This window comes from Polyodon spathula, chromosome 15 (assembly GCF_017654505.1).
Source record: "Polyodon spathula isolate WHYD16114869_AA chromosome 15, ASM1765450v1, whole genome shotgun sequence".
In the NCBI taxonomy this organism is placed as follows: Eukaryota; Metazoa; Chordata; class Actinopteri; order Acipenseriformes; family Polyodontidae; genus Polyodon; species Polyodon spathula.
This window is the reverse complement of record NC_054548.1, coordinates 24,510,249-24,582,337: the sequence shown is the minus strand read 5'-3', so window position 1 is coordinate 24,582,337 and position 72,089 is coordinate 24,510,249. Positions and strand designations below refer to the sequence as shown.

General features: G+C 39.1%; 3 protein-coding genes across 4 annotated transcripts in view; 1 reads left to right on the top strand and 2 right to left on the bottom strand.

Annotated features, from left to right (window-relative positions):
• LOC121327805 (NADP-dependent malic enzyme, mitochondrial-like) overlaps positions 1–23,771 on the top strand; it is a 65,069-nt gene extending 41,298 nt beyond the window's left edge. The window contains exons 8-15 of the mRNA XM_041272014.1: positions 3,590–3,699; positions 16,290–16,387; positions 16,904–17,017; positions 18,217–18,322; positions 18,903–19,045; positions 20,097–20,270; positions 22,607–22,705; positions 22,988–23,771. Of these exons, the coding sequence (XP_041127948.1) occupies positions 3,590–3,699; positions 16,290–16,387; positions 16,904–17,017; positions 18,217–18,322; positions 18,903–19,045; positions 20,097–20,270; positions 22,607–22,705; positions 22,988–23,149 (1,006 nt within the window). The 3' untranslated portion in view covers positions 23,150–23,771. The remainder of the gene's footprint in view (positions 1–3,589; positions 3,700–16,289; positions 16,388–16,903; positions 17,018–18,216; positions 18,323–18,902; positions 19,046–20,096; positions 20,271–22,606; positions 22,706–22,987) is intronic.
• Positions 23,772–34,502: 10,731 nt separating this feature from the next.
• LOC121328179 (protein Hikeshi) lies at positions 34,503–42,280 on the bottom strand. 2 transcript variants are annotated; one of them, XM_041272736.1, is made up of 5 exons: positions 42,242–42,280; positions 40,689–40,926; positions 37,740–37,891; positions 37,256–37,374; positions 34,503–34,784 (listed from the first exon to the last, which is right to left on the bottom strand). In XM_041272736.1, the coding sequence occupies exons 2-5, from the start codon at positions 40,837–40,839 to the stop codon at positions 34,730–34,732; spliced, it is 477 nt and encodes a 158-aa protein (XP_041128670.1). In that variant the 5' UTR covers positions 40,840–40,926; positions 42,242–42,280; the 3' UTR covers positions 34,503–34,729. The 2 variants fall into 2 exon arrangements, with proteins under 2 accessions (XP_041128670.1, XP_041128669.1); XM_041272735.1 differs by lacking the exon at positions 42,242–42,280 and adding an exon at positions 42,022–42,235.
• Positions 42,281–45,976: 3,696 nt separating this feature from the next.
• Positions 45,977–51,980, bottom strand: LOC121327566 (polycomb protein eed-like). Its single transcript, XM_041271657.1, has 12 exons — positions 51,845–51,980; positions 50,487–50,639; positions 50,138–50,230; positions 49,822–49,887; positions 49,459–49,584; positions 49,075–49,156; positions 48,825–48,916; positions 48,311–48,444; positions 47,774–47,879; positions 47,386–47,544; positions 46,902–46,975; positions 45,977–46,288 (listed from the first exon to the last, which is right to left on the bottom strand). The coding sequence occupies exons 1-12, from the start codon at positions 51,944–51,946 to the stop codon at positions 46,162–46,164; spliced, it is 1,314 nt and encodes a 437-aa protein (XP_041127591.1). The 5' UTR covers positions 51,947–51,980; the 3' UTR covers positions 45,977–46,161.
• Positions 51,981–72,089: the final 20,109 nt, after the last annotated feature.

Here is a 72,089-nt window from a genome sequence, read left to right as displayed (position 1 = left end):
GGTTATTCCACCAAATATTGATTTCTGAACTCTTCCTAAGTTAAAACATTAGTATTGTGTTGTTTAAAAATGAATCTGAACTTATTTTCTTTGCATTATTAAGCGCCTCATCGTGTGACAGAGTTCACAGCTTAGGTTTCGTTTTGAGTCAATTGCTCTTATCAGACATTGTTAATGGCAAATAAATAAAAAAAAAACGTTACATGCATAAAACAAACAAACCAAAAAAAAAATGCTTGACTTACTCGGGCGACCACGGCAGGTACTGCGGTTCGGACACTGAGCTGCGCACATGACGTTTGGCTCGGGTCTCACCTTGTCGTAAATGCCATATCGATGTCGTAAAGTCAGCGTTGTAAGTCGAGGATCGTCTGCGTGTGTGTGTGTGTGTGTGTGTGTATATATACACACACACACAGTGCCATGAAAAAGTATTTGCCCCTTCTCTGATTTTCTGCATTTTTGCAAATTTTTCACATTGAATTTGGTCAGATCTTTTTGTGGGTTTTAGTAGTATATAGAGGGAGTCTGACAGAAAAAATGACACCAAAGTTTGGTGCTTCTTTCATTTGTTTGGTGTGCAATCTTCAGGTGTGAAAAAGTTGTTGCCCCCCCTAGTTAACTTAACCCAATTAAAGGGATAATTAAGCTGTTTGAATACTTTGGTTAACAATCAGGCCTGATTTGGGCCAGCCTTCCCAATATAAATCTGATTAACTTTGACCCTTACCATCAGAGTGAAGCTGTCAGCACACAGGTTCTAGAAGCATATAATTCCACGATCAAAAGAAATTCCTGAAGACCACCAGTAAAACAGTTGTTGATGCCTATCAGTCTGGAAAGGGATAGAAAGCAATTTCTAAGGCTCTGGGGCTCCACCAAACCACTGTCAGAGCCATATTGTCCAAATGGAGAAAGTTTGGGACAGTAGTGAATCTTCCCAGGATTGGCCGTCCTGCCAAAGTCTCTCCAAGAGCAAGGCGTAAAGTTGTCACAAAGAACCCTAGAACAACATCCAGGGATCTGCAGGCCTCTCTCACCTCGGCTAAGGTCAGTGTTCATGACTCCACCATCAGAAAGACGCTGGACAAAAATGGGTTTCATGGCAGAGTAGCAAAGCAGAAACCACTGCTTGCTATGAAGAACATGAATGCTCGTCTCAAGTTTGCTAAAAGCACCTGGATGATCCTCAAGAGTTCTGGAACAATGTTCTATGGACAGATGGGCCTAGTTATGTCTGACGAAAACCAAACACTGCATTCCACAGTAAGAACCTCATACCAACGGTCAAGCATGGTGGTGGTAGTGTCATGATTTGAGGATGCTTTGCTGCATCAAGACCTGGACAACTTGCCGTGAATTCTGCTCTGTATCAGATAATTCTACAGGCGAATGTCAGCTCATCCGTCCGTGAGCTGAAGCTGAAGCGCATCTGGGTCATGCAGCAAGACAATGATCCAAAACGCACAAACAAGTCTACATCAGAATGGTTGAAGAACAAGAAATTTAAAGTTTTGGAATGGTGTAGTCAAAGTCCAGACCTAAACCCCATTGAGATGTTGTGGCAGGACCTGAAACGTCACATGCAACCCAAGACGGCGCATCACCCAAAGAACACAATCCCTACTGTGACGCATGGTGGTGGCAGCATCATGTTATGGGGATGTTTCTCATCGGCAGGGACTGGGAACTTGTCAGAATAGAAGGGAAAATGAATGGAGCAAAGTACAGAGAAGTCCTTGAGGAAAACCTGCTGCCCTCTGCAAGAAAGCAGTGGAATTTCATCTTTCAGCATGACAACAACCCAAAGCACACAGCCAAAGCTACACTGGAGTAGCTAAGGAACAAAAAGGTAAATGTCCATGAATGACCCATTTAGAGCCTGACCTAAAAATTTGTGGCATGACCTGAAGATTTCTGCCCATCAACGCTCCCCAAGGAACTTGACAGAGCTTGAACAGTTTTGTAAAGAAGAATGGTCAAATATTGCCAGATCTAGGTATGCAAAGTTGGTAGAGACCTATCCCAACAGACTCACGGCTGTAATTGCTGTCAAAGGTGCTTCCACCAAGTATTAACTCAGGGGGGGTGGAGACTTATCCAATTATGATCTTTCAGTTTTGTATTTTTAATATATAATTTTTTTCTCAATAAAAACTTTTTTCCCCTTAATAGTGTGGAGTATGGTGTGTAGATAAGTGGAAAAGAATCTTCATTTAAATGCATGAAACTGACACAACAAAATGTGAAAAAAGTGTCTGAGGCACACACACACACACATATATATATATATATATATATATATATATATATATATATATATATATATATATATATATATATATATATATAAGAGAGAGAGAGATGCTATAGGACAGTAGTGAACCGTATACAATGGTAACTGATTGCCGTTGGGGGTTCACGGAATCCTATGAATGTGAACATTCAGTTCTTTTCAGCACAAGCCCACAAAGAAGGGAATTCTTTCAAACAGCTGTGCATGAAATTCATCCAGATTAATATGTGGAAATGGATGTTGTTGTTATTTGCCCGTTTTATGCATATCGTAGCTAACGGACAGTAATTATTCCCGGCAACTGAAGTCTTAAACCGACATTCAGAGATAGTAGCACTGTCAAACTGAGATTTTGGAATTAAACAAACGGTAATAATAATAGCAGACTCCCAGAACTCTATTACTTGTTTCATCTGTCTGAAAGAGATTCCACTCATTTCTTAGGTCTCTTTGTTGCAAGCAACTGGTTTTGCCAGGGTGGGGCTTCTTTCTGTTGCAGCTGTTCTAAAAGATGATATACTTTGCTGCTTGGTTCAGTGGTTAAAGAAACAGGCTTGTAACCAGCATGTCCCCGGTTCAAATCCCAGCTCAGCCACTGACTCACTGTGTGACTCTGAGCAAGTCACTTAACCCCCTTGTGCTGCGTCTTTGGGGTGAGATGTTGTTGTTAGTGACTCTAGTGCATAGTTTACACACCCTAGTCTTGTATCTTGTAAAGCGCCTTGTGATGGTGGTCCACTGTGAAAGGCGCCATATAAAATAACATTTTTATTATTATTTATTATTAAGGATTGGGAGCATTTGCTATATTTGTGTCATCAAACTTTGCACTTCATCATAGAGAAATTAAATCTATATTCTCTTGATCTCGATTGCAGTTTCTTTTGAAATGTGGTAATGATATGTACCTCAGTAGATGTGACACTAAACAGAGCGAGCATTGGAAGCCAGTTTCCCTGATGAATTCATTACATTATAGTACAGAAGTAATTAACAACATGGACCAACTGTGCCTCCATCTTGCTCATGCAAAGAGTTTACTGTAAAATATTATCAGTAGAACAAAAACCCAGTTAGTGGGTTCAAGAGCACAGAAGGCTAAAATAAGAGATAATGAAATGCCTACATCAGTGTTATAATTTAACTTGTACTGTATGGCCTCCAAATGTATGATGGAGTGTTAACAGAAATGAACAAACATCAAATTTAATCAAATTGAGCAAATTTAAACAAATTGATTGAAATTTTCTTCTGAATGAACTAACGGTCTGTACTTTCTTGCCATCTCCACAGGTATGGAATGAACTGCCTCGTCCAGTTTGAGGATTTTGCCAACTCTAATGCCTTCCGCATACTCAGTAAATACCGTAACAAATACTGCACCTTCAACGATGATATTCAGGGTAAGTGTCTCCTCCACCCCTCGAACAGCAGGGATAAACCTAGATCTGATACAACTTCAAATACAGCTAAATCTTTTAGGACAGGCCTAGTGTGTCTTTTCTGTAACACACTGAACTTTATTTAGCTGCACTCTGTCCACTGTGAGGGATGATTATAAACCAACTGCGAGGGATGATTATAAACCAACCATACTTCATTCACTGTGCTGGAGAACAAAACAAATCCTGTTTAAATCAGGTGGTGTTGAATTTCACAGCAGTCAGTACACAGGAAAAGTGGGGGGATGAAAAATGGGAGTAAATTGATGAAAAAAAAAAATTAAAAAAGCTCCCCTATAAAAATAAAAAAAAAAACACTGGGAATTATTTGGTGGGAAAAGAACACTGCATACTGTAAGGAATGATAAAGTCCAAAAGTACTGTGCACTGTTACAGTGGCAAAGTTTATAAGGGTGGCACCTAGCATCTGCTTCAATCCTGGTTAGTGAAGATGGGAAATACTTTGTTTGTTCAAGGGACAATTTTGTTTTACAAGCAGCAATAACCAGAGTTGAGCCAGAGGAGGTCATTAAAGTGAGATATATTTATTGCCCATGCATTTTAGAGATTTTGCAAAATGGAACTTCACATATTTGTCTAAACAAACAGAGGATGGGTGGAACAGAGAATTTGTCTGTACGTTATTATTGGGGCACAAGCCTGGTGTTTTAACGATTTGCTTAGTAAAAGAGAACAGGGATACCCACAAGGTAATGTTCTTTTTCAGTGATGAATGGTGCTTGCTGCAGCAGCTGATGTAATGTATTCAGTTTCATTTTCTGTTGTGCAAGCCTGAGGTTTCTCTAGGAACTCCACTGAACTTGAGCCAGAAGGGTTCCAGATCTGATCGACGATTTGTGGTTTTGGCTACAGTAATGTATGTTAACATTACAGGGAAAGGTGCAACAAGACGCATGTTTTAAGAACGTAAATATAAGTTATCCATTTAGTTACTGTTTATCCAGTTAAATATGTGTTCGTATAGGGCAAGTAACTGTTTCTATGTGTGTTAAATATTCTTAACGTTTTGTCTTTTTTTTGTGGTAAAAGTGAAGGCTTTACTCCAGACTTCTCAGTCCCTTTAAAACCCACCCGCCAAATCCATAGCAAGGCTCCCCTGTTAAGGTGGATTCAGATGTATTCTATTTCTTGTGCAAGCTTTATGATTAAGACTGTGTGTCCTGTAAGTCAGTCCTCAGAGGACAGGCCCTTAGGATCACCCTGTCATTGATTAATATGTAAGGTTGTGAAATGTGGAGGGAATGTGGATTATATGTATTTATTACAAAAATAAAGGCTCCTATCCAAATACTTTTTTCCCTTTTTAAAATTTTGAATGTGCAGAAGAGTACACCACCCAGTACCTGTTCAGGCATTCAGTTCCTGCTTATCATTTTCAAACCGTACAAAAAAAAAAACAGCTGGTGTTTATGTGGGAAAATATGTGCTGCCTTCTCTGTGGCCACAGAATGAGTCAGAGAGGCTTGCTTCATTAATTGGGAGGATTTCATCTGGTGGTGTTTGTGTCTTTGATGAACGATGTAGGGCAGGGTTAGCCAAGAACAGATGTCTCTGTGTTTCTGCCTGCTATGAAACCTTCCAAATGATCTCCTGTGTGACCAGTATACAGGACCCAGGTCAGGCGCAGTTGATCAGTCCACCTCCAAATGTGCTGTTAGACAGATCTGCTGCAGTGTCGCTTAGAGACTCGTTGGAGTACAAAGCATGTAAAAATATTTTTTTACTTTTAATTTAGTAGTCGCCAATTATTATTATACATTTTTTTTTTGTTATTTTCTCCCAAATTTAGTAGTGTCTATTTTGTTTAGCTCAGCTCACCGCTACCACCCCTGCGCTGACTCAGGAGGGGCAAAGACGAACACACGTTGTCCCCCAAGCATGTGCCGTTAGCCACCCTTACAGGCAAGCCCACAGGCGTCTGGCCAGACCACAGTGCTGACATAATCCTCCCTCCCCCCAGATGGCACTCGGCCAATTGAGCGCCGCTCCCTGGGAGCTCTCGTCTTCAGTCAGCAAAGGAATAGCCTGGACTCAAACCAGCGACGTCCAGACTATAGGGCACATCCTGCACTCCTCGCAAATGTAAAAATAATTCCTAATGAGTTATACTGCCATGTTTGTCTTGACCACGAGCTGTAAAACTGAGTAGCTGCAGGAACACCTCTGAGACTGGCTTGCTGCCTCAGCTGGGCAATTCCTGGTGTCAAGAATGGTTAAGGATTGGAATTTATGGGAACCACAAGAGGATATGAATCACAGTCTTGTCACACTGAGAGACCCTGTGTGGTGGTATGAGAATCCACTTATTCCCACAGTAGTGACTCTCTAATGGCATTTGCTAGTGACTGCAGGGTTTTCCCTTCTAATCTGATGGAAGAATACCAGGTTTAATTGTATGACACTACACATTTATTTCTTCTGTTAAATGGACTATATTATTATTATTAATAACAATAATAATAATAATAATAATAATAATAATAATCTAGGTTTTATTAAATTACAAGTCATTGAGTTAGGTCATAAAGTCCTTTCACCTCTTACATATGGATGAGAATAACTGAATTAGAGATGGGAGAAAAGCCAAATTTATAATAAAAGATCTGTTCTTTCCAGCAATACATTACTCAATAATCTTACTGTGCTTTGTGTCTTTATATGCAGAATAAAAGCAGTTACGTTTAAAGTTAAAGGTGTGTTCAGTAAATACATTTATTAAGTATTTCATGTTGCAAATAAATTAATATGGAGTATGAATATGATAATTAGAACATTCCTTACTAAATAGGTGAACTTAGGTAGTAAATGTTTCACAAGGCTTGTATGAGAGTACTTTTACAGCAAAAGAGCACCTGACATCAAGGCTATAGTGATAGTCGGTACACAAAAGTTAGAACAGCTAGCAGGTCAGTGATAGAGATAGTAATAAATGCCTACAGTTTTCATTGATTTTAAAAGTATGTGTACATTTTTTTTTTAACCACAGCAAAGGAAAATATATTAGAAACATTGAAACGGAGTGATAGAATAGGGTTTATAACTTTGTGCCAAAGTTACTTTTATGTTTGTGACTTTGAATTTGCACTTTCTTGTTTTTAAATCTATATTGCTAAACCTCTCTCACTTTGATCACTTGTCACTTGTCCATATTTTATTATTACTATCATATTAAAAAGTACATTCTATTTAAACAGTACCTTGAAGTGAGGTCCAGCACAGATCATGACTCATAGGGCATGTTGTAAGTCAGTGTATGTTAGCTCAAATGTTGCTCTTACATGGTCTCCCTATTAAACTCCTGCTAAGAAGATTCAAAACAACCAGTTACAAAAGGGTTCATTTACTTGTGTATGTAAACATAGTGATTGATAACACCGTGTAACAATTTTTATTTATTTTTTGGTTCATGGGTAGTAAGTGTTATTTCCTAATTGCTTATGCCTCAAAAGTATAGAAAATGGCTATTATTCCCCACAAACTTTGCTTTTGTGGCCAGGACAGAGATATTTTGAAATTTACCTATTTTCCAGAACATTCCAGATAGATTCAGTGCCGAGTAAACTTGGAGTAACTTCTAGAACTTTCTTGAACTTTTCAGTAATATAAATAGTAGTATAAATACAGGGGCCTTAAGCCCACCAGTTCAGTTTAGTTCCAGCTGCCTAAGTGGATACATATCTGCATTTTTCTGAGATGGCATCAAGAGGCTGCAAGCATCCGGCAGACGCATTTTGCTATGTCTGCGGCCAATTTATCAAGACAAGAGCGAACAAGTACTCCGTGGAAGCATCTGCTAAGAGGTGTGAGGCCTACAAGGCATATTTCGGCATGCCTGTCGGGGATCAAGACAAACCCTGGGCACCTCATTTCACCTGCGAGCACTGCAAAAAATACTCTGGAAGGTAAGATGGACAATTTTTGCTCTGAATTTTATGTTATAAAATTTGTTAATTTTTGAAATTGTAAAAGTTTTTAATTTTAAAATGTTTTACAATTTTCAATGTTATTGAAAAAATATATCATATATGAAAAATGTTGCGAGAATCTCTTACACATTAGTCATGGGTAAAATAAATGTATTTTTGTAGGATGGTACAGAGGGGAAAAGAGAGCCATGAAGTTCGCTATCCCAAGAATTTGGCGGGAACCCACTGACCACTCAAGCAACTGCTACTTCTGCATGGTAGACCCTTCCAAACGTCGGACTGGCAAGAATGCACCTGCTATCACGTATCCGGACCTTCCTTCATCCATCGCCCCGGTGCCACACTGCCATGAGCTCCCCGTACCCACTCCTCCGGAGAGAGAGCAGCCGTCTTTAGAAGAGAGCAGCAAGTCAGAGAGCGAGGAAGACGTTGTAGATCCAGATGACAATTTCAGAGGTGGAGCTGAGGAGAGAAACCCATACTACCCCAGCCAAAAAGACCTCAACGACTTGATTAGAGATCTTGGTCTCACCCAATCCAATGACCGAGCTTTTGACGTCTAGGCTCAAGCAGTGGAACTTGTTGGATGAAAGTGTGCAAGTCGCAGATCAGAGGACGCGTCACCAACCTTTTTCCAGCTTCTTCACCCGTCAAGATGGGCTCTGCTTCTGCCACAATGTGACCAGTCTGTTCGAGGTAATCGGAATCGCCTGTAACCAGAATGAGTGGCGCCTCTTCATTGACAGCTCATCCAGGAGCCTCAAAGCCGTGCTGCTCCCTAATGGTAACAAGTACCCGTCTCTTCCCCTGGCTCACTCGGTGCACCTGAAAGAGGATTACAACAGCATCAAGACCTTGCTGGACGCCTTGAAGTATGATGAGTACGGCTGGGAGGTCATAGGAGACTTCAAAATGGTGGCATTCCTGATGGGTCTCCAAGGCGGTTTTACCAAGTTTCCCTGCTATCTTTGCCTTTGGGACAGCAGGGACACCAAGGCGCACTACCACAGGCGGGACTGGCCACAGCGGACCGAGTTCTCTGTGGGGAGAAATAACGTCAAGTGTGGGCCACTGGTGGACCCCCGGAAGGTGCTGATGCCACCACTGCCCATCAAATTGGGCCTTATGAAACGAATTTGTCAGAGCTCTAGATAAGGAGTCGACAGCCTTCAAGTACCTTGAAGACTTCTTCCCTAAGCTGTCTGAGGCAAAGGTCAAAGCCGGTGTCTTCGTCGGACCACAGATAAAGAAGATCCTGGAGTGCAATGAATTCCCCAAGAAGCTCACTAGTAAGGAGAAAGCAGCTTGGAACAGCTTTGTCGCAGTGGTTTGGGGCTTCCTGGGCAATCACAAGGCCGAAAACTATGTGGAGCTGCTTGAGACTCTGGTGAAGAACTACGGCACAATGGGCTGTAGGATGTCCCTCAAAGTCCATATCCTTGATGCTCATCTTGATAAATTCAAGGAGAACATGGGAGCGTACTCGGAGGAGCAAGGCGAGTGCTTCCACCAGGATATACTGGACTTTGAACGCCGCTACCAAGGACAGTATAACGAGAACATGATGGGAGACTACATTTGGGGGCTGATTCGTGAAAGTGATTTACAGTATAATCGTAAATCTCGAAAAACTACTCGCTTCTAAATCTTTTGTAGTCATTTTTGTATTACTTTAGTATAAATACATGTTAATGTGGATTCATATGTTGTTTTCTTCTGACTTTATGTGAACGAAAAGACACAAATTCGCCCATTTTCTCATTGGAAATAGGTAAATTTCAAAATATCACTGTCCTGGTCACAAAAACAAAGTTTGTGGGGAATAATACCCATTTTCTATACTTTTGAAGCAAAGCAATTAGGAAATAACACTTACTACCCAGGAACAAAAATTGTGTTACATAGTGTAATGCAAGCTCACTGTTTAAAATGATATTTTCAGTGAACCTTCCAATTATCCTCCGAAATGATGACTGTGCCGTTGTTAAGCTGAAAAGGGCTGCTGGATTGCCATGTTTTCTACTTCATCTTAATATAGAAGAGACAAACTGCCCCTAGAAAAACAGATCAGAATAGTTGCGTTGCAGACATCGTAGTCAACTTTTGTCTGTGTTAGAATGCTGAAGGGAAAGTTCTCTGTGCCGGCAGTGTCTAATAAGTGGTTTTCATGTTAAGGCTGTCAGAGCTTGACAAATAAGTTGCAGGGAGTTTCAGTTGTTACTTCAAACTCTTCTTTGGCAGTCTCTGTTTGGGATTGTTAGATGTTATGCCAATGAGGTTCTAATCATCTGAATGTAAATTCTTTACTCGGTCACTTAAGAGTAATGGTGGTGTTTTTCCTTTTCACTGTTATGCATTGCCATGCTGAGGGTGCATCTACAAGGCAGTGAGGAGGGGGGGTTAGGATTGAGCCTGTTAGGGTATTTTCTAAAGTGAGGGCAATTGCAGTGGTTGTAGGTCATATACAGTGGCTCTCAAAAGTATTCAGCCCCCTTGGACTTTTCCACATTGTATTGTGTTACAATAGGCTGTCCTCAAAAACTGAGATCCGGGGCGAGAAGGGCACTAGTCAGGGATGCCACCAAGAGGCCTATGGCTACTCTAAAGGAGTTACAGTCTTCCACGGCTGAGCTGGGAAACACTCTGCATACGGCAATAGCCCAGTTGCTTCACAAAACTGGCCTTTATGGGAGAGTGGCAAAAAGAAAACTCACATCAAATCTCGGCTAGAGTTTGCCAGAAGGCATGTGGGAGAAGATTCTATGGTCTGATGAGACCAAAATAGAGCTTTTTGGCCTCAACGCTAAGCACTATGTTTGGCGCAAGCCTAACACCTCACATCATCCTGAGAACACCATCCCTACTGTGAAGCATGGTGGTGGCAGCATCATGCTATGGGGATGCTTCTCTGCGTCAGAGCCTGGAAAGCTCTTGAAGATAGAGGGCAAAATGGATGCAACAAAGTACAGAGAAATCCTGGAGGAAAACCTGTTGAAGTCTGCAAGAGACCTGGGACTTGGGAGAAGATTTATCTTCCAGCAGGACAATGACCCCAAACAGCCAAAGCCACACTGGAGTGGCTTAAAAACAAAAAGGTCAATGTCCTGGAGTGGCCCAGTCAAAGCCCGGACCTCAATCTGTTTGAGAATATGTGGAAAGTGTAGAAAATTGTTCACCATTGCAAAGAAGAATGGGAAAAACTGCAGTGTCCAGGCTGTAATTGCTGCCAAAGGTGCCTCTACCAAATATTGACTCAAGGGGGTGAATACTTATGCAATCAATTATTTTCTGTTTTGCATTTGTAATTAATTTAGAACAATTTGTAGATTTTATTTTTCACTTTGACATTGTGGACTTTTTTGTGTTGATGAGTGGCAAAAACTCCTAATTAAATCCATTTTGATTCCATGTTGTAACACAATAAAATGTGGAAAAGTCCAAGAAGGGTGAATACTTTTGAGAGCCACTGTAGATGTACTTTTGCATGATACAAAAAGCTTGAATTTGTATTTGCAGCATTTGTGTGTGTGGGTTGGATTAGTTGTATCTTGCAAACCACTCATCCAGTTGTTAAAGTAAAAGGGACCTTTAACATGAATAACAGCTAGAAAGATGTATTTTGAGAGCATCACACCTGAAAAATCGAAATACGTTCCATAATGCAAAAAAAAAGGTTTGCTGTTTTGAAAAAGAGTGATACGATTCATTGCTATTTGAAATTATGTTTCAAATGTTTTTTGTTTTTTTTTAATGCCTTTGCTTATGTTTTATCTTTGGAAAGAATTATTTGGCTCGGGAAATGGCACAACATGTTCTGCAAACTTAACAAAACACCAGATAGTAAATCCGAAAACTGCTTTTGTTTAGATTTTTATAACTTGGCTGTGCAAGCTGAACTGTTGACACTGGACTTGTCAGTTGAAGTAAAGCTTTCCAATCTTAGAAACTTGCATTCAGCCAAGCAAACAAGCATGGTATTTCTTTACCGCAGAGGTTTTTAACTAATCAATTAACTTAGATAAGCAAATCTTCTTTCTGCTGTGTGTCTGAGTGTGAAGCCTTTGGGATTCTCTGTGTGTCAGCCTTTATTCTAAAATGCTTTTTTGTTCAATGAGATAAACCAGAAACAAGTTGATTGAATTGATGCCCATTAGCAAGTGGATGATTCGGTTCTCTTGAAACGTATTGGTTTTGGGGGTAAGGGGTGGCAGTCACACCTGGGTTGTATACTTGTACATTATCAAGTAATTTATAACAAGTTCACAGAAAGCAGACGGCTTAAAAGAGGTGGGTCGACAGTTTCGTAGTTTTTTTTCACAGTCAGTCCTTTACACAAGGTGCTGATTAATTATTTTGCTGCTGGAAAGATGGTACTTTGCTCAGAAGCACATGCTCTATAATATGATCCAAGGAATGGGTCTTGGGGTTATTAAAAAGTAAGTAGCGGGGTTTCGAAAAATATAGCGTTACACGTCCCCACATGTCGCTACAACTGTTTAAATAACATACCTGTAATTTTTCCATTCATTGTTAACATCCTGACAACTTTTTACACTTCTAACTTTAAAGTCTGTTTCAAAGCTCTTTTCAAAATGGCTGCTCTAGTGCACTGATAGTGTAAAGATCATCGCCCAAACAAGTAACATGGCAATAACGATCCATGATGTGGCACGGAACAGAAAAGCCAGAGCACTTGCTATGCTTTTTTTTTGTTTGTTAATCGCTCTTCCTACAGTAATTTAGAGAATAGATCTCAGACCCCAGTGCACTAGAGCGACCATTTTGAAAATAACTTTAAAACAGACTTTAAAGTTATAAGTGTAGTTGTTAGGATGTTAACAATCAAAAGAAAAATGACAAGTATGTTATTTAAACAGTTGTAGCTACATGTGGGGAAGTGTGATGCTAGATTTTTCGGAACCTCGCTACTTACTCTTCAAGCATCTCCATGAGGGGAGCTTGTATGACTTTGCAAATCTGCCCCCACTGATTCTACAGCTGGTAATAACTCAATTAAGCTGTGTGAACAGGCTGGCTGTAGGGTGAAGTCAGGCCAGAAAGGAGTACACATGCAGACAAGCAGTACTTTCAGATGAAACTGAGATGCTGCGGCGCTCGGTGCGTTTATTGTAAAATAAAAGGTTTAAACAATAAAACAGCACACGCACTTGAGGCCAAAATAAATAAACAAACAAACAAAACAGACAGCCACTAATAAACAGGGTGGACGAATGCTAAACACAAAACAAGTACGCGGCTGGTGCTTCCGGCACTCGGAGCAGTTGTTATATTTACTTTCTTACTGTTTAGTTTTTTTAATTCTCTCCTTTCCACACCCGTTCTCCACTCACCGAACACACAATCCCGAGTGAATAAAACGTGCAACTATATATACTGTTGTGCTGGGATTCAATTACTTGTTAATTATTCACTTGAATCTCAGCATGTGAACTAATTTGTGCAACCCCGTGCTCACATACTATTACATACTTTATCTGAGCGTGAATTGATTATGTAATCCCGTGCCTAAATACTGTGTTTTAAATCACTCGTGTTACACAGACCCATTTATATCTTCTGCACCAATACCTATACACCAAAATTAACACACCACATGCAACATATAACACAAAATATATGGGAGGGGCACACTGCCACAAGCTGGCACTAGGCTTCCCCTCCTCAGACGTTTGAGGAAGATGTTTTGCTTATATCTACAATGAATGCCCTATATATTTTACTTCCCACATATACTCTAGAATCTAAGTGAAGGTAAGCCAGTTGGCGGGGGTTTGGTAGCCATCTCCTCCTCATTTTTATAAACATTTTATTACAGTAAACATTTTTATTGTACAAATAATGCACAGAAGACTTAGGCACCCACAAATTTTAATTTGTGCACAGCCTGCCTGATATTGTGTTTTATACAAAGGCAAGTGGACAGACTAAGAGCTCTGAACATTCTTTTTCCTAAATAGCTCTGGAGCAGCTCTTCATTAGTGCGCTGTCTTTGGCATCATTAAAGCATCTTTGAGTGATGAAGGCTTGCAGATGTTCTGACAGATGTTGCACCAGGGAGAAGTGTGTTGATTTTGGAAAGAAAGATGGAATATCTTGATAGGAGGTGAAGGGCTGACTGCGAGAGTGTGTATAATAAACTTCATTATGGGAACTGGAGATCCCAGTCTATTAAAAGGTACTAACTTTGCTTGAGGGTTTTTTGCTCTGTTGATTGTATATCTTATGGGAAGGTCATCAGCCCCAGTCTTATAAAAAAAACAAAATAGGATATACACCATATGCTGGATTTTCTTGTTTCAGCCTTTGGTAACAGAATATAAATGCGATTAACAGTGTCCAGCAGGTGTTTGCTTCAGCCCAGCAGTTGCCTGGCTAATAGGGGGCGCTGTAGCACTGTGATGTGTCTGATTTTGCTTCACTAGCTATTGGACGCACCATAGCTAATGCTTTGCTCCCTGTGGAATCCCCAACAAAGAATGGCAACTTGTCACAGCCTGGACAGTCCCCTGACTGAATGACTCGCCCTGCACACCACGCAGCTGTGATTTTAGCAGAGCCGCTCGGGGGACCTTGCTAAAGTCTTTAATGTTCTACGCCTTTTAATTGCTTTCAATTGCATGAACCCCAAGCTTAGGCTTTCTGCTAAGGATAGGATCTTTTAAAATGTGTTATTTTAATATATTTCCGCAAGTATCGTATTGCAGTTGATCTGTTTGTTTGCCCAGGCTTTATTTTCACTCTGATTTGTCATTGTACTATAAGTTTCCTTAGACTGTACAGGAAACAGGCCCCCCTGTGTGCAGCAGTAGTCCCTGAGAGTCGGGTGTAGTTCTGGTGCCGGTCGACTCAAGAATACATCTGAAGTTCAGCTTTTAGGTTGTGTCCCTCCATTTGTACACAAAATATTAAGTGACCACTCAGCAACCCAGCAGTTTCTCTCTGTTTAGAAAAGACCACAGATTGGCTTGTTTGGTAGTATTACCAGATAAGAAATTCCTTTAACTATTGTGAATGAACCTAAACCAATCTAAACCATTTCAGATAAGAGATTGCCCATGGCACCAGTGGTCATCAAACATGACCTGGTATTTTTAGCCAGGAGCAATGTGTTTGAACAGAGGTGCAAGTGAGTAGCCAATAGTGAGAACAAATACCGTGCACACATTACACTGTTTCGTCTGTGTTATTAATTATAAAAGGTTTGCAGAGGTTGGTTTTAATGCTATGCTTGTTCTGGGATTGAGAACGCGACTATATCTTCTGAGAATAATTGTTTGCCAGTAATTGCAGATGTGGTTACAGGGTGCGTGGGTTTTCCCCCTCTCTGAGTGGCTGAGGGGCAGGCTTTGGGGGTTGCTGCACAGATAAAATGACGCTCTGGGGTTTCCTCGGGTCTGCCCCCTCGGAGACGAAATGAGCCAGCCAGCTGGCGGAAGCTTTGCTGCCGGACCGAGCACGGTCGGAAAAGAACGAGCGAAATGAATAAATAAAGAATTAAATAATTAATTAAAGAAGAAAGAACAAAAAGATTATTGTTGTAGCGGGATAACCTTGGGCAGACCCCTGAAGTATTGTGCATAGTAGGCTGAGGGAGCCGTGAGTGTAGGTCGGTGACTAAGGCCGTGCGGGTAGTGACAACTGGGGTAACGCTGCCAAGTGCAGCACCTTTTATGTGTAATTTTATTAATGTGTTTTATTTTCACTTTTTTTCTTTCGCCTTTTGTCCTTTGTGATATTATTTCCAGAGCACCTGCGAGTTCTTGCATTGGACTGTGTACCTGTACTGGTATAACTGTGGTCTTGTTTACTGTTGCCGGTACTCAAACCACGGACAACATCGCCCTCTGCGGGTTGAAATAAATCTGTGCATCTGAGCGGTGTTACAGATAAAGTTCTGTCTCCGTGTCAGTGAATTGCCCACCACCCTTCCACACCATGTAATTTATTTCTCTGATAAAATATGTCATTGCCTTTGCACTTGCTTCACAATAGGGCCCTATTGTTTGTCCAAATAATTGAGCACTCGAGGCAGTAGCTTACAAGTCCTCATAAGATAAAGTGTGCCATTCCGTCCTAGCCAATGGAGTGCAGAATGAATGATGTTGGTGTGATGCTAGTGCCAGTAAATAAGCTGTTTTTATGCTGTTTTAAGCTACTGAAAGCCTGGAAGCGTCCAACTGGATCTTCAGCGCCATCTTGTGATTGTAAGTGGTAATTGCAGAAATTTCATATGAAAAAACAAAAACCCTGGACCTCTATCTGCTTTGGTTGTTGTGACTGCAAATCAAGTTTTAGGTATGAGCACCCAGTAGTGCTGGATTTAGAAATAACTACTAAAAGAAACTAAAATTCAATGATAAATGTTTCAACAAGATGTTTGTTATTAAATTTGAGTTTCTTTTATTGTTTTAACATGTTTAAGCTACAACAAAACATATTTCAGTTAAACTTTGTTTTACCATGTCAGGTTTGTTGGTGGGGCAGTGGGTCTATCCCTGCTGTACCTGTACTGGGAATGCATAGAGCACCAGAATAGTAAAACCATGCCAATGGCACTCAGTGTGTTCTCTTGCTTGTGTTTAGGAACTGCTTCTGTTGCAGTGGCTGGCATTCTGGCTGCTTTAAGGATCACCAAGAACAAACTCTCTGATCACAAGTTTGTCTTTCAGGGCGCTGGGGAGGTAGGTTTCATTTATATTTTCATATATATGGTTGCCTTTTCCCTTTAGTGACTAAATGTGATTACACAATATCCACTTGCAGGCTTTATGAAGTCTTGTAAGAACATAAGAAAATGTACGAACAGAGGGAGTCCATTTGGCTGGTTGGTTCCTAGCAGTGGATTGATCTCAAGTTGGTGTATACCACCGCAGAACTTACAAGCAATGTAATTTACCAAAAGGATAAAACACTCAATGGTGGAATATCTAGCAATACAAATTAATCTTAAAGTAAAATTATTTAATAAATAGTGACAAAGTTTTTTTTTTTTTTTTTTTTTTTTTTTTTAGTTATGAAAATAGTGTGCCTTGTATCAGAAGTAGCCGGTCAGTGTAAGTGTGAGTAATCCAGACCAAAACTTTGTGACTGTCTTACATCCTTCACTATCATCATCAGATGAATTGGAAAAATCCCCAATCCTAACTGGCTACATGGTTTTATAATAGTAGCCCTGACTGTCATACCTCTGCTTGCAGGCTGCCATGGGGATAGCTCATCTGATCATCATGGCCATGAAGAAGGAGGGGGTTCCATACGCTGAGGCCATCAAGAAGATCTGGATGGTTGACTCAAAGGGACTCATTGTTAAGGTAATCAAATATACCTGTTTCCAAAAAAGCTTTTGGTATGAATATTGTTTTAACTGTATAGCTGACTGATAGCATCTTTTTCTCAGTGCCACAATTGCTCTGAAACAGGTGAATGATTAGATGTTGGAGATGATCTGATCAGTGGTGTGACTGGCTAGTGGTCATCTGGCTGTTTAGTATGTAGGCTCATAACTACTGTCCTACTGTCTATCAAGGTTATTTTTTTTGGTGTTTATTGCTGCATTCTCTTGTTAAACCAGGAGAAAGATTAATTTACAGTGACCAAGACGATTCACAAAGTGTACAACACAACACAATCCTACACCACTGAACCATCATCCAGTCTGATTCCAGAGATACATGTTTATCCAAAATGCTCTGAGAGGACACTTTCATTTAAATGACACAAGTGTCAACCAATAGGGCCATAGTTAAGTGAATCAAGTTCTTTTTATATAAACTGTAGTTGCAGTTTAATGTAATGAGTGTAAGTATCCCAGACCTCCAACAGAAACCTGCCTCCTAGCAGCAGTGTCAGCTCCTTGGTAGCACTGACAATAGGCTTTCAGAGCACTGACAGCTGCTGTCTTCAGGGCTGGATGTGTCCTGGAACTTATCGCTTTGAGATGATCCTCCTCAGCTCTGCTTTCACAGTTCTGTCCTTGCTATACTGCAGCCAGTCACACAGCCTAGTGAAGGGGGCAGATTACTCATCAGTTCACTGCACTGAACAAGTGCTGCCAGCCTGCCACCACCCATGTCCTTTCCCTTACTGCTACTACATGATGGGCCTGCTTTTTTATTATTTAGCAGGAAATAAAGTAGATGTATCACAAGGCAATGTTATGAAAATTTACTAAAACATTACCAATATGTGTCATGTGATTGACTGCAGTAGGTATTGAGTAGTGAGTTGGCTGTGTTGAATAGGTAGAAACTAAGATCAATGTATTAAAGTGGTGTGATAATGTGTGCCCTATTGGTTTAAACATCTGTAGATTGCAACTAGTACTGGGAGAAATCAAATACCCAGATAACAACTACTGATTGGTCAACATGTGGTCTGAAGTGACTGGTGACAAACTGGAAAGAAAGACTGGAGTGGAGGATTGTGACATCCGTTCCCAAGCTGGCACTGTAGTAGTAGACAGCAGCATCGCAGGTTTTGATGTTGTGGTGGGTCTTGTTCTCTTGCACAGAGCAGGGGGAATCTGAACCATGAGAAGGAGCAGTTTGCCCAGGAACACCCTGAAGTGAGGACGCTGGAGGAAGTCGTTCAGATTGTGAAACCCACAGCCGTCATCGGTATGTGCTACATATGTTAAAACATTCTCATTATGAATGATTTGTAGGAGGTCAGCAATGTCTTGCTCTATCTGCAGGACAATGTGCACAATTTAGACTTTAGTCTTTTTTTTTTTAATACAACAAACAGTCAACAGCTAAGCTGTTCAAGTATTGTTCTAGACGTGGTTCTCAAATAAGGACCTCTCTTTTGACATGTTTGATCCTTGACTTTATTATAAGTTACGCACCAAGGGGGGAAAAAAACTTTAGTTTCATGGCCATATCCATTCTGAATGTTATTGTCTCATTTCACAGATCCCAGGTAGCCCTAATCTTGAACTACCTTACCATTAGGTAGCACAGGATTAGTACTGATCAGGTTCTGTGAAATCAGGGTCTTTCATGTCCCATTAGTGCTTTTATTTTTTAGCTCTACTGAATCAGGATAGTTGTCTGATGTACATTAAAACAAGACACTCATCTAACACATTTTTGATTCACGTTGCAAGCAATTGCATGGCACTGTAGCTGTGTGAGAATAGACAGACACCTTATTGCCAAACAGGGAGTGAAAAATAAAACCTTTTTTTCTTTTCAGGAGTTGCTGCCATTGGTGGTGCATTCACAGAGAAAATTATTAAGGATATGGCCTCCTTCAACAAGCGGCCCATAATATTCGCTTTGAGTAACCCGACAAGCAAAGCAGAGTGCACAGCGGAGCAATGCTACACTCTGACTGAGGTAAGACCCCTTTCCGTCCATCACTGAGCCACGAGCCTCAGTGCTACCCAACAGATTTACACATGCGGTTCTTTTATGCTGTTCAACAAATTACCGTATGCCTTTGGAAAAGAAACACTTTTTAAACCATTTTTTCTTTTAAGAAAATCATGCATCTTAGTCAATCAATCAATCAATCTTTATTTTATATAGCGCTTTTCATCATGGACCACCATCACAAAGCTTTATACAAGATGCAGTAACAACAAGAAAATCTATAATACTTCAAATACAGAGAAATGCATAATACAGTTATACATGATATAATGTTATTTATATATATATATATATATATATATATATATATATATATATATAATATATATAAAATTAAATAGTTGAAAGTACATAATACACGGTAAAGTGCATAATACATGAAATAGTACATTAAATACAGTGGAAATTCGAGTATAGTGATGCATGTATTAAAATTGACAACAAAAGATGTGAATAACCGAATACACAAGCAGCAACGTGACTGACTGCGGAGAAAAGACGAACCACAGCGTTACTGCCCGATATTGAATTACTTATGACATACAGCAGCCATTTTCAAAAAAGCACCATTAGCATCCTGAGGAATTCAAAGAGAAGCTTTTACAGTTTCTGCGTTTCGTTATTAGGCTCCGCTCTAACAAACAGTACGAGACTGGACAGATTGGAAGTGCTGATCAGACCCCCGTATTTTTCGACATGCCAATCAATACCGCAGCTGTGGGTGTGAGTAATCGCGACTTGAAATGAATGACAGCAGACGGCCTCAAACTGCCTTCTTATATGCGTAACTGAGGTTGTGTCTTTGTAAATGCGGCTTTATTTGATGTTTTATTTTTTCCTCAAATTGAGAGTGGGAAATTTGGGCTGCATGTTAAATTTGAAGGAATACGGCATTACCCAGGACAGAACGAATACAGTTTGTAAAAGTGATATATGTCAAAGTTTGTTTTTTAATTTTTTTTTACTTACATACATTTTGGGTGTATTGTTTTGTTATTTGTTTCCCCATCGGCAGGGTCGTGGTATCTTTGCTAGCGGCAGCCCCTTTGAAAAAGTGACTCTTGCTGACGGACGCTCCTTTGTCCCTGGCCAGGGAAACAACGCCTACGTATTCCCTGGAGTGGCACTGGGGGTGATCGCCTGTGGAGTGAGACACATCTCTGACGACATCTTCCTCACCACAGCCGAGGTACACGGTGCTGTACTGCAATAACTTCGTTTAGTTACTTTTCAGAACACGGTGGCATGGAAAAGCCATTTACCTCCCTGCATAGGGGTCAGTGGGAATGTTAATAATGCATCGTTATTAACAAAACTTTGAAAGACTTTTTGTACCCCACTGGCATAAGCCACAGTTTGATATTTTTAAAGCAATTTACAGCATTAGGAATTCCTTCTGGTCCAAAGAAGAGCAGATTAATCCCAGGGTTTAAATGACTGAGATACGAAGATATGCTGAAAGAACTGCATCGAATTAACCTGGAACATAGAAGAATTAGGGCGCATGATAGAAGTCTTTAAAATCTTAAAATTAATTGACATAGTTAACCCAAACCATTACTTTAAGCGCAGTACATAAACTACGAGGACACAATTGGAAATTAAGTGGATATAGAGTTAGGACAGAAGGAAGGAGACACTTAACACAGAGTGGTGAGGGTATAGGGTGGGATGCCTAGTCATGTTGAGACAGTATCACTCGGATCCTTTTAAGTTTTGAGATCAATCAGCTAATAGGAACCAGATGAGCATAGATTGGCCGAATGCCCTCCCCACGTTCATAAATCATCATCGTATTTTAGGGGTATTCCCGAGATAACCAAGGAGGTTGATAAAATCAAAGGTGAGTCGACAGTTCTGTGAAATGCAGATGTGGCAAGCTCACGTCCGGTGTGCATAGCTCTTCAACAAGCAAGCACATGCCCATCGACTCGTTTGATTTGGTACTGCGTTTACACTTCGACTTTTAAGAATGTCTTTGTTAACATTTATGTATTTAGCTAAATCTGGACTTTTTGTTGTTCAATCTAGGAAAAAAATATGTGATTTACATTAAATCAAAAAATGGCTGTTAAAACATTAGTTTCTTTTTACCCTTGTCGCCACTGTTCACTGCAATTTCACTGATACACTCGCCACCTAAAACACAATTTATTTCGTTCTACAAGTACTAAAGTGATCGTCAACAGCTCATTTGAAAGGTAAGAACTTGGCCTTATTAGCGGTCATGTGTGTATTTATTTAAAATGCTCTATCCTTTTTAATTTTTTTTTAATGGAACTGCCCCTTTAGTCATAGTCGCTCGCTAAGTGAACAACAAAAAAAAAAAGATTATAGACTGATTTTAAATGTTGAATTTGTGATACGCGTATGTATTTAGCTAAATCTGGACTTTTTGTGATTTAGGAAAAAAATACACGATTTACATATAATTGGGGGGGGGGGGGGGGAACACCTGTTAAAATATAAAGTTAAGGTCAAAGGTTTTAATATGGTGGCAGCGACAAATGTATGCTAAAAAAGAGGGGCGGTGTTTAAAAAGTTTGTACAACACTGCTCTAGAACACGTTTTACAGTCAAAGCAACAAAGCACAAAAGTCTACAAGTTTGCCGTTAATATATATTACAGGTTTACTGCATAACTTTACTCCATGAAAAGTGTGATGTACTGTTGCATACGGGGGTATGTCTGCATTCGTCATCTGAGTGACGTGTTTAGTGCGTTTGCCATCAGTGATTTAGGGAGTTGAGAGCTGCGACAGAGTTCATCAGACGTGTTCTTGTTATTAAATATAACAGCTGCGTTCAATACCGGATTTGTGTCTTTTATTTAAGTAAGGACTGCACACATTGGGGAGATTTATTAGAATGGGTGTGCGTCTGGGCACATACAGGATTGCGATCCGGTTACAAAATCTGAACCCTGCTCAAAAAGTAGGTATTCGGGGCATCCCTACAAAATATAACAATGAGTCCCTATTCCTCTTCAGCCAAGCCAGTCGTGTGGAGTCCCGCGGGGGTACATATTATTGCCCCTACTGTTTAACATCTATGTTAAAAACCTTTTGGAGCTCATGCTTTTTCGGTCCTTGGTCCACAGATTTGGAAGGTTCTGCATGTAGAACTCCGCCTTACCGCTGAAATTCTCCCTTTTGGGAAGCAACTAAAAACATTCTTATTTCACAAGTTATGCTAATTCAGTCGGGAGAATGTATTTTCAAATGCATTGATACCGATACTTTATGCTGTTTGCTGTTTTTTTTATATGTATGTGTGCTGGTTTTTGTATATGTATGTGTGCTGTTTCATTTGTATATTCATGTCCTGTACAGTGCTCTAAAACCTTTGTGGTCTGTTGCGCTCTATACATTTTAAATAAATGTAAAAAAAAAATTAAAAAAAAAGTTCAAATACTGTCTATTTGCGGTATCTCTGATAAGCTTTACCTCCGAATTGTGACATCTGAACAGTGGACTTGACATTGCACTAGAAGACCCAGCATGTCTCCTCTCTCTCCTGATCCAGGCTATTGCTCAGGACGTGACAGAGCAACACCTTGCTGAAGGAAGACTGTACCCCCCTCTGAGCACCATCAGAGAGGTGTCCTTCAAAATAGCTGTCAAGGTAGGGACAGTTTTTGTCTTGTTTGTTTGTATGTCTTTCACTTCAACTATGAATGGGGGCTGTGGCCATCTTAATGCTAAATGTATTTCTGCAGCATGTTTTTGCATTGCCTGCTGGTTTGTTGTATAGAGACTTTCCAAACTTTTTGACAGTCAACCAGAGTCCATCATATACCCTCTAAATCCCTGCTATGTCAAAATCTGAACGCAGTAAGTTATGACAGCTTTTTAACTAATTAATCCATTGATCAGAAGATAACTCCTTCCTTCTCTTGCTCCCCAGGTTGTTAATTACGCCTACAGGAATGGAATAGCATCCTTGTACCCAGAGCCTGAGGACAAAGAGGCCTTCATCCGCTCTCATATCTACAGCCCTGACTATGACTCCTTCACCCTGGATACCTACAGCTGGCCAGACCATGCCATGCAAGTGCAAGATGTTTAAATCTGACTGGCCAGTAGCCCCAGGCCTCAGACTACCACCAAAGCCTATGATCTCTTACCAATTGTTAGCACTTTGAAAGAGGTGATTGGTTTGACATTCAGGAATAAAAAGGTTTATTCGAAGATATAGTTAGAAAATAAAATAAAAAAAATGTAATAGTATTTTATAGTCCTTTTCAGTGAATCATTTACTCATTTTTTTTTTTTTTTGGTTTTTAATATATAGATATAGATATATATATAGATAGATAGATAGATAGATAGATAGATAGATTAGATCTGTACTGTTTTAGTGAATGGTTACCCACAGCAGGCGTGGGTTTGGGTACAAGCAGATTACTTTTGAATCATTACAAATGTCAACAGAACCCTGGTTATTCTGTGTTTGGGTTCTGTACAGCTAGTAAGCAATCAAATAGGGTTAAAAGAAGCCACTGCCAGAGCAACCAAGGAATTGGGCATGCTCCTGGTTGCCATAGAAACAGCAGTACTGTGACATATCTGGAACATTTTCTTAATAATTAACCAAAAATGAAAAATATAATTGTTTTGGGGGAGAAAACAAAACAAACAAAAAAAAAATAATACACTACCCAGAATATTCTTTTTAAGCATCACAGAAACAATGACTCTGCATCTCCATCTTATGTACTTTAAACCTTCTCAACACCTGTTAATGTTACCAGATAGCAACCTGTGAACACATGCTGACAAGATTTCAAACTGGTCTAAATAACTTAAACTTGAGTAAGTAAACTTGAAATGACAGGTATTTTATCTTTTGAATCAGGAATCCAAAAATAACGCTGGTTTTGGATTTAGTTATATTTTAAACATTGTAAATAGAGTTTTGATCATGCTACTATGAATAGTTCATGTTTTATATAAACCTCAAATCAATATTGTTTGAGTGCTTCAGTTTAGATCTCAGCCCTCAGAATATGGCCCCTTAAAGTTTTTGATGTTTTGTTATTGTTTTACTTTTATTATAGTTTCTTGAAAGAGAAAGGGTTTAAGAGAAAAAAAAAATATTTGTATTCAATATATGCAATTGGGAAAGGGTTTACAGCATTGTAATGACTGTATAATGGCATGCAGTGTGTTTCATTGGGAAACCAGTTGTACATTAAGCAAACAAAGTGTTGAAACATGTTTATTGTTGTCATGAATGAGCTAGCCTACATGAACCGCAGTTACCTTTGTACCCCCCACAGCTTTCCAGCCCCCTCCCCATATCCCGAGGTACCTTCAACACCTGCATTTAAAAGCACATTTCCAGCATGTCCTCGCTTCTAATTGCATGTCTTTTGAAACAGAATGAAAAAAAAGTAAAGCAATGCAGTGAAGAACAAATGTTAACCATGCAATCTATGCAAATGTTATTGGGCCTTCCTTATCAACTTAATAGTTACTGGAATGAAGTTTCTTTTTGTCTTGTGTGCTGTATGTACATATAAAAGGTAAATGTGTTATGCAGGTTCAGCATTCAGTACTGTAGGTTTTATAGCATAGCCCTGCGAGCATTGTACATTTTAGCTTCTTATACCTAGCATGGGCTGTCAGTAATTTTACACAGCAGTCCTCCCTGTGAGAAACTTTGTAGCGCTTCAAGTTGGCACGGCCTGGTGCTGCCGTCTTTGTTTCGCTTGTGTAATTCGGTCACAGGAGGTGGGTGCAGTGAGGGATTGAATATCCAATATTATGGTTACTGGTTTGTCCCACATACACTCAGTTGTGAAAATGAAAGATAATATTATAAATAATAATTATAATAATACATAATTAAAAGCTTTGGGCTATGCCTCTATTAAAAAGTGGATGGAGAAACAGTTTATACAATCTTAGTCAAATGCCTGTAATTTTATATGAAGATTTTGTATACTTGTTTTGATGTGGGACTGCTTAAAATACAGACTGCATGTTTAGAAGCAGCAGGTGATGTGTGCAAGAGGCCAGTATTTAACACATAATGTTCTTAGTTTTTTAGTTTTTTTTTTACAATTTCAGTAGAGCAGTTAACAAACTGATTTCAACACGCCAGAGCTCTAAGACAGATAACTAAATAACTGTGGACTGTTATATAGTATAGGAAGACACTGAAACTATTTAGTTATCCCAGAGTCCTTCTTCTGTAGAGTTACATGACATTGTAAGTGTTAGTTACAGATGCATCTAAATACTCAAGTGTTGTGGTTTGAATTTAGTGAAGCTGAAAGTGTACTGTATATAAGTGAACAATGAGGAAGTCATAGACATGATGAAGATATTAACAGATTTAGTCAGGGATATGTTCTTATGTTATTTAGAACTAATGCACAGTATCATTTCAAAAATCCAAAGGGTGAAAGAGCAGCTAACCCTCAAATAATTCATTTTCAATTGCGTTTTCTGACATCCATTGATTTTAATAGTGCCTTTACGCTGGCTTCTTTTATCAAAGCTGTGTATTTGTATGTAATAAGAAGACATGGGGATTCCTCTTCAGAAGCATATTGTAGGAACATGTTTCTTTTTTTGGTTCATTAATGTTAGAACACACATGGGGTCCATTTTAATGATATTTAATCAAAAGCTAACTTAAAGGACCGTGCTTTAGTTTGGTAACTAAATTCCAAAATGTTGAGGACTATTCCACTCTTGCACCAGCTGTAAAACATTTGAATGTTTGTTTTTTGATGTATATCAGATATTTGTAACTCTGGGGTGATAGTTTGGGATCTGATGGCAGTGCTCTGAATGCAGTGGTGAGTTTTGTTTGACTGTACTGTGTGCTTCCATTGCTCATCATCTCATACCCCTTTTCCACTGGCACATCCGCACATATGGATGGTTTTCCACTGGCTATTTGTTGAGCCAAGCCTCATAACACATCTGAATCACGGATTATGGATTGCAGTTAATTGGAGAAGAGAACAGTATATTTCGGTGTAATTCAGTAATATATGAAGAATAAAAACGAAGCAAAACACAACCATTACCTCTGGATCCGTCATTCTCAACTCAAATGCAGCGCCTCTTAATACCGCATCATCTACATGTGACTCGATGCATTCATTGCATGTGATGTCAGCTGATGTTAGGGCTGGCTTGGTTTGGTTGTACAGTGGAAAAGAGGTATATGATAGTAGCCTCTGTCCTGAGGAGACGCTGCATTATATGTGTCTTAGTTACTTTTGTATGGATCCTCTTCCCAGAGAAAAGCAGTATATAGGGTTAATTTGTTGGTTTTGATGGACACTTTGAATCGGTAAGAAGGAAACATCTCTGTACAAAAGCTGCTTGAATACTTTAACTTTATTAAAATATGCTTTGCTTAAAAAAAGAGCCTGAGTTTATCTGTTTAGCTACACTCCTCTTACATTTGGTTAACACAAAAAACTAAACATTATTATACTTGAACAATATCACATCACTGTATAACATCTATAAATACTGGAAGGTGACTGGATTATGAGAGTTAGAGAGATTGACCAGAACAATAAATATAACACCCCCCGCCCCCCATTCACGTTGTGTTTTTCTGTCAAGTTTTCATTTAGCTACACTTCATGAAATTACTCCTGCCACAAGCAAGCTGACTGTAATTGGTGTACCAAGGTTAAGAAAATTAAACATCTAGCAGTGCATGTGTGTTTTAGTGCATTCCTGTCAGTAAAAATATGTAAAAGGTCAGAAAGGGGGTTATTTAATTCTTATTTAAGATCAGTCCCCTATGTCCTCGGACCGCAAACGTTTCACAGAACACCGTTCTGTCCAAGGTAAGGTAAAGTTCTTTTTGCCCACAGTTGTGACAGCCACAGTCAAACTGGATAGCCATCACTTCTTGAATAATTTTTTAAGTTATAAATTAGGTTGCCTAGTTGATTTTTCTATAATTGATAATTCATAGCTGTATCTATGCACTATTATATGATTTATGGGTGTGGGGGTGTGTTGTGTGTGTTTCTGTCCCTTTTGCATACACTGATTCCAAACACAGGTCAACAGCATCCACTTTGTATGCAGAGGGGATCAACTGGATCAATATGGGGGGGGGGGGGGGGGGGATCACTCACAGTTAAGCCATGTTTGCAATAGTATATAAGATCCCTCCATATTTTTTGACGGGTAAGTCAGTCAAAAAAATAAAAAAGGCAGAGCAGTATTATTTACAGTAGGCAATGCACTTTTCCCCTAGGCTGAAGGTCCATCCAATGGTTCACTTACTCCATCCTGTTTCTCTCAAGCATACCCTGCTCTTCTGCTCCACAGTGCAGTTAAGCAGGGCATCCCTCCTCTTCTTGGCAGACCCCTTCAGCTGGTACCGGTAAAGCTTGTGGGCACGTCGCCTCTGCTCCAGCAGCTTCTTGAGCTTCCTCCGAGTTTGGCTCAATAGAGGGCAAACCATGAGCTCTTGTCTTCACCTACAGAAAGCCCTAGGGGCAGGGAAGAGTTGCAGGATAGGGAGCAAGGAAGCCAAGACACTACCGAATCACAGCTTATTCTGATACTTTCTACCTAAGCCCCAAACCAGCTTTCAGGGTACAAGAAAGCAGACCCCTCCTGTGGGCCTCTTTTTGTCGTTTTCAGCATAAGTAAACTTTAGCCTAACAGTAGGGAGAAATGACCATTTAGTGCAGAATACATTAATAGTCACAATGGTCAAACCAGTCCAGTTTCCTGTTACGGAGCAATTTGTCCATTACTGATTAACTGTGCTGTAACTACACTGAAGCTGCGATCCAGAATCTCAATTAGTGGCCCGTGAAACAGTTTAAGATGCTGTAAAAATGATTATTAAACATTTCTGTGACTCCACCCTCTGATCTTTTGATCGACTCATTTTACAAATCTTCTAACTAAAAGTGGCTGGGTGGCTTTGAAGAGAAAGGGAGTACAGGACAGACATATTGTTGATTAAAAATGTGCTACGAAGCCACAGAAGACTGATTCGTCAACAAAACAAAAAACATTTCAAGCTACAATCAATTCAATAATTAGGTAATTACAATATTACACAATTCCAAAGTAACACTTAAAGAAATACATTTATTAATATAATGTAATAAAAAGTTTTCATAACTACAAATTGTGACAAAGCTTTTTTACTTAGAGTATGACTTGGGTTCCAACTGTTTTTGATGGCTAAAGCACTCTCAACAACAGAGGATGGGTTCAAACAGGACGGCACCTGTGTGTTTATTTGTTCCGCTGTGTCCCTTTTCCAGTGGGAAGCTGCTTCTTTTAAGAAGCAATGCAAAACTAAAATAAATCCTAGCTCCTGTTTTGGAGCGCTAACTAAATGAAACAGGATCCCTAACTTCAGTCAGACCGCTAATCTGATATACTGACTTTAAATGTATTATTCACAAATCACAGACTTAATATACTTTATTTTAACATACACCGTATTCACTGACCTGTATACCTTCAACTGTTTTCTAGATGGCATTGTTATTGAACAGCAATAGTGACCACAAATTATATATTGTACATTGCCTTAACGCAGGGAGGTCCAGTCAACCCCAGGATTAACAGGTAAAATGAAATAATCTGGGTGGAGGTTTAATTGGTTCAATTTGACCATTTAGAACAGGGTTGGAATGAGACCAAGACTGGCTGGGCCTATTTGGCCATCCCTACCTATGTTTCTCAAGTTGTATGTGATTACAGTACATCCTGTGTGAAGAGCCACTCAGGAATTAAACTGAACAAGATGATTGTACAACTGGGAAGGGTGTTAGATTTTTTTTTTAAGAAAGCAAGCCCCTGGGTCTTTAGCAGTAACATTCAAATAGATATTATTACCTGAGCATCCAATGCCTTTTGGTAGTTCAAATTTTTTTTAAGCTTTATTCCTTGAATGCTGTTCTGTTTGGGCTACTAGACCAAAAGAAACACAAAGGAAGGTTTAGCACATTTTCCCTCATTAAGACTTTGTTACTGTGTTTCACCTTCTAATAAACACTTTTAGAACACAACATAGCAATGTGCAACACAGTGTAGTAAAACCACAGAAACACCCCAGAGCTGTATCACCCCTCCATTTCACCACACTGTTCAGAATGAGTGCACTCTGAACAGAGCTGTATCACCCCTCCATTTCACCAGATTGATCAGAATGACTGCACTCTGAACAGAGCTGTATCACCTCTCCATTTCACCAGATTGATCAGAATGAGTGCACTCTGAAAAACTCTTTCATGACTTTTGTAATTGTTCCCAAGATAAGCACAATTTGGGGGGAAATTATTTCAGACATTTCTAGAGATTATTCTCTAGAATAACATAAAGAATTTCAGATTTCTTTCTGCTTGGTCTAACCACATCTGATTGCCCACATCCTCAGTGCCACATCAATATCATTATTAGTTATGCCAAGAAACGTATTGGAAATCTAACAACTCTCCTGATATACTGTACATGAATACTACAAGATGACAAATGGAAGCTGGGAGGCTCTCATACATTTTCTTCTTGATGTTAAAAAAAAAAAAAATGATCTGAAGCTCATATTTGAATGTAAACAATGATCATTAAATGAACAATCCCAATATATGCAGGATTTACTATATTTCACCAGGTCAACTAATATTGTGAGTGAAAACATTTGACCTTACACTGAATGTGGATTTTGCAGTTTTACTGGCTTTGATCGCTTCAGAGACTCCCAAGTTGTAGGCTGCACTCTTATTGTTTTCTCTTGTGACCAGCATGTAATTCTGAGAAGAATAAAGAAATGTCCAATGAGTATAGGCTAGTGGATTTGAGTGCAAATCCAAGTCCTTAATTTAGCACCCAATGAGCCAGCAGTACTGCACAGTCCAGGGAAAGCACCCACTGAGGCATCTTGTCAATTACGCCCCTTCCTGTTCTGATTACACAGAACAGCGTTTGTATAAACTGAACAGATGCTAGAAGCCAAATTCTTAAAAACTGCTGATGTATGTAAACTGTGTTTATTCAAATCTTGATCCCCCTCATGCTTAAATGTAACCCTCTGATCCACTGTACTGTCCAATGTTTTTGTTTTTTCAGAAAGGACGTGAAGCATTTCTGTGCAAATAAACAATATGGGGCCTATGTTAGATGGAGGTTGGTACACTGTAGATTATCCAGAGTATACCTAAACACTCATAAAAGGCTTGCTTCCATTTCACACCTACGTAGAGTGTTGGTTCACAGTGGGGATATAATCCCATGCCATGATGTCAGAGCCATGGCTGACACACACCAGCTAATCACAACTAACCTGGAAATACTAGCTGCTCTCAAACCTGGGGGCAGCCACTTTGCTGCAGAGGTAAAACAAACACTGTCCACTGGCGTCCAACCAGGGAACAGATATGGGATCCAGACTTTAGTGTCTATTCCCTAAGACTAATCACATGCACTGAAGTTCTTTTCATTTATCAGCAACTCACCAGGTTTTCCCTGGGTGTGGATATAAATATAAAAAGAGGGGTTTGGATTATTTGTATAGTTCAAAGGTGTTATGGTAGAAAACTTACATTTCTATAGCTTGTCAACTAAAAGTGACTTCCTGTTTCATGTTTAATTTCCCTTTTTTTTTTTTGGGAGGGAGTTCTATAGTCTTAATAAAAAAGTAAATAAATAATGTGCATTTTACAGACAGGAAAGCATGTACAGCAGTTAAACATATACAGTGGCTTGGCTTGATTCATGCGTCCTTCACAAAGACAAATCTGCCCGATTCCAGCCTTGCTGAAGCACCCCCAGATGAGTCCAGTTTTCAGCTTTGCCCAACACCTGGTCATCTAATGGTTAGATGGAGACCTGGAGAGGCCTACAAGCCACAGTGTCTCGCACCCACTGTGAAATGTGGTGGAGGATCGGTGATGAGCTGGGGGTCCTTCAGCAAGGCTGGAATCGGGCAGCTTTGGCATGAATCAAGCCAAGTACAAGGTTGTCCTGGAAGAAAACTTGCTTCCTTCTGCTCTGACAACGTTCCCCATCTCTGAGGATTGGTTTTTCCAGCAGGACAATGCTCCATGCCACACAGCCAGGTCAATCAAGGTGTGGATGGAGGACCACCAGATCAAGACCCTGTCATGGCCAGCCCAATCTCCAGACCTGAACCTCATTGAAAACCTCTGGAATGTGATCAAGAGGAAGATGGATGGTCACAAGTCATCAAAAAAAGCCGAGCTGCTTGAATTTTTGCGCCAGGAGTGGCATAAAGTCACCCAGCATCAATGTGAAAGACTGGTGGAGAGCATACCAAGACGCATGAAAGCTGTGCTTGAAAATCAGGGTTATTCCACCAAATATTGATTTCTGAACTCCTCCTAAGTTAAAACATTAGTATTGTGTTATTTAAAAATGAATCTGAACTTATTTTCTTTGCATTATTCGAGGTCTGACAACACTGCATCTTTTTTGTTATTTTGACCAGTTGTCATTTTCTGCAAATAAATGCTCTAAATGACAATATTTTTATTTGGAATTTGGGAGAAATGTTGCCAGTAGTTTATAGGATAAAACCAAAATGTTCATTTTACCCAAACACATACCTATAAATAGTAAAACCAGAGAAACTGATAATTTTGCAGTGGTCTCTTAATTTTTTCCAGAGCTGTGTATATATAATTTTTTCCAGAGCTGTATATATATATATATATATATATATATATATATATATATATATATATATATATATATATACACACACACACACACACACACACACACCTAAACACCTAACATAGTAACTAGATCGGCCTTAATACACCCTACAAGTGAAATTCATACATTAACCCGAAATATATTAACGACTTGAAAATATAATTGTGTAAATAAATTATTCAATAATGATTGTGAGAATTGGGTTGGGGGTCGATGCTCTGCCTGGTAACTAAACAAAACATTGCACCCACAATACTCAAAATGCAAAAGATTGGAAAGCCTTTCAGAGAATATATAATGTTCACTTGAAATTGAATGACACTATATATATATATATTATATATATATCTATATATATATATATATATATATATATATATATATATATGTGTGTGCTGTATATGTATGTTATTATAAATAATATACAAGGTAAAAGGTACCAAATTTATATGTTCCATTGTTGTTATTTGTCTCTGGGAATGACTTGTTTCTATCATTATACGTTTGTTTTTGTTGTCAAGTTACTTGTCGTAGCGCTAAGTACAAAATACCAGGGAATTTGAATGGGATTTAAGATCTTTCTCAAAACCTTAAAAAGGGTCAGAGAGTATTCAAGGGACTATAGTCGCAAAGTTAGTACAAACTGAACAAAAAAATTAATTAAAAAAAAGAAAAAGAAAAATTATATCGGGGATGTTGTGTAAATATTCTACATCTGCATTAATTTGCTTTTTTAGGGCTTTCTACCATATGCCCACAATGTGCTATATTCTGTTTGAAAGTCTGTCTACTACAAGGATTACTCACCGTCAAGTTTCTCCAGGGAAGCAACATGAAACATTTCACTGTTACCATGGGCGAGGTCATAATAGAGTCGCCGCCGCCGCCGCCGCCGCCGCTTCCGCCTCCTCCTCTACGCCCATATACACCGACACACTTTATTTCTTCCCTACTAAACAGAACGTGTGGAATGGTAACATTATAAGTTTAAACATTTTATACATATTAAGCACTAGTTTTTCTGAAATTGGTGGAATGGTTTCATGAATCATAAGACAGTTTGACAAATTCAGGTTTGGCCTAATAACTAATAGTCGAGGAGGATGCAAGTCGTAGTTTATCTGTAGTAGGCTACGGATATATATATATATATTATATAGATATGAGTATATTATATATATATATATATAGAGTATATATATATATATATTCTAGATAATGAAATTAGTTTATTTTTTATGTAATGAAATAAACTTAGAAATGTAGTTAGACAAACAGGTATAAATGTCTGTTACAGCTTTACCAACATATATGTAAAAACTAAGTTAAATTGTATAGTATAATGTATAGTAAGTCTACTGGCCAGTTTATTTATTTGGGGGTCCCTAAACTGTGATGCATTTTTAAATATTGTCAATATAGAAATATAACCACTAGATGACTGCATTAAGGTGGCTTTGTAAAGTTAATAAAATACTGTACACTTTGTGCATAAAGAAAACTGCAGGTTTCCCCTTTATTAGGCATGACTTAAGCAGTCTTAGCAGAGCTGTAAACATTTGAGTAAGCCTTTTATACATGTATAGTCAGATTAATTATCAAAGAACTGAAATTCCAGTTTAATTAATGTGTTTGTTTTAATGTTTACAACTGTTTTTCACAGTATTTGATGTTCTCATTTCAATGTCAAGTGAGACTGTCACTTCAACTCAATCGGTTACACCAACCCTAAACAACACAACTACCGGTTCTGAAAATGCAGTCATTCAATCCAACAGTCTGTGACAGCTGTACAAATGAATGAGCTTATCCAGGTTACCTTTCATCTCCCACCAAAGTGAGCTGGGTAAACTTTCATCCCTGCTTGTTTACATTCCCTAAAGTAAGTTTTAATTGCAGGTATTTAAGCTTCTCATCCCCTTGATAAAATTACCTGCTTGCCACTATGTAGCTGTTTTGAACATGGGTCGACCTTCTTAAATATGTAACGCTAAGATTTGATATGTATAAAAGACGCACTGGTAATACATTACATCCCCAAGAATGAAGATATTTGAATAAGAGATTATATTATATTTCAGCTTTTAAACAATTAAACCCTATAAAGACAGTTATTGAAATAACTCCATCAATCTCGGGAGTTTTTTCACATGTAATGATCACTTTCGAACGTTTATACAGAAGTGAAAATATATGTGGACAGGCCAGCAGGCACTTCCGTATTTCCACCAGATTCATGTGATAACAAACCTATTTGTAGGTGTTTAAAGTATAATACAATAAGTGTGACATACTCACTGAGGTATGGACACCACATTAATTCATCTTTTAAATATCAGGGGCAACTATACTCAGCAGTGTTAAAGGATTAACACACAGAAATAGTTCAAATGGGACTAAGTAGGGCATTCTTTCTACCACTCACTTAGGGTTTGTAGTGTTCTTGACACTGTAACTGCCTGCATGAAAGAACCCGTCTATCCACAAATCCTGTATAGCATTTTCACACACGTTCTCCTCCTCCTCTCTAGAACAGGATAGTGTCTCTAGCCTGTTCCCCAGGAGCACCATTTGAGGTGAACAAGCAGTGCAATCTCCATACCACCTATTTGTCAGCAAATAGCTTCGTTGGTGAAGTGTCTGATGGTTTAGAGACTCTATTATAATTGAGAACTCATTTCACATGCACATCCAATAGATCTGTCTTTTAAGCACCAAAGAAGCATACAGAATGTTTAATCCAAATTTATTTGTCTATCAAACAAAAAAAAATATATAAATCACTTTTTTGGCATCAATGACATAATTGTTTTTTCTTGAAAACTAAAATCCCTATGAACTCAGATGCTGAGTGTTACCAGAGGCAGGTGTGTTATAAATCCAGCCTAGTGAAATGGGAAAACAGGATTTAAATACACAAAGTTGTTTCACATTCTTCGTGGTTATGGAGGAGATTTTATGATTTCCAAAAATTAGGATTCTGGACCATTCTTCTCTGAAAGTTTTCATACCTGGGCAAAAAAAAAACAACAAAAAAAAAAACATGCATCAGTAACACAGATTTCTCGCTACTTTGTACAGAGAACATTCCCCAAGACCTACTGTGTATCCACTGTATGTGCATGAAAAAGTATGACATGCAGACAGACAGATATCCCCAAATTCTGATGCTTATTGCTGGGTAAAGCAATTTTCTAGGGTTTGGTAAGATTTAATCTTTAAAAATATATATAATTATATTTATTCATGTTTTTTTTAAAGGATAATTAATAAATCATAACTGCAACTCTGAAAGACATCTCATTTCAGCATCTTCCTATTAGGTCAGTCTTTTTACACCATCCTGCAAATATTTGCGGACAACCACTGTACTGCAAAACAGTGCATGGTCATACAGTGCACCCCACGCTGCTTAAGACAACTCACAGAAAGAGTTTAGTAGTTCAGAAATGTCACGTATAGCGTTGATGTTGCGCCAACAATGATGTGAAGAATGTAAGAGGCGTGTGAAACACCAGGGCGTCCTATTTTAATGATTTAATGACAGATAAATTTATACCCATTACTGTTTAAATCACTTGAATACACTCCATGGTCTATTTGGTAACACTAGTACATTTTATACATGTAATTAGTAACAACAATTTCCATTTTCTGGTGGGTCCCAAGGCAATTAACTATAGATCATTAGAAACTATATGACCTGATTTAATTACATAGCAAGCAGTGGTGGCATCACAGATCTCTAATACTAATTCAAAACACAACCATCACTGTGCAAAGTATTGGCCAAGATTTTAAAAGGGGGTTATACTTTATTATCTGATCATCCTATACAGTGTGTTGATGCTTAGTAACTCAAATGGCCCCTTTACACAATGAATTTGCGCGAGCCTGTCAATTTATTTAGCCTGGGAATAGTTAGCTTCTTGGCTACTGAACTGGTACAGTATCATGCTTTCACACAGAGTAGTTATGATGGTACAGAACCACCACTGAAGCGGCTTATAGGACTGTGTGAATTGCCTATACCGCCACAGAACAGTCATATTTTATGCCATCTCTGAACCACCTCGACGGCACTGAACCGTCATAACTGCCTGGGTGAAAGGCTATACCGCCACTGAAGACCTACAGTGGGTGTGGTTTCAAAGCCAACATGCCACACCACTACAGCATAGGTAGGTAAGAGGCGTGCATGCAGTGCTTAATTTGTGCCGGGGCACAGCCCCGGAACCTCTGGGCGTGCAGAGTCTGAGTGCCGGTACCTCTAGTTAAATCTCATAAAATGCTTTCTTTTTTAAATCTCAACACAGTTGGATTAAGTCTGCAAATTCTTGCATGCGTGCTAAAGAGAGACAGCTGCCATTTTCTAGCCTACTTTCAATTACTTTACGATTTCAGCTTGAGTGCCTTTAAGTAAGATGGCATTGGCTGCAACTCTACTGTCGTTTTTTTAATCCAATAAGCATACTTGATTTGGAAAACGTCAACAATGATACAAGCAACTTCTTACACTACTTAGTTTGATTAAAAGAGTAGTTCACAACAAAATATGAAAGCTAAACATTAATTTCAACGAAGAACGGCAACTTTTTAATGAAAAAAATATATTGTAGCCTACTTCAATAGGAACATTAGCCTGCTATATTATATTAAACCAAAACAATAAAATTAATAATGATCTGGTTCTCTTGCCTTTTTCAATGAATATAATTTAAATTGAGAGAATAAAAACATATTAAGTTAACAACTACCTAGCCTAAGTTTAATTAATCGTTTTTGTAATCTACCAGTGGCTTCTGTTGCATACACATCAGTAACAGTGCAAACCGTGGATCAAACCAATCTTCGTGTTGGGGTGCGTTTTTTTCCCCATCAATGTCGTCCTTCTGGAGTGCCTCCGAATGCCTTTTAATTTGTTATTTTTTTTTTTTTTTTTTTTTTTTTTTAAACCACTTCATGCAAAACCATAACAAAACATATACACAATCTTTTTTTTTAATTTTATTATTTGACTTGCGGTTGCCTTTAATTCATTTCTCTGCACGCACTACTACTTTGTATATGATGTAGAATAAGTGATTGTAAACATCTAAACATAAGTTTGTACAATACTCTTTCAAATAAACATGTTATGATTTTGAATACGCGCTTCTCAGGGTTGGTATTATTGGCATTGCTTGCGCCGCAGCATCTCTTTACAAATTAAGCACTGCGTGCACGTGTTAGGTCTTGTCAGTGTTTCAGATTGCACGAGAACAATCTGTTGACTGACAGGTTTGAAAGTTGTACTTGCGCGATCTCTATGGCTGTGTGAAAGGGTTATGACGGTATAACACCAGCACAGATTGAGCAATTTCATGCTGTGTGAAAGGGTATTTTACACTCGTTAAAACGTTTCAGAGACGGCACAGTAGCTGTATTTTTGTGTGAAAATGGTATAAACGATGTGATTCCGTGAAAGGGCTTCACTCTTTACCATTTCAAAATAACACTGGCAGGGATGAACATCTCAGAAGGATTGGGAGTCATCTGAGCTTGCGTCACTGCAAACGACGAAGAAAAATTATACAAGCTGTCCATCATCTTCTGTGTGAACTACAAGTAAAGGAAGAGTGACAGGATTAGTTCAGACCAGCTACAACAAAGAGATTAAAGATGTGTAAAGAAAGGAATGATTTTTTCAGTCCCTATATCCATACCTACATGCTTCATACTGTAGGTTAGAAATTAAATGCCTTACCTCCTAGAAATACAGTAGTTAAATGATTTCAAGACCAGAGCCACTAAATACAGTTTTAGTATATGTTTATAAACATGAGCCTATATGATCATGTTATTCATGCGCTAATGACTAGCATAGAAAAAATATAGTTTTGGTGTAAAATTCTGACCCTATCCCTAAATTTTGATATTGTGATATCACTGTAACTTTTCCTTCCCGTTTTGTTGCCTTTAATTACCTGTGTGAAAGAGTCAACGGTGGATACAGTAGCACTGGCCACTGGGGTCTGCTGCACCAGCTGTTCCAGCGGTTCAATGGACACGCCCACCTGAGCAACAGAGGGAGTCTGTGGAATGCTCATCATTCCAAAGGGATGCTGGCCTCCTTCCCCTGCAGCGAGATCAGAACAAGAGTCTGTCAGCACTTCAACCACATCACTATTTTTACACGCGCTGTTTAAAATATTTTTTTCAGAGTAAAACAGGTTTAAAAGGCATTGAATCGCAAAAAAAAAAAACACTCAGTACTGTATCTACAGCCAAGCCCCACCCCTTGTTCGCTGTATTTTTCACATACCTCTTTATAGACCTGCATACTGATAAATCCTCGCCTGATCACTTGTTTTATCACCGAACTCCTCAGTAATGCGATCCAAGTCATGATATTATTATTATAACATCTCAAAAAGCTCTGCAAATGTCTGTGATATTCTTTGAGCCCTGGATGCAGAAGCAGCTACCTATATTGTTATGTCAGTGTTATCTCTGTAATGCATGGGGCCTTGAGAAACGCCCTTTTTCGATTTCATTCTGCCAGTGGAAGGTTTTTTCGGCTTTTTCCAGACAAAAAATGACTGACCTGTGCTTTACGTCCGAAAAGAGTTAAAGCCTGTACTGCTGATTGGCTCTCTCTGTAGCAGTAATGAAGACTGACTGGAGGGCGGGATTTGTTATTTCTTGTCTGCGATTGGATAAACTAGAACGTACCTCGGCTAACAATGGCTTCCTCACAGTAAAGTTCTGCATGGAAATACTTTGACAAAGTAAATGAAAAAACTGTTAAGTGTAAAATATGTGCAGTGAAATTAAACTACCACAAATCTACAACTGGCATGTTAACCCACCTAAAAGCCAAACACCCTTCTGTTTATGTTATGTTTGAGCGCTTACAGAAACAGAGATGGGCAGCTGTCGCAGTCTGACAGGGTGTACACAAACCTTTCAGATGCCCGCACACTTGACCTGGCTGACGACAGTTGGGACGTTATCGAGGAGCTACTGCCAGTGTTACACTCCTTGAAATGTGCTACAACTGCTTCGTGTGGCAAGTCGATTATTGATCTCTATGATGTACCATCATGTCCACTCTGCTGTCCAAGCATCTGATTTCTAACACAGGAGAGTCCATAAAAGTCTCAGTTTAAAACAACTGTGTCCGAGTCACTTAAGCGCAGTTTGGCACCCGAAGACAGCGAAACAGCGCAGAAGGTGGCGCTCATCGCTTCATTTTTAGACCCCAGACACAAACACCTGAAGTTTACAGAGGATGCGTTAAGGAATGCAGTCAAAGTTGGGGAATTACTTTCAAGTCTCCCGGAGAACACTGATATCGCAGAAAAGGAACCAGGTACATCAGAGGCAAGTGGACCACCCGCAAAGCAACAACGCTCTGACAAGGATTCTGCTGTGGCTACTTTATTCTGAGATGAGTACTACAGAGATGCCACAACCTCTCTGCAAACGGAACTGGAAAAGTACACACAAGATGAGTGCATTCCTCCCTATGAAGACCCTCTGGCGTGGTGGAAGGTGAATGAAAGCAGGTACAGGAAATTATCACGGCTTGCGAAAGCCTACCTGTGCTTCCCAGCAACCTCTGTACCAGCTGAGAGTTTTCTCGGCTGTGGGCCTGATAGTCAACAGACTGCGCACTCGTCTTCTCCCAGACCATGTGGGCATGCTGATTTTTTAAAACAAGAATAAGTGAACATGATAATAATAATGGACAATGCCAGCCTAATTATTCCTAAAGTTCCTGTTAGGATTTTTTGTTTTGTTTCCATGGAAAGCTAGTGCTTTTTGTTCATTCATTTTTATTAACATTAAGCTAGCTACATACATAGCAAGCTATTGCCTATATAGGCTGTTTATTTTTTATTCACTGGAACTGGAACACACAGATATGTTTCTGATTTGATTTAACGTAGACCGGTAGTCTATATGTTGAGAATAGTTTGATAACGTGGGAAAAGTAAATCGTTTAGTTAAGTGGATTGTATAAATTAGCTAGCTATTTAGTCTAATGCACTTTCCATTTCGCTATTATGACCGGAAAACATTACTGACACAAGGACGCTAATGTTAAGGCAGTCTCACACGAGATTCGTGAGAGTTGACAGATATGCTTATGTTATTGCTGCTGTTATTATGGCATTTCTGTACGTCTCCTAATAGGAAGTATTTTAAAATAAAGTTCAGAATTTATTGCAATTGCAATAATTGTCACATTGCATTATTTCGCATTTAATGTACGTCTCATTTTGAATGGAAGGCGGCGGGGGGAGGGGGCGACTATTCCATTAGTCGACCAGACAGCTGTGGAATTATCGATGGTCAAAATATTTGTCATGCACATCCCTACTAATTTGTTTACATACCCCAAAGGTAGTTTTCATTTAAGAAACTGAAGACAATTTATTTTGTCTGTCATTGAATTTATTAAGTTTCTTGCAGCATTTCTAAATTCAGCTCTACTGGGTGTTTAATATTTATGAATGATTAATTGTGCCCCTACAAGCTTTTTCTCCTTTAAATCTGTTTGCCACTAAATCACTGTGGTGGCTAGGGGTGTCCAATCAGTCCTGGAATGAAATAATGTACTACTTGTGGATCTGTATGGTGGTTTAACTGGTTCAGTTAAACAATTTAAAACAGAGTTAGAACAATGACCAGGACTGAAAGGTCCAACTTTGATCATTCCTGCTTTGAGCCTAACAGGTATGTAAGTACAGTATGTATAGTACGTATTGTAGCATTTTCAGTGTATGAAATTATACATTGTGTGTGTTTGAGAATGTGTAAAAAAACTGATATAAAATTGAAGATTGGTATAGAAGAAAAATTATCAATCTTCTGTAGTTACTCCCACCACACACATGCTTGGCTTAATTGAGGTGTGTCCTGTTTACCTGACTTCAAGCCTGTAATTTTGAAGATTGCGCTGGGTTTTTCATTGGTGATGAATCCTAAGAGCTGCCACACTGGCAGCCCGCTGGGGTCAGGGTAAGAGAAGTACACCGCTCCTCCCATCCCACTAGGGAAAGGCACAGTCCCCAGCATGAACACCACCACATGGTTAACAGTCTCGTAGTCAGGGAGGTTGAACACAAACTTGTCCTCTGCAACTTGCTGCACATCTGTCTGCACCTAAAACAAACATGATCCTGACAAGTCAGGCAAGTCTGTGGTATGGAGTGTGGTTCAGAGGTAAAGCATCTAGCTGAATGAGGGTATAATATCATATTTATTCATGATATTACATTTTAGGTATTATTTATCAGACCCAAATCACATTTACAGACTCAATTACTCAACTTTAGGTCTTGGAAACAAGATCAAATGACTTGCACACATTCTGCATAACCAGGACATAACCACAAATTAATTAATTAATTATATATATATATATATATATATATATATATATATATATATATATATATATATAGATAGATAGATATATATATATATAGATATATATATATATATATATATAGATATATATATATATATATATATATAGATATATACACACACACATATATAGTAATGCTGTACACTGTACTTTAATGTATCATTTTAAACTATGTTCACAACTTATATAAAAAATATGGAACAAATTAAAAATGTAATCCCCATTTGCATGCATATGATACGATTATTTAGTGCACCTACAGCTAGTCTGTAAAAACAAACAAAAAAATGACATTTTAAACTATCCAGTATAATTTGATAATTTAAAGCTTGTACTGAAGTCAGTCAAAACAAAATTAATGGCAAGACTAAATCTAGTATGGAAAGTCACACTGGTCACATTAGTCAGCACCTATGAATATCAGGATTTTTGTGGACTGGTATATCTCTATGAATTTTAAGAACGTCATTGATAACTAATAGAAAACTGATAGTAATGAGTGAATGTCGCTGAATGCGGAAGGGTGTAAATACAAAAACAACTGTGACCGTACCATAGCAGAAATTGCAGAATGCTATCTACATCTTACAAAATGTTTTATCACCGACTTTATTTTTTTTTAATGATTTAAATTTAACAAGCCTCAAAATTCTAAACACGAACACAGCAGTGGGTTAGTGCTGGTGTACACAGGCAGTCATCTTACATATCCCACCAAAGAAGGAATGGATTTAGTTGCCATTTAATAAACTAAAGCTTAAATGTTGTTTCACCAAATAAGTATAAACGAAAAACTGGAAACTCAACATTGTGACAACTTCACTTACCAATCTACCCGCCACTAAACAACCAAACATTTCTTTAAAGTCGCAGATTCTTGATTACTCGCGGTTTATAAAAGGTATTAGCACATTCCGAGGTTCTGTTGCGTTTTTTAACATTACACTCTCCACAGAGTATCTCATACCACTGGTTACTATTACTATATATACAGCGTGGTTGCAGACAGCATTGTCCCCGTACTACGTGTTATTGTTCATTGCTTACCCGGAGAGCGCAGAACCTTCCAGATCGTGAGTCAATTATTCAAACGCAGGAAATCAACTCTCAACTCACGGTAACCCAGGAAACAAAATACAGCCTTCAGAGTAAGCGGAACATATTGAATGCACATCAGCCGAACGGTTTGTATTGCTTTCTGTGCAAACAGTTATGTTGGGACAGTACTAGTACGTGATATAATTCTCGAATTTAATTTAATTACGTGGCTATGTAGCTGGAAATCTCAGTCTATAAGAAAAGACGCAATTTATTGATATACATTTATTTTTCATTGATGTGATGACAGTCTGGTTGTTGGGTCTGACGAATGGGAAATCTCCACCATGAAATACAAAAATACATTTTATTAAATTGCTGTATTTGCTAAATGGCCTGGCAAGTTTCCACAACGTATACCGCTCACATCTGACCACAGAGAATTGTGAGGGTCTGGAATCAACTCCCCAGTAATGTTGTTGAAGCTGACACCCTGGGATCCTTCAAGAAGATTTTGGGATCAATAAGCTACTAACAACCAAACGAGCAAGATGGGCCGAATGGCCGAATTTCTTATGTTCTTATGTTCAGTACATAATACATGAACAGTTTATAGGGGTTAGGCTGCAGTTCAGCTGCGAGACGACCTCAAAGATACTCGATAAAAACCTTTATAGGCTATCGAAAAAGTATGCCACTGTGGTCTTCATTGACAATATGTGCAATTTGGAACAAGATTCTCTGATGTTTAAATTCAGTCAATAAGTTTCCAATATTTTTTCTCAGGGAAGGCAGGAGCGCGAGTGGAGAATTAGTGAGTTTGAGATGTGGCTGAACCCAACTGTACGGCACACTTGTGTATATAAGGGTCACAGAGCAGCTCACAGGTTGATGGTGTTAGCGTGGAAAGGGCTCCCTTGGTGGGCGGTTAGCTGAAGACGTATTATTCTCCCTCCCTTTCTCTGATCACAGGGCGTCACACAGCAGGACAGACTGGGTGGATGGCTATTTGAGGTCTACTCTGTCTTTTCTCTCTTTCTCTCTGGTCTGTCTCCCTGTCTTTACTGTTTCACTGCTGGTAATCTACTGTAATAAACAAAATAATAATGTAATCTACTGTATATATTATAACCACCAATGTAATGAGAAGAAAAAAAGAGAATCCCCCAGCCATAAATGTATTTAAACTATAATGTAGATCACATACAAATGTTCAGAAATAAGCATACAACTGTATGATTTCTCGTCTCAGTAGAATTATAATAATTTCATAACAAATAACAATAAGAAACATAACAATTAACAAATGTTATGACAACATTGAAAACTAACTGACTTATAGAAACAAAAGTTGGCTTTATTAAGAATTTAATAGTAAAAATGACAATTTTAAATTTAATGTAACCTTTAGCGTAGTTCAGGGGGTGATGTAGAAGACACTAACCTGCAGGACGACTCAGCCTGTTCCCTGTCATCTGAACTTCTTTTAATGGCTCATCTGTCAAGCTCTCTCTAGTGTATTTAAGCTGTGCACTGCTTCCTGCTCGTCTTTCATTTTACATCCTTACATCCTCCTCCGCTAATTCCTTCACTGCATTGTCCGCACAGGGCTCCCTCTTGGGGGGGAGTGAGTCTCACTTCCCCGGCCAGGCGTGGCTACGCCGCCCAGGTTCCTTGTAGGAGAGGGGACCCCCGGACACACTTGTTCTTTCACAGCTTGTGCGCTTTAGCCTCAGCAAGGCTCTAATCTATACCCCTTTTTCTTATCCTAACCCTCTTCCCGTTTTCCTCCAGTTCCTACGGGCATTCAGCGTATGCCGAGCCCTCACTTCAGGGCTCACGCCTAATGGAGGTCGGTTCAATGGATGGGACCTGTCTTGACCTTTTTCTTTTCCAGGTCCGGGCAACTTTCTGTCCCCCCGGGTTAGCAGGGTCTCCCTACCACCAGGCAAGCTGCAGGGACGGGTCCTCCAGGGGGTGGATAGGGGGGATTCCTCTATTAATGTCGTCCCCTGCTCTTCACAGCCGCTCAAGCAGCTAGCGGACCTCCAAGCAGTAGGAGACCAGTCCTGTCTGTTCGACTTTGTCACTAACACTCTGTCGTCCAAGTCCCACAAGATCTCCGTTCCCTTCTGCCTTTGCAGGCACCCCGTGAATAATAGTTAAGTTGTTGATTACCTTGACAATAAAGTCTCCCCTCCTCTTTCTGCGTTGAAAAATGGTCAATGATTCAATCGTACCAACAAGGGTTATTTTCCAGGGTTTTCACAAATCCCCCTTTCAACTGAACTGCCAGGTTTGTGAGGCATTCTTTTCCTATTGTGTTCCTTGTGTAACTCTAGTCTTTTAAGGTAGGAGAAACTTCTTTCTGCACCAGCTGAGGTTGCTCCAATGGTTGCTATTAAGCACATCAGCGTGTACAGTTGGTGCATAGCTTTGTCTAGCTGGAGATCCTTAATTTTTTTGAAGACCCAAGGAAGGATGTGGCATCTTTAGAGCAATACCCTTTCATAAGGAAGCTGTTTATATGCTTTAATACCATTCTTCCTTCCTCTGCTCCTGTTGAGTGTCTGTTCTCTTTTCCTGGCTTGATTTTCAGCCCCCCAAAAAATCGGCTGTCGGATGACCTCTTCAAGAAACTTTTTTTGCTGAAGGAGAACTGATACAGAACTATACAGTGCCACACATCAGTCTAATACATCAATGTGTACTGAAAACTACACTAATGTTAGACATTAAATAAATACTGTTTGAATATTCAAAGATTTTAGCTTGCTATAGAATTACTTCCCCTATCCCCCACTAAAACGTCCTGGTGTTGAAAATTGTTATTTAGTTAAAAGTGTGCTATACATATACATATATATATATATATATATATATATATATATATATATATATATATATATATATATATATATATATATATATATATATATATAAATTGAAAATACAGTGATTCCAAAGTAATTTGTATTTTAATACATTGTTTTCTGAGTATTTTGTATTGAAAATACATTTCCTGAGTATTTTGCCAGTCCAGTCCCCCCTCACAGGATAAAAGTTATCTTCAGGCTCAAGTACTTCAGCTGCACACCTAAAGTAAACCAGATGGTTTTCAGACAGTAACATTGTCCAACTGAATGCACTGTACATAAAAAATAACATTATTACAGTAAGAATCTGAGGGCACTGTCCTATCAGCTTTAGCTCAAGTTATTTAAATAATAGTTTTTCAAGCTGTTTTTACTATGCAAAAGCTTGGTATTTCTGTAACCCTATACTGTGGACTTCATTAATACCCAAGTTAAAACCGTGAACAGGGCCCTATTATTTAACTTCATATAAATAAATGAAGCCCGTTAACTTTTTTGCAGTTTAAATATTTGTTTTATCATCTTGCTCTTTGGAACTTCAAATTGCCTCTATTTAAATATAAATATCACAAACCTTAGTTTACCACCATAGCAATTATTTGGTCTTAAAGAGATAGAGATATACAACATAGTTTTGATTACACATCCTGTCAGCAAATAAGAGGTCAAATTTAAATCAGAACACCAGAAGGTAGTGTGTGGTTGAAGTATTAGTTAATATCCACAGCTGGGTTAGTACCTGGCTGTAAAACATTTTCAAATGCAGGTCCTTATTGTGGCAGTGAGCTGCTTCAAGCTGCTATGGAAATGGTTGGGGGGGGGGCTTTTTTTTTTTTTTTAAGGTGCCATCAGTAAATACAAAGTTCAATCTTAGAAAAATAAATTTTTATTTTAAGCAACACAGAATAAAAGCATGAAACAGGACGAGGACAAAAAGGCCACAAAACGGTGACTGATCTGATGCTTTCTAAAACAGACAGCTAACAAGGGGTCCAAGTTGTTAAAATACATTGTCGGTAACCTATCAGAAGCGTGACCACAACTAGCAGCCAATCACCGGAGCCGGTCCCAGCGCCAGATGGACGCGTCGTCACACACAGCAATCAGGATGCTGCTGTCGCGGCTGAAGCTGGTCTGGCGGATGGCTGAGGTGCATTTCGGATAGGTCAAGGTGGTACACCTTTGAAAAAAAAGAAACGCAGATGCAGGGTTTTTGGTTGTGAAATAGAACAATACAATTTAACACCCTTGTATCCCTTACCTCCCTTCATGGAGCCAAGACTAGAACTGGACACAAGGTATGATTTAACATAACTTTCCCCGCCAAGATTGTCAGTGTATTGCCATGGTCTGTGCCATGAAAATATAGGTGTCCTACGCCAACATGTGGGATAGTAGCCTTTTACAGAAGCCAGTGCAGTTTCACCAAAAATATTTCTTAAACATTATGCACAGTATGTGGAACAACTTTTTGTAACGCATTTCCACATGAAGTTTCATCAAAACAGGCCACAAATCATGATTGTCACAATGACCTATATTCACATTAGCTTGATAAATTGTGCTAATGAAGGTTTCTCAAAATACAAGTGCTGGGTCTAAGTGGCACAGCAGGCGAAGTCACTAGTTTGTCATGGCTTTTGAATGATTTTAGATCAAAAGGTCACATGTGAAACAAAGTGGATGGTCCCCCACCTTGCCTTCATGGGACACTGGCCCGAATCACCACCACAGAATTCTGCAAACTGTCAGTTTCTGCTTGAGAAGCTCAGTACTAAATGCAAGCTCCTTACTTTGCTTTATGAGGGTCCTCCACTTCCAAGTCCCAAACATACAGTTTCCCAGCTTGATTGCCCAAGGCCAGCATCTGCCAGTAAAGGCAAGAAACGTACCATCAGTCCAGTACTTGTACATGTTATACATAATGCAATCACCAAGCTATAAGACTATTATATTGAAAAGTATTTAGAATTTCATCTCTCTACCATAAATCATTTCCTTTAAGACAGATCTAGCTTTATAATAAAAAATGTTATGTCCAGCACTGCATAAATATAAATAAATTCCTATTGCATAGCAGTTTCACCCATTCCAGGTTTTACTATGAGCTTGATTAGCCACCGTGTATAGGTAACAGGTGTTTTAATAAACTCATAGCAAAAGAATACCTCACAGTGCAGAAATGGAAATAAGATGCCCATTGCAGAGCAGTTTGATCCATTCCTGCACTGTGAGGCATTCTCACATTTAAATGTCTGAAAGCTCAGTATTCTTTACCTTCTGCCAGAAGTCCATGGAGAAGCGCATGTACCAGATATCACACTGACTGTAGTCGAACCTGCCCAGGATTGTCACGTTGGACTCGTTGGGTTTGATCCGATCTATGTCGTCTTCCATCTTCCCTGGTTTCCAGCACACTATGGCGTTTTCACAAGACTGTGAAAAGGCATGGGATAGGATTAACACTGCTAAACCTCCTCACAGCACCACAACAGTGTTAACCGTTAAGATGAGATTGTTCAGTATCTCAGAGCACATTTTGTGTCATTCTTTTATTGGATACCCCTTTTAAAAGTACTGCAATTCTAAGTCTTAATAAAAAACATATTTTCCATTAATGATTGACATTTGAATAACATTTTTTAATCATACAAAAAACCTGTACCTTAGAAAGTATTAAATCTCCCAGCCACCGTACACAGTCAACATAGTTTCTGTGGATGTCTCTTGTAGAGAAATCGGGAAAATGGATCTTCTGGGAAACAAATGGCCTGTTCAAAGAGACAAATTCATTGTTATTTGATGACAGGTCAGGAAGAAATGCTAGAGGTGCCCCATACATCCCAGAAAAGTAAAGAATTCTACAATTCTTTAATAAGATGTTTTGTCTGTAACTGCCACAAAGGGTCTGCAGTTTGACATACGACCATAGCCATAGATTGTGTGCACAAGTAGTCTGTAGGTTAGGTTCCTAGACTTTCACCCTACAAACTATTCTGTATTTAAATATTGACCTTACATTGTAACCCTGTACCACTTGTAAAAATCACCTTGGATAAAGGTGTCAAGACCAAAACTACTGGTCCACTGAGTGTCCTATAAGGCATACACTACAAATCTACCCCGAACCACAGTGTTGTATAAGACAGACCTGTTGCTCACCTATACTGAAACTTTATCCTCTGAGCATGATTAGGATTACCTGTTGGTTTTACTGGGGTTATATTCATATGAACCCTTAATTGCTTTCTGCATCCTCTCAGAGTTGATTCTCCACAGTTTGAGGGAGTGGTCCATGCCACAAGACATGATCTTCTCGCCGAGGAGATCAAAGTCCTACAGACAAAAGAGACATCTTCACAATCACACACTTTCTAAGCAAAATAGTTTATAGCACACACTCATGTTAGATGTCTTCATTTTCAAAGACTGGAATACAATTGGAATACAACTGAAATAATGTAGGCCTACTTTGAAATATATTGGCATACATGTTTTAAACAGTATAGATATATAACACACATACAAGCTGAAGGCTGTTCAATCCTAGCAACCCACTGTACATGTACATAGCCAATTCAGTTGACCCTTGAATTTATTTTAAAACTTCTTACAATACAGAGTAAGCAACTCTGTCTAAATGCACGGTATACACTTAGATGTAGCTAATTTCCTATGAGAATAACAGAAACGGGCAGAGAAGGTCTGGTACTTACTGCACTGAGGACCTCATCTCGATGCCCCTCCACGCCTCCAAATATTGCAACTAAAGTGTCAGTCTGAATATTCCACAGCCTCACGGCATGATCTGCGGGTAGAACAAATTCATTAGGGTCAGACCTGATGCAACTCTTTAAGATCCTCCCTCCTTGTACTTTAAAAAAAAAAAAAACTATATTCAATTTCAGTTTGTATTGCCAACAGAAGACACAGGCATAGAATTCAGTGCACAAAAACATATTTTACCTTTGCTTACAGATAGCAGGAGGTTTGGATCTCGAGGGTGAAATTTCAGCTCGTTGATTGCATTTCCGTGTCCTACATAATGCTGTAAAAATGTTAGACAGTTAAACATGCCCATTTAAATTATTCTTATTATTTTGTAATTGTATACCGATTTCAGATAAAAAATACAGCAACACAAAAATGAATCATTAAAAATAGCCAATCAAGGAGTAATATAAAAACAACTTCAATTCTTCCAACATTAACACTCGACTGGTTCTGCAGCGTGCAACATCATTGTGGCCTGCTATATGATGTTAGACTGCTTCAATAGGGTGCACTACATTAGAAACACCAATACTACTTCATTTCAAAAAGCAGCAGAGCAAACACAGAATTGCGCACCTTAATGCACTGCATGGAGATGTGGTTAATGATGCGAATGATGCCCCGAGATCCTGCCACAGCCAGAAGTGGGTGGCTGGTGCTGGTGTCAAAGGTCCAGGCGCAGGTGTAGAAATTCTCATCTGTCTGTACAGCACCCCCACGTCAAGGAGGAATATTCATCAGCCAACACTCATGAGTCAGCAACACATACTGGCAGCAGTAGGAGTTTGTGATTAGTGTAAGCTTAGAGGTGAAGCTCTTTCTTTTTTGTGCTATAACACTACAAGTTCATTCCTGCATTACCTGACTAAAAAGGTTAGCTATGTTTCATGACTTAATTATTGGTTGTGCTAGCTCCTGTACACACGACACAAAGGATACATCAGCATCAACATACGACTGCAGTAAGCGGATCTCGCCCTGAGAATGGCACTCGTATAATGTAACCTGGAAAACAAACAACCCTTATCTATTGCCATCAGCTGGTGTTTTTAAACCATGTCCTGAAATTAAGTGGTACCAATCAGAGCATTGTTGGTACTGTGAAAGCCTTTACTCTGCCCCATTCTCAAATAACTGACTCTCACTTTATATAATAAAAAAAGGAGATTCAAGGTAGTATTTTATTATGTGAAGGAAGCCCAATAAAAGTCCATGGTTTCGCTTTAGCAAAACATTGGCTTTACAGGCAACCTACCCTATTACTTCCCACCGTGGCAAAAACCAGTGGGTCCCCTTCCTTACTGTGCCAGTTGAACTGCACACCAAACAGAGGCTGCCCATGGTCCTCCTGTAAACAAACAAAATAAAATCAACACAAAACACCAGCACACATATTATGCATGCCAGCTTTTTTTTTCATTAGGTTGTCTTGGTCCAAATACTTCACAAGATACAAACTGGCAATTAGGATTCAATGTATTGTACTAAAAAGCAAAGCTTTGCTGAGCAGCCATTATAGAGCCCTGTTTTGAAGCCAATTGTTATTTCTACCTGGTACATAATATATTACATTTGTCAGCTTTAAATTGCCTAGGAAAACTTACTTTGAGACTGTTGACGCACTTGAAGGAGTATTTACATTTCTTTGACTTCCACTTGCCCTTTCCCCAGCTCTTCCTTCCAGGGACGTTGGGGGTGTTGGTGGGGGTGTCTGGGCGCTCAGTGTTGGTCCCGCTCTCTATACTGACCGCATCATCCTGAGTGCAGAGAGCGATACATTCAAGATTTACTCAATAACAATGCATCCTGTTAGAATTCCATTACCCGTTTAAAAAAATACTATGTGTAAAACTACTTGATTCTGTATTAAGTGTCAATCAATGACAATTAATTTAGTTTAGACTCACAAATGTTTGATTTACTTAAGTAATTCCACTTCTAGGTTCTGTACATTATACAATCTCTGAATATATTATTTAAGAATGTGTTACTAGTATTACAAAAACACCATGCAAAGGAGGAACTTGAAGGGATGTAAACCAGTTTCCGTTTTGTCCTGTACAGTGATTTCATATAAGTTTTGTATGAAAGACGCTACATAAAAGTATTGACTGACCGATTATAAAAACATGGGCTCAATACCGAACAACGAGACAATCACCACTTTTCTTTGACTCAAACGTGATCAATATAATTAATAATTAGTAAGGCTTCTGCATATTAATAGTAATATATAACATTAATATTTTACATAATAATAATCTTTTTTATATAGCGCCTTTCATAGTGGACCACCATCACAAAGAGCTTTACAAGATACAAGACTAGGGTGTGTGAACTATGCATCAGCTGCAGAGTCACTTACAACAACGTCTCAACTGAAAGACGGATCACCAGGAGGTTAAGTGACTTGCTCAGGGTCACACAATGAGTCAGTGGCTGAGCCGGGATTTGAACCAGGGACATGTTGGTTACAAGCCCGTTTCTTTATCCACTGGAACACAGACTCCTATAATAGAAAACTTTTGTTCAACTTTCTGCTGTTATTCCACTGTACAGACATTAATTGTTACGGTGGGTAAGGTACAATCCTTTTTTTTTTTTTTTTTTTTTTTTTACAGAAGACGCAATTTAGTTTCTTTTGAGATTTTTTGTATAAAAGTGTGATATCACAACATAACTTTCTGGAAGTAAATAAAATTACAAAAAACAAAAACAAACAAAACAAAACAAAAAAAAAAAAAAACACTTGCCGGTTCGGTCCCGGTACCGGCAAGATCGCAACTAACGCGCTACCGTGGCAACACCAAGGCCTGTTTATTAGCACAGTCTCCCACCTTCTCTCTCAACTTTCTTTTGGGGAGCTGAAATGTAACAATGTCAGTACTGCCAGCCTTTCAACACCACCGCTTCACCGCACCCAATAAACCATCCCGACACACAGCACAAACCCCAGCCTTACGTTTTCGTCCCCTGAAAGATCGGGGTTACTGTTCTCGTCGCTGCTAAGTTTCTGCTTTTTCGCCGGCATCTCGTTTCCCGCCGCGGATCGGCTCTCAGACATCTTCCATCATCTTCCTCGTCCTCCAATTTCCCATCGTGGCCACACTGTCGCAAATCATGTGTTTTAGAATGTACCTGGAGCTGCCGTAAAACCAATGCCACACTCTCGTACAGCAAAACGAATTGTCGCAAATTACACGAATTCAACACGAAAACAGTAACGCGTCAATAACCTCTTTCACTACACAAACCTATTTTATACCATTTTTTCTACTGCCCTTGTTTTAATATTATTAATCCATATCAACAATAGACCAATTAGTTATTGTTATTTGTCAAAAAAGATAAAAATACTATTTAATGAAAAATATCAACTGTTTTGCCTCGCATGTTTTATAAACACGATGTACATAATTTGTTTATCCTTGATTTATTTCATTTTCGTATGTGTTGTCAGTACATAAGAATAGATGCATATTAAACTGTTTAATGTAGAAATAAGACAATCAAATTTTGAACCCTGCGTCAAAGCAGTTTATGGAGAGGCTTATACATAGACACCTTGTGATTGCTAATAGTTATGGATTGTATAATAAACTCACAACCCTAAACAGGTTCGACTGTCAGGATGACAGTTATAGGAGACATCTGGCAATTTGGTCTGGCTGGAATGGAAATGATCCAGATTTATTTTAACTTAAAATATATAACCTGTCTGTATGTGTGGCTGCCACCATACGCTAGCATAAACTCACCACTAGATGGCAGTAAGTAATAGTAAATGATGAGCTGTGGAAGGAAGTGAATGGTTCCTGGCTAGACTTTTTTCACAAAAAGTTAACGTTTTCTAAAAAAGAAAATACAATGCAGATTTAAAATGTGAATATAAAACCACATGTTCAATTTTGTGTAGTAACTGTTGTTTTGCCACCATACAGCCACCATACGCTAGTATAAAATCACCACTAGATGGCAGTAAAAGTTAATGAAAACTAGCTGCTGTGGTTGGCTGCGCATCCCGTCTCTTGTCAGCCCTGTTCAGGGTCGTGCTGTGGATAGCTACAGAGCAGTTGTTACTACAGCCATCCAGCCATGTATTCCTCCACCAGACTCTGTTGCTTCATCCCACTGTAGAGTAGATGGTGAGTCGGGCGTTGTAAACAAACAGCAGAGTGTTTGTATGCTGTGCACATGGTGCTCTGGGTACTCGATGCGCACGGTGCTCGGTACGCATGGTGCACATGATGCTTGGTGCTCACTGCTACATCGCTATTGCACTTTGCTGCACGGTACACTGTGCACATAGGGCTACGGTACTCGATTTGCTCGGTGCTTAGTAGGCAGATGTCGAGTATTTCGGTGCGCATAGTGCACTCGGTGCCTCGATGCCCTCAGCCTGTAGACAGTGCTCCACTTTGCTGCAGGCTATGCGCTACCCCAGTCGCTTGACTGTACATAGTCCTGGCTAGAGACCCCAGTCCGTCCAGTTGTTGTGATCAAGACTGTGTGAAACAGCTCTCTCAAGTTTTCTGGAGTTCCCCTGCAATTTTATTGCTGGAAGCCGGCTTGCGACTCCCCTGGAATCAGAAACCCTGCTTCTGTGAATTAAGCTATAAACCCTGCACAACTGCGCTGTGTTTACAATTTTTCTTTTCAACAGCCTACATCGTCTGATTTTCTAGCCTTACAGCGCTGGCTGTGCTTTCCTCTGCTATTACGTTTTTAAGAGTGGCATATAAATCGGCATGTTTTCATATTGTTATTATTTTTTATTTGCCATTTCTTTGTAACATTATTGTGTATATAAATTTGACAGCCAGGTTATTAAATCTTCGCGCCAAACTGACATGTTCGCTTTCGTTCGCATTGGTCAGTTTCTCTAGTTACGTCGCTTGTAGCTCCAGAATTGGACCCAGCATCTGTTTATGAATGGATGGATCCGATCCCCATTTTTGTTGTCGTTAGTGCAACCAGCCCCTGGAGCAGCGGGTAGTCCCGTATATTATTTAATGGGCGGTTTAATACCGTACATACTCTACCATCTCTAACGCATTTCTTTCAGAAGCCAACTCTGGGTAAGAATGTTAAATGATTTTATTTCTTATGTAAATATTGTTTTTCTGCGGAGAGTGCTGAAAGTTGGTAAACTTGTTGAGGGATAGTCCAAGACTTACTGGTGTTCATAAGAAGCTAATAGGTTGTGTGGTATGGTGGCCATGCTGCATGACGTCAAAATCGCATGGTACAGACATCATAATCACAAACTACAAAGATCTTCTCCCAAATCGCTAGTCCGATTCAACCAAAAACTGGCACACATGATCCTAGTATGGTTGTCTTTAAGATTTGGTCAAGGGAAGCTGCTACAATAAAAAACATGGCGGCCACGTTGGATGACATCATCAACTTACAAAACTGGCTAATAACTCCTTGTAGAGTGCAGATAGGATTTAATTGTTTTCAGCATCTTTAAACAGCTTGTTCAGTGGTAGCAACGCACTGGATACTGAAGTAAACTGCAGCTACGTTCCAGCATGAGTGTGACAGGGCGCCTCGTTCAATCTTGACCTCTGTACACCAGAAGCAGTATATTTACGTAAATTTAAAGCAACATTGTCTGTGTTTATGATTATATATGCTAAGTGTATTTGTTTAGTTATCAAACCAATACAGTATATGTCCACAGAGACATGTCCCAGGAGGAAGAGTTACAGCGTTTCGATAGATCAGGCCATAGGAGGATTGGCAAACTAAACCAGTCCCAGCAGTGTCAACACCAGACCCAACATTTGCAGCACTAGTCTTACCAGTTCCAGCTGTAGCTTCAGAGTCACCCGACTCAGCATTAACTTCAGTAGTAGTGAACCAAACGCATGTCTCAATGAAGGTATGAATACTTATTCATATTTATAAGTTCTATTCTTCTTGTCCTTTAATATCACATGTTTCTAACAGCGTGAATAGAGTAATTTTAGGTTGGTGTTGTTTTTGCTGGGAGATTTGTTTAAAAACAATATGTGTCATGAAATTTCAAACATCATCCAAGGTGGGTCACTGGGTAAAAAGAGTTAGCGACTCATATTGCTTTGCCGTTTACATTAATAGTCTCCAGACTTCATGAACACGATATGAAGTTTTTTTTGGAGGGGGGAGTTTTGACAAATATGTGTTTTTTGCCTAAGCAAAAATCTATTCCTAGCTACACCCCTGGTATATAAATAAATGTATATTTGGACAGGTTTGAGCGCGAGCCAGTGCTCCCCTCCCACAAATTACAAACAAGTCAGAGCAGTAGACCTGACATATATGTGTGTGTGTGTTTAAGGTAATGTTATCGTGGTAAAGCACAAGCTAGCAGGTATAAAGAACAGTAAAGGAAATGTATGGTAAAAAACTCAACATGGTAAGTGCATAGTATGTGCTTGAAAAAGCACGGTGTACTTTTATGTTGGTCTACCTGTACATGTAGCGAGGGAGTGGTACAATATATAATCATATCCCCTGTACAAAGTTTCTGATATTGCATTAGCAAATCATTTTTACCATAACTATTAGTAAAAACCTTGCTCTTTGTAGTAAGAGAGAGATCAGCGGGGGGCAGGGGGATCAGTCACACCCAGCACACTGAGATCTCACAGGAAGACATGAAAAACTTGTTTTGACAGTTCACGCAATCCTGTGACATTTCCTTAGAAACAGAATGCAGATGTGTAAATGTTTTACGCCTTTTCATGTACTCGGAAATGCATTTGCGGTTCCAACCAGTGTGTAAAAAAAAAAAAAGCAGAAGCAAAGGGGATTTACACCCTGTTATCTGACTTTTTATTACCGGACACACTCACAATGAATACCACTCTATATATGAAATCGGTGAAGTGTACAATATTGCTAGGTATGGTGGGGTTTGGTGCATGAGGCAACTTTATAGTCCAAAGTTTAACTAAGATTGTGTATTGGGGGTGCTGTAATTTGCGTTTCTTAACTCTAATTAGCGATCTTTAGCAGGACTCAAAGCTTGCTTTGAATCACAACTATTTTTCTTTTTTTCTGTTTTCAGTCTGTGTACTTTCTGTTTCACAAAATTCTGGTTTGCAAAACAGTTTTTGGGTATTGTTCTCAAAGCCAGTGCTTCAGTGACTAGTCAGAGTGCATCTATCCGTGCAAGACTACCTACACATAGGTCAAAGGACAAAGTAAAACTCTAATACAAGCTATGAAAGAAAAACTTGTAGGTTCAGACAGGTCTTTTACATTATTTTGATGCAGTCTAATAGTTATAGGGTAGCCTACTGTTCAACAAGCAAACAGGAATCACACAACTAAAAGATGCCGGTCAGAGCTTTTGCACATTTGAATTGTTTGCTGACAAACAATAAACAAAACACATTGAGGTTTCTGTCTCTTCAGTGAGGAGATGCAGCTTCTCCTGATACAGATGAGCACTCTCAAAAGCTTGTCTGTAAAAACTATAAAAATATAGGGATACCACACCCACTGCAACTAATTCCAGCATGTGCAGGGTTAAATGCTTTATTTAATACACACCTGCCACTAGTTCTCAATATCTCTCATAATAATATGTAAAACTTTTGCCTGTCTTTGATGCCCCAAGATAGTTTACATTGCCAATGCGGCACAAAAGAATGTAGACTGTAGACTTATACAATATCTTACAACAGTCTTTCCTGGTAACAACACAGGTACATGTGAGAACAGAGGAATGGGAGCTGCAGTGCCAGCCAGGTCTCAAGCACTAGAAAATGCTGGGTGTGGAACACTAAGCTCACAATGCCAACTGGATAAGGAAGAAGGAAGCAAAAACCTAAATATGAAAAACAGATCTGTTGACAATGTTATTCTGTTTCCTTAAAATAGTATCATATTACTTATTTACAAAAACAAAAAGCCCACTATACACCGCCTAAGTATCATAATGCTCTGATTCAGTATTATATATATATATATATATATATATATATATATATATATATTTTCTTGGCAGAAGGTTTTACACAGAATACTCTGTTAGAGTACTGTAGCTGTAGCTTCAGAGTCACCCGACTCAGCATTAACTTCAGTAGTAGTGAACCAAACGCATGTCTCAATGAAGGTATGAATACTTATTCATATTTATAAGTTCTATTCTTCTTGTCCTTTAATATCACATGTTTCTGGTAATACCTGCTACATGTTGCATAAGTTGAATATATACAGTAATCAGTCATGTATCTGCTCTAACCGTTTATCCTACATGATCAATCTTTTCAGCAACGTTAGTTAATTATTGAACAGATAAGATTAGTTTAGCTATTGTAGATCCTAACAAAGTTTACGTACATTGTGTTGTATGTGCTCCGTGCGCTGCCATTGCTGGTAGTGTCATGTGAGCTGTCCAGTGTATTAATTTGATATGTAAATAAATCCTGTTCACCTGCGGGGGGCGTATCGACTTCCACTTCCGTCTCGATCTCCGGCCTGTCACTCAGCAATGAATGCACGCACTCACAGGGCAGACGGTTACTCTGTCACAGGCATTAATACCCTGTATCTTACTAAACAAGGGATTTAGGAAAGCTCCCTATAAAAGCTGAATCTCAAAACAATAGTAATTGTTACAGCTGTGTACATTAACAATGTCGAATATTTTTCCAGTGTAGTAAGTAGTTTACAAAAAAGTATAGGCGGGAATGAGACTAGGGTGACACGTCAGACTATACACACCTACTGTCATACATTAGTTGCCTCGTATAGGAGACTGTCAGTAGTCCTTTTTTTTTTTTCTTTTTTTTTTTTTTTTTTTTTTTTTTTTTTTTTTTTTTTTTGTACATCAACGGGCATTAGTCTCCCTCTGACATGTGATTGGTTCACATCACTGTCAGTCCTGCCCCTTCTCAAAGGAATGCCCTCCACCTCCACTCCTAACAACAAGGTAAAATGGCTGAATGAAAAAACTGCTGAACGGCCATTCTGTGACTTAACAGAAAATTAATTACAAAACATACTATAAAAGAAAGAAAAAAAACTGGCGGTGTGAACTTCAAAAATATTTTCTGTTTATGTTATTTAGTTATTTACTTGTGCTGTATCAACTATATTTAAACAAAATACTCTGAAGCCATAACTAATTGTGACCAAAACATTTGGTGAATCACACCCATAAAACCTATTTTGCTCCAGAAATGCTGGCGATTTGTTGCACTGGTAGTACAAGTATATTACTTCATTATATGTACAACACTAAGATATTCGAGACAAAGCTGTTTACGCTTTTCATACATGAAAAATGCGCAATAAAAGGCTTGCAAATATTTATGTTTTTTTACAGTAGTCATAGTAATATTTACTATCCAACCTTTCCTCTCTTATTATTTTGACTGACTCATATTACATATGTACTGCAGACTCAGCTCATAGTGGAAAATGAAATGCCCCTCAGGAAGACTATTGTTACCTCCAGGCTTCAGGCATTATAGCCCCCTGTCGAGAACAGTAATCTTTCCTAGGGGCAATAATTTTCTAATATTGCTCTCCTGTCCAGTCCATATTTATATTTTTGTATTTTTTAATTTTTTAAAATCATATAAGGACAGTGTGTTTTATCGATTTCCCTGTCTTTCACTGTCTTTTCACTGTCATGCTATATTATTTTTTATATGGGAAGGTCAGGGCTGTGCCAAGGGCACTTTTTTTGGTGTGTTGCTGGTTTACAGATTTATTTGAGGTGATGTGGTTCAAATTGAACAACTCATGTTTAGTTGTTCTGTACAGTTAAATGTTAAAGCTGGTATGCTGTATATACGAAAATACATTAATTCTATACCATTCCAAAATAAAAGCCATTATTTATACAAACCATAAAATGTCATGCTCTTTCTGGAACACACTGAGTCAAAGGGACATGTTGTAAAAGGAATTTGGTTTTGTATTGTAGCTGTGGAATTCCCCTAATTATGTATTGCAAAAGGCTGTACTATTTCAGTATAGCCAGAAGGGGGCACCAAACACTTTTAGCTGAGCAGACCCTATGCAGTTTTTGTAGTTCTGAGAATCCCCAACTCCAGCACCCCAGCCCTACATTTAATTGTAACAATGGGCCATATTCACTAAGCTTTCACACATAAGTTATTGAAATAATAATTTTATATTCATGAAACTGTTCCAGGCTTTTGCCGGTGCTTTTGACATCACCCCAAGAGTTCAGAACATCAAGCTTTATTTTATTAATAAAAACAAATAATTTTTAAACTCAAGTTAAAGCTTTGTGAAAAGAGGCCAATACTTGAAACTTCTCATTGTGACCATTGTGCTTTTGGACAGAGGAATAATTAGAAGTAGTTCAAGGAATTCTTAATTGTAATACTTGAACTAAGCAGTATGTATCTATGCTGTTTGGAGGGATTGCTGTTTTCGAGATGTTCCTCTGAACCTGTAAAAATGCATTTTAGCTGTCAACCCGTGTGAAATGTACAGGCATTAGCTTCAAGCCCACACTTCTACTCCTGTCAGATGGGCACTAGGCAGGGGCACAACGAGTATTCTCCTTAGGGAGGGCTGCCAAGTTGCAGAGGTCCAGAAGATACACCACACACACTCACATATATCACCTCGGCCATTTAGGGGCCACGAGGAGAACTGTCGCCTTGTCTCTCCTCTCCTTATCGGCTGAAAGCGTACAAAACGCACTGGGCTGCTCTCATCTCCCACACATTTACTGTGTGTGCAGAGATGTCCAGCGATCTGACCAGGGTCCGCGAACTCCGCTGCCTGCCCAGACCGCCCCCCAACCAGAGTTAGATGCATCTGTCATCACCAATTGACGGTTGTGTATCACTCCCATCCTTGCGCCTTCGCTCAGGTGAGAGGCTTTCCTCCACTAGTGTAAAGCTTCCCAGCATAAGCAAGACATGGTCAGCCGACAGTGTCTGTCGCGCTTTGGGTGCAGCCGAGAAGCACTGAGCCACACTTGGATCAGGCGCATGTGGAGCAACTCTAGTTGGGTGGGTGATGAAGCTGCGACCATCAGAGCCAATAGTTTAACACAACACCAATTATACTGTGAACCCTTGTTGAACAGGGCCAGAGTGTTGCGAATGGCAGTTACTCTGTTGTCCGATAGCTAGGCTGGCATCATAAGGGAATGTGTCGAGACGCCTTGTATTGTCGGTAAGTACTTAACTCGGCAATTCCTTCACTGCTGGTCCAAAGGAATGCTCAGGGGAGGCAGGGGCTGCTTCTGAAGAAAGGAGCTACCTTCCCATGAGGCCGCAATCGAAATCGCATCATGGTCCTCCTCAGCAATGCTGACATCCGGTTCTGTAACATCCGGGGCAACCACCAGTGCAGACGGGGTCAGCTTCGGGGCCAGCGTTATCGACTGAGCCTGCTGTCTGGGCAGGGGCTCCCAACGCCGCGTACGGCACAGAGGACACCAAGTGAGGTAGATTATAGTACTGGTGCACCGAAGAATTGGGGCACCAAGTTCAGGTGTTATTAACATGCTGTGGTGCTAAGCACCAAGGGTGCCAAAGCACCAAGATGCGCCTAGCCTTAACTGCGTGTAGTCAACACAACCCGGCATACACCGGGGTGGATATACAGGCTTGAGTGGCTGCGGTAGGCAATCAGGGGAGCGGTGATAACCTAGTTCTGGACCGCGTGCAGTCACACAACTTGGCAGCGCATAACATATATACCAGAGTGGAGGACAGGCTCAAGGATCTGCGGCATGCAAGGGCAGTAATAGGAAAAAATAGAGGCTTACACACAAAGCAATTCAGCTATGGGAGAATCACATTCACCACGCCAGGCGGGTGACATAAATAAAAATAGTGGCATAATTGTAAGTTTGGCAGGGATGGGGTTAAACCTATCAGGTGTGGCAATTACTCAATTAGGGAATGGTCACACCTGTGATTGTTGGCAGGGTTACTCTGTTTGGTGATGGGGTCTAGAATGTATGTTGCCTATACTTAAGTGTTCTAATCCCCCCCCCCCCCCCCCCCCCCCCCCCTATATATATGTATATATATATATATATATATATATATATATATATATATATATATATATATATATATATGTGTGTGTGTGTGTGTGTGTGTGTGTGTGTGTGTGTATATGTATGTATATATGTGATGTATGTTTTATAAATAAAATACCCCAATCCATTGAAATGGAGACTGGGACTGAGGGGGATTTATATTTGATTGAACAATACAGTATGTCTGCCCTTGAAAAGAGCTAAAAGGAAGTAGTAACATTATTTGACAATTAAATAATGACATAAAAACAGGATCCCCTGACTAAAGTTAATTTCAGTAAGCAGCAATGGATTTTAATACAATTGAACTTAAAATAGTGCAGCTATGTGGAGTGTGGTTCTTAGAATATCCCGCTGTACAGCAGAAAGAGTCACTGCTGGTGCTGGGAATCAACACAGAATGGAGAAGTGTGCATGTGTTTATAGGAAGTAGAGAACTATAGAATCTATTTAAAGAAGAAAAGGCTCATGACATCAATACGGCTACCCTTGGGTCTCCCCAGATCCTGGGGCAGTACGACAGGCATGTCTTAAACGATACGTCTGCCTGAGTTTTACAGTAAAAAAAAAAAAAAAAAAAAGAGGACATAAGTTTTCACCCTAGATGGAACAAAAAACACCATCTTCATTTTTTTTGCAATTTCAACCCCCCTCCCTACCACTCCCAATTTGAAATTGGAATGTAGCCTCACTGCTGCAACCCACTGAAGATCAAGATCCTTTGCTCTAATCTACGCCTAGCCTTTGTAACGATCTTTTACCTATTGGTCACTGTACCTTTAAGTAATATCTATAGTTCATTTGCACCACTTCCTTGGGGTACTCTGTGGGATATTCCTCAACTGTGAGGAGGCTGGAGAGCTGGGTAGATGTGTCTCAGATGTATCCGGAGTAGTGTGGGTTAACTGACGGGTTAAATAATACAAGTATCTGACTCTGTGACATGTATGTTAAAGTGCTTTGTGATGGTGGTCCACTATGAAAGGCGCTATATAAAATAAAGATTGATTGATTAATTGATGTTACAGAATAGAGCATTTGAAGCATTTGAATCTGAAGCATTTTACTACTAAAATAAATATGCTCTGTGCTTGTACCCTCAATCTGTGTCTGGATTCCCTATTCTGCCCTCTGTCCTGGATTAACATCAAGCCAGCCTGCCCATTATTATGCCTTGTCAGTCACCTGACCAGTAAGAATCGTGGAAGCGTGATGAGGTGTTATTAGCTACTTGCCTTAAAGACATCAAGCATCGGATGTCACATAATGTTTTGATGTTGAATTCATATAAAACAGAGGTTATGCTAATGGATCACAGTACCAACTAAAAAGAAATGTGGGATTAAATGAGCTAATGTGGGATTACATGTCATTTTTTACTCATGTCAAATCGGATCAAATCGAACTTGTTTTGACTCATGCAATAGGGAATGTGCATGATCATTTTTTTTTTTTCTGTATAGATACACGTCAAATTTGGATGCATTATCAGATCCAGTGTGCAATGGCCTTAGTACATGCCGTTGTTTAATCTAGAATTGATTATTGTAATGCACTTTTTTCTGGTGTCCCAAAACGTGTGGTATCCCTCTTGCAGCTTGTTCAGAATACCGCTGCTATAATTCTGACTAAAATCAGGAAAAGAGAACATATTACCCCTGTTTTGGTATCTTTACATTGGCTACACCTGCGCAGAATAGGCCCTGAATGGATTAGCACCTAGTTATTTCCAGGAGTTACTGACCCCGTATCTTCCAAACCGCACTCTGAGATCACATGATGCACGGCTGCTGGTTATTCCTAGGGTCAACAAAAGCAACACAGGAGGTGGGGCTTTTTCTTGTAGAGCTTCTAAATTAAGGAATGCTTTGCCTTCATTTATCAGGGAAGCTTTGGGACCATTACAGTTTTCAAGTCAAGACTAAAAACTTAATGTAACTTTAAAATTGCTGCTTTGTATTATATGTGTACTGTTATTTAAATAAGTGTGATTATGGCAGTTGTATGTGTGACAAGCTATACAAACTTTGTATTGTGGTTTGTTTGTTTTTTCTTTTTAAAAAAAATGTAGTCATCTCCAATTTTTTTACCCCGATTTGGTGTGCCCAATTATTATTTGTATCCTCGGCTCACCGCTCGCAACCTGCCCCCCCCCCCCACCTGCCATCTTGAGGAATGGAGGCTGGAGCATGCATCCTCTGAAACATGCTCCTGCCAATCTGTCAATTATTGCACTGTGGATCCACAGCGAGGCTACGAGACGTATAGTGCCGGAGTACAACCCAGATCTGGAGGCTCCACTGCAGACCCACAGGCGCCCTATCGGCTACAGGGGTCGCTGATGCGCGATGAGCCGTGGATTTGGATTTCGCCTGGACATAGCCTGGACTCGAACCTGCGATCCCCAGGCTATAGGACATATCCTGCACTCCACATGGAGCGCCTTTGATATACAGCACTTCAGGAGAGTCTGATTGCACGTGGCTGTAGAATCAGGACACCATGTGGGATTTCTGTGGTAAAGAGCCTGGGAGTTATTTAAGTGGTTACATTTTTTAGAGCTGCTCTAGAAAAGCTGCCTTTGCCCACCTCTATTGAAAACTCCTTTGAGTGCCATATCCCCCAAATAGCAAATTACTGGAAACTGCCATTTGCCTTTATTCTACAGATGTTTGCTTTGCTTCAGAGAGATATAGTCAGATCAGTCAGATCAGATGTAAACACCAGAAGGCAAATGCTCTCAAAGGTAGTTAATGTATAACCCAAAGCATATTTTTTTGAAAATCATTAACCACGACTTTGGTACAAAATCAACGTAGTCATACATTTGATAAGGTGCTTCTAAAAACAGAAGTGTTATGTATGCTCAGCACTGTACATGTTTTCAGTTTGCTGAATAGAAGTGATGTTAACTGAAAAACTAATGAATGCTTTCTGTTCATGCAATAATAAAATAGCCACCAATCTGCAATGAATTCAATAAACAAATTAGACACAGGCGTTTTTGTGAACACCATCAAAGCAAGAAGAAAGCATGGTGAAAGGTGAATGTCACACTGATATGGGTTAAACAGTGTGGCAGGGAACAGTTCATTGTTCCTATATCAAGTCAATATCACTAAATCCTTAAAAGATGCTGGATATGCCCATATAAAAGTGAACTTTAGTAAAAGCATAGCAACGTGTAGTAAAGCACAGTGAACGCATGGTAAAGCATTGATAAGCATTGAAAAGCACAGCAAGGTATTGTAAAGCACATACCCATGGGAAAACTACAAGAATGCTATGGTAAACTTTTATAAGGGTATGTCTTAATATGGCAGATTTAGGAGTTTTAGCTCAAAGAACATATGTTACTTGCTTAAGATGGTGGTGATCAAGTGCGTACAGCATTTCAAATCCTTCAGGGGTGCTGTGCCCATTATTAAGAGCAGGGCTCTGTATGAATGAAGAGTTTTATAACAGTCACAAGTTTTAGTTTTTGGTACATCTCAATATTTTATTAAGCCAAAAGGGATTGAAATCAGTGCCTTTGACATAAATGCCATAGAAATATCATTTTTTATCACTTATATTTATATATGTATAGTATATAAAGGTTCAAGTATATAATAATATATTGTATAAAGTTACCACTGATCTAATTCAGAGGTATTTGGGCAAAACAGTAAAACTGGAAAGGTAATGTTGCTTCCGTGATTGTTTACCCTGCGGTTATACATTAACTAACACACAATATAATGTTGGAAACAGTGTATCAACTTCACATCCAACAGTCTGTGTTATTTTCATATACTGTGTCGACAGTCAATGCCTCTTCTCAGGGGTGCTGTATACATGAGTGTTTATTCATTTTAAGGTCTAGCTGTTGTTAACATGAGTGTTTGCCATTTTGCTAGTGCATTCATTTGCTTGGGGCATATCCTATGTCTAGAAGTTCAATCTAACTTTGGCAGTGCAACTTTTCACTAGTCACACAGATCATATGAGTACAAAATCAATCAGACATAAACAGCAGCAGCAAGTTATGAGACAGAAACATTGATGTCATCTGAATACTGGGAAAGAGGATGTAAGCTCTGGTAAATGTTATTTTGTCAGCTTGTTTTCAGAAGCTGCTGATCCTCAGTGCTGGGCTTGGCCTTCGCTTTCAGAATAATTTTGCTGCTGTTCTTGGCAGGTAGCCAGATCGTTGTTTATTCGTCACTGTAGACACAGTGGCATGCTTGTCTTGACTTTTTTGGTTTGGCCACTTTCTGATTCAGAGCACCAGCCCATTATGATTGATAGCCTTCATACAACTTTTACCTAATGAATGTTCAAAGTTGATGGCAAGATGTAATACGAAAACATGGTGGAACAATCACAACTTGTGTGGGTGTAAAAAGAGGAGGGAACTAGGCCATCCCTCTTTAGCAATCTTGAAGACTCCAAATAAACAAACAAACTGCCTACAGCAGGGTGTTACTGCTCCATTAACCTTAAAAAAACAACATAATCATCGCAGCAAATAGCATTCATTATTGAGTAACCAAAGAAAAGTATGGCGACCCAATTGTTTAGTGTACAACATAACGTTGCTGTCAATGCCGCACCCAAAAACAAGACTCGTTGGGCACGTGTGTAACAGTGTGGAGGCTGGACGCAAACTGGCAACCCCCCATATTGCGAGCGCCTAAACCCCAATGCAAAAGAGCCTGGTTCACATGCTTTTAACCTCATCTCATCTCACCAACGGGACAAGACAGTGCCCTTAACGGCCACTTACCTCTGCACTCTTCCCACTCCTTCACCGCTCTCTTAAAATAGCACTCACTTATGTGAGGCGGGTAACAATTCCATATAATAGAGTGTTGCTTGTATTTCTTAAATACATTTTTTTGTAAATCCATTAAGTCTCCAACAAAGATCTCCCACTCACAAGCAGTATTCTGCCCATTCTGTAAAGCAGTGATGCTGATGCAGTGGTAATATAACTACTTTGTAGGCTAAATCCCATAGTAATTGTTTTATTTACTGAAAAAAAAAAACATCAGATAAAAAAAGAAAGAGAAATTGAGCACAGAATTATGCATTTATAAAGTGGTTATGTTACCACTGTTCCAAACATGTATTTTAGGACGGCAAGAGATATAAAAGACAGCATCATACAGGTCTGTTTTGGAGGACGATTGCTGGTATCTGTACAGGCTTGTATTTGTTATTATTATCATTTTTTCTAGCTTGACATGTTGGATCACATCTCTATTACAGTGCACAGGTAAGGGTGTGGCAGCTTTTCTATTTTAGGAGTTTTAGGATCCACTGCAGTTTTGATAAATTAACACCCAAGGCAGCTACATGTCTAACATTGAATTGGGCTATAGCATGTCAAATTAGTTTGAACAGCTCACATTTATAACTAGGGAACTTAATCGTATATAATGAAACTGAGCTAGAGTTAAGCCATCTTAGAATATAATGGGTTCTGTTTTCAAGAGGTTCATAAATCTGACATTTTCAAGCTCCAGTTAAGTTTTAAAAAGGTTGAGACCATGAATGAAGTTTGTATAAATAGATACGCTTCAATGTTTGTTTCTTAACTTCGTTGTTCTGCTCCATTATCCGTTGAGAATGATGTCGTTAAACCGCACCTGCAAGAACATTGCTAAAGGAAACTTGCTCACTGTCATCTTCACTTTTTTTTCTTTTAGAATACATGACCATGCCTCTGAGGTATAGAAAGTACGTTGCATTTCACAGTATTTTTATAAATGGCAAACTTGAATAAATCAGTCAAAATATGATTTGAGAAAATGTGAATAGTTTTGTGTATAGGAAACATAATGTGTCATAATCTCAGGGCTCAGTTTGTCTGACCGTCTGTCTTTTGGTATGACAAATTTAGAGTTTTGCATATATGTTTTTTTTTTGGTATTTTATTCATTTTTAATTTTTTTAAATTTGGAATCACCAATTATTTTTCTGATTTTCTCCCTAATTTGAAATGGCCAATTATTTTTATTTCAAACCGGTCCACTGCTGCCACCCCCATGCTGACTCGGGAGTGACGAAGACAGACACACGCGTCCTCCAAAACGTGTGCCGTCAGCCGTCCACTTCTTTTCACTCTGCAGGCCTGCCATGCAGCCACCTCACAGCTGCAGTGTCAGAGGACCAAGTAGCTCTAGGCAACATACAGGCAGGCTCACAGACGCCTGGCCAGTCCACAGGGGTCGCTGGTGCGCGGTAAGCCGAGGACACCCTGGCCGACCTAAGCCATCCCCCACCCAGGCGTCGCTCGGCCAATTGTGCGCCGCTCCCTGGAAGCTCCTGCCCACGGTCAGCAGTGGAATAGCCTGGACTTTAACCGGCAACCTACAGGCTATAGGGCATATCCTGCACTCCACGCAGAGTACCTTTACCGGATGCTCCACTGGGGAGCCCCACTTGCATATGTGTTTTTGAAATGGTGGGTATATAGTTCTTCCTTATATCACAGAAGTATTTAATGTAACCAGAATACCTGTAGCATTATCTATCTGGTCTGTTAAGTGTTAGTTACAATTATCTAGGAATCTGGTCTGTTAAACAAATGTGTGTGTGTGTGTGTGTGTGTGTGTGTGTGTGTGTGTGTGTGTGTGTGTGTGTGTGTGTGTGTGTGTGTGTGTGTGTGTGCAGTGCCTGGGGCATGTTTTAGAACTGTTTCAAGAACAACTGACTGTGTTCCATCACTGAAGCTCAATGAACTGCAATGAACTTGTTTGAAGTAGCTAAATTTATGGGTTCGTCCAAAGGGTTAGTTTGTTACTTACGACCAGCCACAGGTTCAAAATTCTAAAAGGTATTGACAATGTCGCTCCCGAGGACTTTTTTGACTTGAAAAAAGAAACAAGGACCAGGGGTCACAAATGGAGATTATATAAAGGGGCATTCAGAACAGAAAATAGGAGCCACTTTTTTGCACAGAAAATTGTGGGAGTCTGGAACCAACTCCCCAGTAATGTTGTTGAAGCTGACACCCTGGGATCCTTCAAGAAGATGCCAAATGGCCTCCTCTCATTTGTAACCTTTCTTATGTTCTTATGTTCTTAAATAAACATGGTACACCTTGAGCACTTTGTGAGTCTTCTTTTTAAACAATGTTTGTGTATTTTTTGTATTCATTTTGTTTCAGATTCATTACTTGGGCCTGTCAAACAACCTTCTGAATTCTTGTCCTTTGCTATTTTGCATTGAAGAAGATGATTTATTGATTTTTTTCAGTAGATCATGGTCAACCTGGACAATGTTTTATTTTTTATTTTTGGTATCAGTTTGACAAGTTTGCCCTTTTATATCTGCCGTTTTTAACACACAATGTTTGGACAATGTTGACTAATTTAGGATCTATAGCCTGAAGATCAATTATTCAGATGAGTAAGTGGTATTGTTTTTTATTCCAAAAATACAATTTTGAAATACAATTTTGATCTAAATATAGAATTTCCATTTGCATTTGGCATTAGATTGATCTTAGGTTAGCTGTGTCTGGAGTGTTTTTTAATCACCTTGTTTCTTGAAAACGATTGTAGCCTTGAAGTACCCAAGACTTCTGAGAACTTGTCTGACGTAGATTGCTTTAATTGCTTTATTTTCCCACTGTCTCCTGATTTTTCCCTGATATATCTACCAACACAGGCCTTCCCTTCTGTTTGTTGTTATGGTGATTGAGGTTCATCACACTTGATAAACAAGTATGTCAGTAACATACATCCCCTGCCAGGCTGCAAATGACCATGACATGCATCAACAATATTACTGAACAGTAAAACCATTGCCTCTGAATTGTATTTCCATGCATGTCCATGCATTTCCATGAATTGTATTTCCATGCATTGTATTTCCATGCTGAATTGTATTTCCATGCAAACAAGACAGCTGAAAGAGCTTCAGCTTGAAGGCTTACTGATAAATAAAAGCCTTATTATATATTGAAGTTTTGTTGAAGGGTTACTGATAGAGAAAACCCTTATTACATATTGAAAGTTTGTGATAGTTCAAGTTGCAGTTATATAGTAATCAAGCTATAATTCTCAAGAGCACTTGCACCTCATGTGACTGCTGTCTTAGACCTAAAAAGTGACTTTACTAGCTTACCTTGCCTTTATCTTGACTGGGATATTTATTCTCCATAATAACCTCATCGTGAGTGATTGTTGGCCATGCCAGAAAATAGCAACAAGCAATATGCTTATAGAGTTCCTGACAAACCTGCTTGGATTTTCCTTCATTGCCAGTTTATTTATATTTAGCAAAGCGTACAACAGGTTGTGTAAAGGCTTTCCAGTTCCTGAAACTGAGGGGAATACCAAACTTGTTGAACAGGAGTTTATATAAGATGTACAGCAGGGTAATTGGGCTCTCATGTCACATTGACTGCTGACGACTGTTAAATCAATTGAACTTCCAATAATTACTGTACATAGGTGTCAAATGTGCAGTACATGAAGAAATGTTGGTATACACTTCAGAAGCAGCACTTCTCTAAATTTCTATATGCCACATTCTCCTGCCATTCAGGAAATCAATAAGCTTCCTAATCCAATAGCTCCTTTGCTGACCACATGATTGAATTGAACCAATCAGCAGGTTGGTTAAAATTACATATTCCATAATAGTTATTTATCTTATCATGGCTATTGTTAATTTTATCTCTGGTGTCAAGGTCAATATAAATGATTTAATGCCTTCAAACTGTAATACTTGTGAACAGCACCAGTTAAATCTGACATCACAGATAGAAACGATATGTGATATCTATCACGTAGGCCAATAACAGAATTCAGTAGAGATCATATTTTTTATTATTATTTGTTTATTTAGCAGACTCCTTTATCCAAGACGACTTACAGAGACTAGGGTGTGTGAACTATGCATCAGCTGCTGAGTCACTTACAAGAAAGTTTCACCCAAAAGACGGAGCACAGGGAGGTTAAGTGACTTGCTCAGGGTTGCACAATGATTTTAACCACGGACCTCCTGGTTCCAAGCCCTTTTCTTTAACCACTGGACCACACAGTCTCACGTGGAGCACAATTGATCACTTTGGACCAGTTGATTCTTTACAGCCCAGTCAGAAGTACAGACACATCCTGCCATGGACTTCCTCTAACTAGCATTTCCAGGAGACGGTCAACTTTGTGGGAAGCATTTTGGATTCACAGTCCACCATTAGAGTCCTTCAAAACAAATGTAGTCCATAGCTATAAAATATATGTAGTAATGCTAAAAGAAACTTATTGAGCAAAAATATATATCTCGTGCACATGTCTTACTATCTCATCAGATAGATATCTCATGTGCATGTCTTACTATCTCATCAGATATATATCTCGTGCGCATGTCTTACTATTTCAGTGTGCAGAAGGTATATTTTTTCTCATGTCTCCTCCTGGGCTCCATGCCTACAGCATGTACAGGTTATTGTAAAATAAAAATTGGCAACAAAAATGGGAAAAGTTATACTTAAGACCTAGACGTCATTAGGAACATAAATTATGTTTTAGTATGAATAAGCAAGCAAGTGCAACGCTATCTCAAAGCACTGCTATCAGACACAAGAGGTTTCTTTATCCAAGTTAGCACCATATTCATGGTTTAAAATAAAAATACAATAATGTGTTATTTTCAAAGCTAGACATGTGAGATTTGAAATTAGGTTTTAGCATCATGACACAAGGTGCATTAAAATAACTGTGGATGTTTTTAATATTTAACTAAAAATACTATTCCTACATTCAGAATGATATTCAAATGTTATTGAGTTATTATGTTAACATTTTTTAAAAGTTGAAATGAACACCTACAAATAGAAAATTATGTTAAAAATAAAACTTTTACAAGTTTTGCTGAAAAATTGACAACTCTTCCTCCATGAGAAGTAACTACTAAAATAAGGAAGTGGTGTATTATAGAAAATCGCATTAGAAAACGTTTTGGTACAGTACTGTTCCTGATTGTAGTTAAACAAGTTAACCATCTTCATTCAACAGTGTTGAGTAACTTTTTTTTGGGAGGCAATGTGGTCCTGTTGTTCTAGTCCCAGGCTTGTAACCAGAAGGTCACTGGTTCAAATCCCTCCCCTGCCACTGACTGACTCGCTGTATGACCCTGAGCAAGTCACTTAACCTCCTTGTGCTCCATCCTGTGGATGAGATGTTTCAATGCACAGTTCAAGGCCTACCTCTGTAAAGTGCTTTGTGATGGTGGTCCACTATGAAAGGCATTATATAAAGATATTATTATTATTGTTGCATCATGTTTCAGTAATTGGTTCTGTTAAACACAAATTAATGAAATACTTGCTTGGTGCATGAAATCTTGTTCAAAAGCATTATCAAAAAATAGGTAAATGTACAGCATGCTAATGGAGACAGTATGGTAAACTGCTAAATTACTTGGCAGTTACTATAGTAGACTTATACAGGTTGGACTTTGTGCAGTTTTGCTGAACTTCTTTGGAGACACTGTAACATCATTTAAAGTCAAGCTTACTTCATCATCTAGCCTTGTTATCTATGGTCACCTTTAGTCAAATTTCTACTAAACTGCAGTTATGTGCTTATGTAGTCAACTTGTTGAGCATATCAATTGTAGAAATGCCTGTTTCTCTTACGGCTCATTCCACGCCAACTCAACCACAAAAGGGACATTTTGTTGCCCGTCCATCTCAGAACCCTATCCATAACCCTTAGCCCCCTATTCCTAACTCCAAACCTAACCCTAACGAATTTCTGGTACAATTGTGCACCTACATATATCATTCAAAAAGATGTGCATGTTAAGTACATTGTAACTATGCATAATACATTGTAAGCATGTGTAAGTACAGATGTATTTGCTCTGTAACTACTATGTAAATACTCAGTGATTAGACACACTGGATGTAAAGAGTTACCTCACTTTGTTGCTGCTGGAATATGGAACTTTTCACTTTCATCAACAGAAACATTCTTCTGGAATTCCACTCCAGGCTCTGTACGTCATTGAGCTTTGTAATAGTTTTCGAATGAATGTAATATTGTGACATAGAGGGCTGGATTATACACAAGAGGAAGTTTATAGAAACTGAAATATAAAAACAGGAAATTGTGAAATTCAGTTCAAAAACTTTTTAAATTGTAAAAGACATTTCAGAATTCAG

Coding starts and splice junctions, on each gene's coding strand:
- LOC121328179 (XM_041272735.1), bottom strand. CDS start 42,051: ATGTTTGGTTGTTTAGTGGCGGGTAGATTG. Junction 40,927..42,021: donor GTTTAGTGGCGGGTAGATTG/GTAAGTGAAGTT, acceptor TGTTTGTTTTAG/GTGCAGACAGATGTGCAGCA. Junction 37,892..40,688: donor AATTACAGGCTTGAAGTCAG/GTAAACAGGACA, acceptor ATCTCGCTGCAG/GGGAAGGAGGCCAGCATCCC.
- LOC121327566 (XM_041271657.1), bottom strand. CDS start 51,946: ATGTCTGAGAGCCGATCCGCGGCGGGAAACGAGATGCCGGCGAAAAAG. Junction 50,231..50,486: donor AGTGCGTCAACAGTCTCAAA/GTAAGTTTTCCT, acceptor GTTTGTTTACAG/GAGGACCATGGGCAGCCTCT. Junction 48,917..49,074: donor CCTGCTATCTGTAAGCAAAG/GTAAAATATGTT, acceptor TTCTACCCGCAG/ATCATGCCGTGAGGCTGTGG.